This window comes from Onychomys torridus, chromosome 11 (genome assembly GCF_903995425.1).
Source record: "Onychomys torridus chromosome 11, mOncTor1.1, whole genome shotgun sequence".
Classification (NCBI taxonomy): Eukaryota; Metazoa; Chordata; class Mammalia; order Rodentia; family Cricetidae; genus Onychomys; species Onychomys torridus.
Window position 1 is genome coordinate 22,124,179 of NC_050453.1, and position 72,089 is coordinate 22,196,267.

Genomic DNA, 72,089 nt, shown 5'->3' on the forward strand with positions numbered 1-72,089 from the left:
GCAAACGTTTATAATTAGAAAAGAGAAGGAAATAGAAGATTAGTCTACATACTGCATTTAAAAGAAGTTACTATAGGGAAAAGGCTGTAATGCCAGCAGATAATGTGCTCTTATAGTAGTAGTAGAATTAGGTGTGATTTTTTTTTCCTCTAACATTTCCATAATGTGCTTTAGTGCTTCTAAAGTGTGTGTGTGTGTGTGTGTGTGTGTGTGTGTGTGTGTGTGTGCGTGTAATTAAGAAGTGAGGAAAGAGGGAATATAGACTAGCAGTCCTTGAAGCTCCAGAAAGTACTGTTTCATTCTATGAATAAGCTATCCAGTCTGAATGGCTATTTGGCTTTACACCAGATCAAGTAAACCAGAGTATAATATCACTGAGACAGTATCCTTAAGATATAGGCATAAATACAAAGTATTTCAAAATATGTAAATTTCATTGTAAAGCACTGTAAGTTTATGTAAAAAGGAATTGAGCTTATTAATCATGGTCTCATCCTGAGTTTTTTTTTTTTTCACTGATATTCAATGAGGAATTGATAATACAGTTTATTTCTCCATTGACTGGAAAGGAAATTCAGATGTTGATTAACATATTCTCACCACACCAAAAAAAAAAGGACTTTATGCTTTATACTGCATACTATCAGTAGGATGCTTATAGAATGGTTTGCTTTTTAATAATGTATAGTTAAATTTTCTTTTAAACTATCCTTTCCCAAGGACTTCTTGTACCAGATTTTCAAAAGATGTGTGACTAGCTTGATGTAATTGCTTCAAAACTTTAGTCTTCCCATTCTAGTCATTTGCCCAATAAAAGAGAACATTGTCTAAACAGAAAAATAATTTTATGGTGAAAATACTTGGACAAAAAAAATAAGTTTTCCTAGGGTGGAAATTGCCTTTTTATTAACATCTGGGCTCTGCAGATGAGTCCACAGAATACAATCTCCAACACTGTGAGTGGGTGCTGGGAATATTATTGATTTTATGTAGTCCACTACAATGTTAGAACTACCTCCAAAATGAATATGCTGAACAGATCTTTAAATGAAGGATATTGAAAGAGTCCCTGCAAATCAGTTTACAATCCCTGCTGGTTCCAGCACCTGCTGACATAGCTCTGTAACTGTTCACATCATTTCACCGAGCACTGGCTGCAATAAATCAGGCTCCAATGTGACCTGACCCTTCCTTCCAGCAGGTTTCTGGGAACCTCCTCTCTTCTCCGTGGAGTCTGTGATGATTCATGTAAGGATAAGACTGTGTAAGGATCTGAGCTTTTCTAGACACCTTGGCATGTTAGATTCTCCCTGATTTAGAGCCCCTGTAGATCAGAGAAACACCCCAAACTGCAGCAATCCAAGTATCAGACTTCGGGAAAGAAAAACACCATGAGCCAAGGCAGAATTCTTGTCAACACAATGCAGCTTTATTGAATAAATAACATGAGAAACACAACGCTGTCACTTTATCATGTCCTAGAACAGCCATGACCCATGAATCTTTTCAAAGCTACCATTCAGCCTAGTATATGGGTACCCCATTCTCCATGGTATAAGACTTGCCTACATACTGTAATCATTTCAGCAATTTTTTAAACACTCATCCCTGGGTCTCATCACCAGAGACTCCAATGATCTGGATGAAGCCTTGCCTGCTAAGTTTTTTAAAGTTCTCAGGTAACTCTAATTAGCATCTAGAGTTGAGAGCTAATGGTATGAAGGAGTCTTCTCATGATTCCATGCCTGTGGAGAATGCTTCCTAGATAAGAGATTGTCTAAGGCATTCATACATGCATATGAGGTGGGGGTTCCTGGTTGGTGAAGAATTTGACAGTGTACCACAAGCACATTCAGCCTTATATTCTCTTAATATTGAGGCTGAATAAATAAGAGAAATATATAGGATGGGGGTATATCTCAGTTGGTAGAGTGCTTGCCCCACACAAGGTCTTAAGTTTGATCTTCAACATCATATAAGTCATGGTACCACACATCTGTAATCCCAGAAGTCAGGAGGTAAAGACTAGAGAACAAGAAGGTAAAGGTCATCCTTGACTACACTGTGAGATTGAGGCCTAGGATGCAAAATACCCTGTCTCAAGAAAAAACTTAAAATGTGGGTACTCCCTAAAGGAAGACATACATATCCATATTTACTGGAGTATAGCACGGTGATAAGGCATATGTCCATTAGAGGTATAAGTGGAGTTATAAGGCATAAGTGGTTAGAGGCTACATAATACCACCTCTAAGAAAGTTAATCAACCTCTTCAAACCTTGGTTTCCTTGCATATAAAACAAAAAGCTGCTGTGCATGGCGATATGCCTTTAACCCAGAACTCCAGGAGACAAAGGCAGGAAGATCTCTAAGTTTGAGGGCAGCCTAAACTATATAGTGAGTTCGAAGTCTACTAAGTAAGACTTTCTCAAAAAAAAAAAAAAAAAAAAGTAAGTACTCTGGCTCCTACAATCCACCATGAGAACATAACCCACAGAACCAACTAAGCAAGGCTCATAGGGACTCACAGAGATTGAACCATCAGGGAGCCTGCATGGGTCTGTCCTAGGCTCTCTGCATATATGTTATGGTTGTGTAGCTTGGTGTTCCTGTGGGACTCCTAACAGTAAGAGTGAGGGTATCTCTGACTCTTTTGCCTGCTCTTGGGACCCTTTTCCTCCTACCGGGTTGCCTCCTCAAGCCTTGATATGAGGGTTTGTACCTAGTCTTATTGTAACTTGCTTCGCTATTCAGTTGATATACCTGGGAGGCCTACCTTTTTCTGAGGGGAAATGGAGGAGCAGTGGATCTAGGGAAGAAGGAAGAAGAGGGGTGGGAGAAATGGAGGCAGGGGAAACTAAGGTCAGGATGTGATATAGGAAAGAAGGATAAATATTTAAAAAGTAAGTATTCTAAAATGAATCTTTATAGAACTATCAAATAAGTGTGTTTAAAGGTGCCTGGTATATGATAAAAGCACAGGTCAGAACAAGGTACTTTTAGCTTCTCTGACATTTATGGGAGGTGAGCTCACAGAAAACTACCTGTTCATCTAACTCTTACAATCTTTCCTCTTCCATTATGAAGTCACATCAACATGGCTTCCTAAACAAGAACTGAACAAGGACAATGTCAATAGACATGCCACCATGGAGGGGGAAACCTCATGGGGCCTCAGCCCTAGACAAGGAACTACAGGCAGCTAAGGAATGCTGAGAGCAGGGTTGTGGGGTGGGAAGAAATGGTGTGTTCCCCGGGAAAGAGCACACCGATTGGTTATCCAATGCTTAGTGGTCAGACCTTAAAACATACACACAAGTAATTTTATACAGATTGAGCAGACTGAATTTATATATTTAAGAATACATTGTGTGTGTATGAGAGAGAGAGAGAGAGAAAGAGACTAACAACAATTTGAAAAATAGAGTCCACATTTCAAGACAAAGGGAGATGCATAGGAAGGGATGGATGGAGGAAGGGGGAAAATGATGTAATCATATTTAATTTCAAAAGTAAAAAATATTTCTGAAGATAAATAGGGTACTTTTAAATATTATGAGGGATCTGTCTTATAATTAGACAGTTGGTACCCTCTGAACCTTGGTGAGGCATTATGAATTCACTTATTTGTGTTCACAGGACATGAAGCACACACCAAAGCTGGACCAGGGGTATTCCCTGGGTCTATCTCTTCTAGATCCTTCTTTAAAGATAGCCACACCTGCCTTGAAGCTTATTGGGAGCTAAGAATTTGCCCACCGGATGAGACTAGTTCTGAGGCACACTGGGCATAGGATGTTTTACATTCTCAGGCTCTAACTCCGGAGACTCTTGCCTAGCAGCTGTGAAGTCAATGAGTCTGCACTCGTGATCAGCATCCCAGGGGTAATGATTTTTGTATTAGGAGACTACAGTGTATCACTGGGCCAGACCTCCAGAAAAACTGAACTAGGAGTCTCCATTTTCTGTAGGAAAAAACAAATAGTCCCCTTAACTTACTTTCTGGTCCAGGTGAAATGAACAGCTACCCACAGGTGAGACAGAGGCAGAACACTGAAGGGAAGCAGTCTCGGCAGGTTACTAGGCTAGCCCATCAGAGGTCAGAGGATGGCAATCTTGGGATGGAGACAGGTAGAAACCACAGTGTCACTCCCTTCATTTTAGAGGACACTAGGGACCAAAGCTCCGTTTGGAAAACTTGGTTTTTGGTGTGGTTTTGTTGTTTTCTGATTAATAATCTGGAGTCACTTGCCTTCCTTGTTAAGCTTTGCTTCACTGGAATACATCAAACTTAGCAGTAGTAAAATAAATAGATAGATAGATAGATAGATAGATAGATAGATAGATAGATAGATAGATAGATAGATAGATGAATGAATGAATAAGTAAGTAAATAAATGAATGAATGAATAAATGAATTTTAAAAAACACTGGCAAAATTTCATAAATTTAATATTCTACTTACTTTGTCAACTTGCATTACAAATCTATGCCTATTGGACCCTATCTCCATTTTTGAGGAGATCTGTAGTCTTTCTTCCAGGCCCTAGACAGAACAGATCTCACCAAAGAGATGGGTCCCCATACACTCATCTGCACCTACAAAAATCCCTGTCTTAGCCATGACATCTTCATGATTCCTCTTATTGGAAAATATGTAACACAGAGGAATGTGCCAGGCTTTTGAACTATATAGCATCATGTTGCTTCTTGCTAACCTTTGTACCAAATGGCAATTTTCAATTACAAAAGAAAGGTGTTTGCATAGACAGCCACCCCAGGTGCTCTGACCTGTGTTGCTGATCAATCTTCTGGATTTAACCTGTAAATGAATTACAGTCTCTCTTCAAACCTGGCCTGAAGACTTGATCTCCATTTTCTGTAGGAAAAGTTCACTTAACTTACTTTCTTATCATTTTCCCTTGTTTTTATATGTGAATAAGTGTGTATGCATAATTACCTGCATTCAGATGTGTGCAGTTATGTGTGCATGTGTTTACACTTGCATATAGAAGGCAGAAAACTCTCTGGGGGTCATCCTTGGGAACATCATCTACTTATCTTGAAACAGTGTCCCCCATTACTCTGGAGCTTACCTATTAAATCAGACTGAATGGCCAGTGACCCTTGGGAGCCCTCTTATCTCTACCTCCCAGTGTTGGAGTTACAAGCATGGACCACCATGCCTGGCAACTTTGTGTAGGCTCTAGGGACTGAACTCAGGTCCTCAGACTTGTAAGACAAGTGCTTTACCAACTGAGCCATCTTTCTAGCTATTGCCTAGTCTTAATATCAGGATTTAAGTACAGCAAGGCTCTCTGTCTTTTTTAACTTGCTCTTTATTGCTACTGGATAAGCTAGATATATGAACCCTGGGAAGGCCAGTGCGATGACACAGCGTTACCAATATCACCCAGTGTGATGACACAGCATTACCAATATCACCCAGAAAGATTGATATTAGCCACTTACAAAAATATAAAACAATGGCATCAACATTCCAAACCAAAATCATCCTCAGCAGATAGCATTTTATTAGATTACATCTAACAGCTTCATATAGAATGACAATTCACCAGGTACATAGGAATACATTTTCTAAAAAGATCACATCAAAGTATCCACCAGTAAGGTAAATTGCTTGAATTTAAATTAATAGAAATAATTTATTAAGATTTTTTTAATCCACACTGAATGAAAATGCTACCTGTTAAAATTTCCCTGGATAAAACCATCAGGGCCAGAGGCTCTCCACTAAACTGTGTGTAGCAAGATACCCATAATTGAATTCTGAAGAACGTATTAGCTCATCCTACATCCCTGGGGAGTTGGGATGGACTTCTATAATTAAGACATATCTCCTGGTTAGGTTCGTTAACTAGAAAAGAGCCTCAACCCTCTCTCCCACTTAGCTGAGTGTCAGGGTGTATGGATTTGCCCTAATTGGACAATGGAGAATTATCTGCACTCACATTTTTGCCTAAGAATATATTTCCTTAACTCTTGTGCTTCTAAATGGTTATCAAAGGTCAATTAAGGAAATCTATATTCATAAATAATTTCTTCAAAGACACTCTGGTCGTCCTCCTAATGATCTGAACTGAATTCTTAGCAAATCAGAAACTCACTTGCTGCCAAGCTAGACAAATCCCAGCAGCAGTATTTTCAGAGTGTATAATGTTTATGCAAATAGTACAAAGCCTACTAATAATACAGAGGATGACTTTTATAAGAGATTACTATTTGTGTAATTGTATCTGGCTCTTACAATAACCCTTTAAGTGGATTAAATTATTTCTCCCAGTTTGTAGGTAAGAAAACTGAGTCATAGAGGCCACATTATTGATAAGTTTCAAAACCAGGACATGGACTTGACCCTACAACCTCTTTATTTAGCCAGTCCACCATATGCCTTCCTTAAAATAATGATTTAATGATCCCCTTCTCCAACCCTGGATAAGGAAGGCCTTATGGAATAACTTCATCATTCACCCAGTTCTAAAAGACTATGGTAAAGGATGCCTCAGGGGTCTGTTTCTTTAAGTAGCCAAACAGACGGAAACAAAAGTATTCCATCATTGGACTTGACTACAAACTCATGAATCTCAATGATCTTTAGATTTTTGTTCTCAAACTGCAATTCTAAAAGGGAAAGTAACAGACTCCCACACGAGAACCCCATGAACAACCAGCTATTTCCAAAGCAGGGCTGTTCATCTCAAAGGGACTCATCCCATGAGATTTCAGCAGCAGAAGGTAGAGTGGAACAGATATGATCCTCCAAGGCAGTGACAGTCAGCCTGGACTCACACTCTTGATTTCATGGTTGATAATGAAGTTAGTCATGAAACAGCTCCAATTCATTCAAACCAAAGGTGGCTTTATTGACTCATGGATCCAGGAAGTTCAGTTACAGATTTTATTCCAGAAAAAAAAAACAGACTCTGAGCACAGTAGAGTCAGTGCTCCATCACTCTGGGTTTCCTAAACAAAACCCGCATTAAATGATGACACTAGCTAACATGGATGGAAGAAATTTCACAAGGCCCCACCACTATATGAAGAGCTATAGGAGATCAATGGCTGCTGAGAAAAGGAGAATCTGTTTTCTTCAGGGGAATGCCACCTGATATGTTATCCAGTCCCAAGTGGTCAACCCTCAACAACATACATGCAACACTAAGCAGAATCAGTAGGATAGCTTATAGATAGATAGATAGATAGATAGATAGATAGATAGATAGATAGATAGATAGGTGATAGATATTGTATGTATATATGTGTGTATGTGTATGTGTATGCATATAAAACTAATAAAAAGGGGTCAAGACACAAGAGGATTTGGAGAGGAAGGGATAGAAATGAAGTAAATACAGCATTCATGTTTGAAATTCTAAAAACAAAAAATTCAAATAAAAGATTTCACTCTCCTTTCTGTGTGTCTGTTTTTTCATCTATGTGATGGCGAGGGATTATCTAAAATACTCTCAATTAAAAATATATATAAACAAGTGAGGTGGTGGTAGCACAGGCCTTTAATCTCAGCACTCAGGGGGCAGAGGCAGGTGGATCTCAGTGAGTTCAAGGCCAGACTGGTCCACAGCACAAGTTCCAGGACATCAGGACTGTTCCACAAAGAAACTCTGTCTCAAAAAATCAATACATATAAACATGTGTAATTCAGATTCTCTTTGGTAAGGATTCCTAGTATGATGCACATGCTGTCAAGCCATACACTTAAATTCCATGCTCTGGTGCTGAGGAAGGCAGAGCAGGGAAGTGAAAGGCCATATTTACAGAATAGAACTACAGCATCTGTTGGGGTTAAAGGTCTATAACTGGAGACAAGGGAGAGAATGTAATCCCAGGAGGTATCTCAGGGCTCACAACAGTAGGTCAGGACCACAGCTGGGGCTTCATAACCACATCACCCTGTACTTTATATTTCAGTGCCTGCCAGTTCAAAACATTGGGGCTGAATGTCCCACCAACGTATATTGTGTTGATCTGTTCTGGAGATAGCACAGTGTCCCACATGTTCATATCTCCAATGTCTCCCACAAAAGACTGCTTTGCATCAAAGTTACCACCATAGGAGTCCTGCTCTTGCCCCAGGATGATGCTTGCATCTGTCCCCATGGTGTAGCCCTTTTGCAGACTCTTCCGCACCTTTGGTTTCCCATCAACCCAGAACTCTACAATCCCTGTAGCCGACTCCCAGCTAGCACAGATGTGTGTTGGGGCTTCAGGAATTTCGGAAGCCTGGTATAGTACTTCAGGCCCACCCACTCCAAAAATATACCCTCTATCCTTACTCCAAAATATGAGAATATCATTAGGGTTATTCTTGGTAGCATAAGAGAAAATACTGAAGCTGCGGGTTGTGCTCATATCCGTGTAGATATGGAGACACACAGTGAAGGCTTTCAGTGGCTTCTTTGACAGCGCTTCCAGGGTTACATAGGAATTGTCTGACTCTTTGGCAAATACGATGGCCGTTCTAGACATGTCTGTGGGACAGAAAACCAAGAAAGTGAGTAGCTTCCCAGAAAACAAAGATTTATCCTTCACTTACAAGTAGAGTTTAGGATCAAGAGACATCTGACCTTTTCCCAGGTTACACAAATACATCCCTGTACCTGATGCTGCCCCCTGAATTCCATAAGTAAAACACTACGCTCTCACCGTTCATCCCCCAGACCAGATCTTTATAATAGCTCCTACCTTTCTGGACAAAAGCCTGAGAGAAGCTGATCATGATCAGTGAGTACCACAGCAGCTTCTCCATGGCTGTTGATGCTGCTGGGATCTGGATGTCCCCACTAGGAGGACATCAACAATCAATGATGAGAAGTCCTGAATCCCTTCCCTCAGTCCCAGCCCATACTTGGATTTATAACTACAGCAGAAGGAGAGGCTGTACCACTTTGTAAATGATTTCCTAACACTGCCTCTTGGGGTAAACATTAGACCACTGGGAGGAAGGGAAGCCAAAATCATTCTGGAACAGAGAAATCAATGTGGGTTATTTATTACAAACTCCTGTGACCACTGAATCACCAGTTTCTTTGTGACAGGAAAAATGAGGAAGCTTCCCAAGGCTCCACTTTCCCTATCTGGGCTAAGAAAATAATGAGAAAGCTTAGCTTAATAGATGAGCTCTCATGTGTGTGCATATGATGGTCGCATCTCCCGCATCTGCCAACCACTTCTGGAAGCCATTCTCTTACACTTAGGAAGTGAAGAAAACACGTGTTCCATTCCCAGCACCAAGAACAAACTTCTTGGCCAATTGCATAGACTTACCAGAGACCTTTGACTGAAGGGAACACATGTCCTATCCCAAGGGCACCACTGTGCTCCATCTTGTGAAACACTTTTTTTTAATGTGGATGCTTCAGAGAGGAGTCAGAATGATAAGCTGTTTGCTTCTTTTGACCACAAATCCAAGTGGTCCCTCCACACTGCCTAGCTATAGTTAAGTGGTTAAGCAGTTCTCTTCTTAGCTCAGTCTTCTAGGTGAACACTGTGTTCCTTCGCCTTCCTCCTGAACCCCTTACAATCTCATCCATTCTTTCATTCCATTCATGAGTCACCCTCTCATTGAGAAATTAGAGAAGAAATACTATATCCCCTAAAGCAGAGAACCATTCATTCAGTAAGAATACGAGTTTTAGTCAGGCATTCTCATCCTACCAAACACTGGACTTCTCAGCCTCAGCTACAGGCCAAAATGAGATTTGGACAGAATAGGGACAATCTCTGCATTCATGTTAAAGTGAAGATACATGGCTTCTCTTTCACTTTTCCCTTCCCCTCTGGCTAGCACTCTTACAAGCTGATAGGAGATAGAGCAGTCACCTTTGTCTGACAAAGGGCAAGCTGCATGCTGAGGTTGGCACAGCAACAAGATAGACTAGATCTGTAAATTTTATTATGAAGCCATTGTATAAGCCTTTGACTATCTACATGAATATTTGCTTAAAGGATATGCAGTCTTTTATTTTTGTTGAATCACTATGAATTTGGTCTTTTTCATATTGAAGCTTGGCTGATACCACTTTCTTTTTCCAGAGCTGAGGACTGAACCCAGGACCTTCCGCTTGCTAGGCAAGCACTCTAGCACTGAGCTAAATCCCCAGACCCCCACTTTCTATCTTTCTACTGTAAAACCCACCAGCCTTTCTGACTCCCCATAAGGAATAAACAATTGCTCTATATATCTAAGTTCAACCTTGCACATTTGCAACAGGTCCAGATGGTCCATCACCTAGGGAATTTTGCCCCCATGTGCTTCTTTCTCCAATACAAATCATTAATTTTATCTTTACTCTATCACTTCCCTGAACACCAATACTATAATAACATAACATTTTAGAGAAAGAAGGTAAAGACAGCAGGCGGTGGTGGTGCATGCCTTTAATCCCAGCACTCGGGAGGCAGAGCTAGGTGGATCTCTGTGAGTTCAAGGCCAGCCCGGTCTACAGAGTGAGATCCAGGAAAGGCACAAAACTACACAGAGAAACCCTGTCTCGAAAAAATTGAAAAAAAAAAAAAAGAAGGTAAAGACATAGGAGAATAGAAGGGAAATAGGAAAGGTTATAACTACAACCTCCATTGTCCCATCTCTTCCTCCTTAACCCCCAGGATTTCAGGTTCTGACCTCCATCACCTGAAAGGAAAACAATATAAGCATCTCTCTATTATTAAATTTAATAACATTTTCTGGGGTTTTTCTTATCTTATGCAACAGCTGACAACATTCAACACAGTTCTTAACTCTTCCTTGAATACATGTACATTGTTTTTAAAGTGAACAAATTTGAAGGCCTTAAGAAGTGAGTTTTGAGGGACACTGCTCAGCCTGGAAGGAGGGGACTGGACCTGCCTGGACTGAATCCACCAGGTTGAATTGAACCCCAGGGGAGTCTTGGCCATGGAGAAGACGGGAATGGAGGGGAGGGGTTGGGGGGAAGGTGGGAGTGGGGGCGGGAGGGGGAGGACAGGGGAACCCATGGCTGATGTGTAAAATTAAAACACAAATATAATAAATTTTTTTTTAAAAAGTGAGTTTTGGTCCCACCACTCCAAGTTTGACTCCCAGTTACAGCTGAGAGGCAGGCAGAGCCTCAACCACATTGAGACTCTGAATTCATCTGTTGCCAATGCTCTTACTGGACTCTGGTCTTCAAAGGTGGGTTATCCACAAATCCCCTTTTTGTAATTCACACATTTCAGTTGATTTACAATATTCACATCTCAAAGAGCTTGGGAAAATAGAAATACCTTTGTAGCAATACCCTGGACCAAGACCTTGGTTTCAAATTGGTCATCATTTCCCATGAAATATCCTGATATCTTTACATAGGAAACCTGCCAGAGAAGCACAGAATTTTACATGGAAACATGTAAAATTTAAACTAAGCCGCAAAAACAGAAGTGAGAGATTCAAGACTGTCTTCATTTCCTTTCCTGTTGAATGATTTAAAAAAAAAAAATATCCTGACAAAAGCAACTTAGGGGAGAAAGGATTTATTTCAGTTCACAGTGCCAAGTTACAGTCCATCAGAACAGGGGAGGGACAGAGGTGGGGGCTTGAGGGAGCTGGTCATATCATATCCATAATCAGGAGCAGAACAGTGGGTGATCCGTGCCTGTTCTCATCTCACTTTCTCCACTCTTATACAGTGCAGAATCATTGTAGTGAGTTTAGTCTTTATGGTCCAAAACTGTATGACCTGCAAGTCAAAATTCTATAGTTTGTATCAACTCATCCTTTTACTCACCCCATCTAACCAAATTAAGTCATTCATATAGCATTTACTTCATATTCCTTACTTCCTAGTCACTATTAGAATGATGATTCTATTTTACCACCAAAATTATTGCATTTTACCCATAATTATGATTATACTATCCACTACTTATATAAAGAGCTTAATAAAATAATCTATAAGAATATTGCTCCTAAGGTCATTTTACTTTAAGCAACTGAGAGACTTTGAAGGTTTATAAATAAGGAAATGATAAGTGTTTTTCAATTGTTAATGGAAGAAATGTAAGGGTTGTAAAGTAAGAGAGATTATGAATTCGTGGACTTAATGGACCTCAGGTCATCAATTTCGCCATGACAAATGTTAGGAGCTGCTGCTAAAGATCAGGGACTGAGTCACGAGCCAGACTAGCCATGGTACATGTGACAAGAGTCAGAACAAGGCAGAGGCAATAAGAACTCAGAGGAGACAGGTGTGAGCGACGTGCCCACACCACTAATGAGAATGGAAATCTGACCAGCTATGGAGTCATCAGAGCGCAGCATCTGAAAACACCTAACTAGCACTTTGACATCATAATGTGAGTGAGGCCAAACAGAGTGTTGACTCACACTTAGATCAGTGAGTTCTGCTTTTTTGGTGATTAGTCTCTAACCCAAGCTAAGCCACCAAGGTTAAAATAAAAAAAATAAAAAATGTGCACTTAGAGTGATATAAATAAGAAGGAGGTTGACTATGAAAAATGAGATAAAAATCACACCCTTTTATTAATAGGTAATAGCACTACCTTCTTGAAAAACAACTGACACCAAGCTTGGCCCAGAGTTGGTACTCAGTGGCATTGTAGAGTGAAATAAATGAAGGCATAGCTAAAAGAAGAAATCACAGAAAAGTCATAGAAGACAAATTTAAGCAGTAATGGACTAAGCACAGTTGCCAATATCATCTTCTTACTTCAGTTCCTACAAATGATGGAAATATATTTCTAAAAAGTAGATCAATGTGGTACCAGGACTGTAGAGGAAGAGTTTCATTGGCAGAAAGGAAAACAAATTCTCGGAGATTCAAAAAGCAGGAAACATCCATCAATAGAATATATCATAACCCAAAACATATGCAGGGAATGGCCACTGTGAAAATACATTGATGCACCCTAATGTAAAGAGTAATGGGAGTGAGTGGTGGGCCACTGGGCCACAGTGTTGATTAGGGCTCTCAGACCATACCTCACTGGCTTTCCCAAAGTCTTTTGTTCATAGCCTGAGGCAGGAAGTATCCTTTAGCCCAACAAGCAAGATATTGCCCCAAGAGTTTGTAGATACTCAGAAGGTTCCCAACCCTGATGATAAATTACTGATATGCCCTGCCAGCATTTTCTGCTCATTTCTCATTGTTCCTAGATGGAGATAGGTCACAGAAACAGTAAGGGCCTCCACAGGCCAACAATAGGCTTAATGTTATAGAGAGCACCTTTCTTAACAATAATAGATATGCCTATCTTAGGAATTTGAGAGCAAATAGAAAAAGCTGGCAATGGTGATGCAATGCCAGTAATCCCAGCACTTAGGAAACAGAGGCAGGAGAATCAAAAGTTCAAAGTCATCCTCTGCTACATTGCAAGTTCAAAGCTAGACTGAGCTATATGAGACCTGTCTCCAAAAACAAGAGTAAAAAAGAAATGTCTAACTAAGATACTCTGGTTATATAAAGCAAATAACAAACAACTTTTTAATTTTTATTGTATAGGAGTGAGCATGTTGCCTATGTACCACATATATGCTTGGTACCTGTGCAGGTCAGAAGAGGAATTCTCTGAAACTGGAGTTACAGACAGTTATGAACTGCCATGTAGATAATGGAAATTGGACATGGGTCTTCTGAAAGAGCAACCAGTGCTCTTAACTGCCAAGTCATCTCTCCAGTTCCCAAGAAACTATTATTTTGAAGAAAAAAAAATTTAGAGGTAAAGAAATAATCAAAGCAGTAATAAAAAATGTATGTATGAATGACAAAAGCAGACAGATCAAAAGAACCTTGAAAAGATGTGTAGACAAGGTCCATGTCTAATCCATGTCAAGAAGCTTGCTAACCAGGACAAGAAGGAAAGTTAGGAAGCTCTTCAATTTGTATGTGTGTATCCTGGAAATAAAAAGAATCAATAGGAGTGCCACAAGGAATAATAAATATTGGAAGTGATGGATCTGTGGTTCTCCTGGCTTGGTCACTTTATAACTGTATACCTAGAAATATCTTTGAACTCTAAAACATATGCAACTATTCTCTGTCGATTAAAAATAAGATAAAATGTGGCTCATTGGTAGATGTTAGAAAATTGTCAAGAAAATTTAAAATGAGAAGAGGTAAGGTTTTCTGATTTATTTTAAGGATATCAAAAGTTAATTCAGAATCCAAATAAAAAGAACACCAGAGAATGAGAAATTGATCTCACCTATGAATCTTATATATGCAAAAAAAACTCAATTAAAATATAGTCAAACTACACAGAAAAAAAAGTTAAACATCACAGCTAAGTGGGATTAGCAACAAACAAAAGCAAATGGCCCTGCAAAACTAATACATCTGGCTTGGCCAGTATTTGCTGGGAACAGGAGGAACAGCATGCAGGGTCTAAGACTGAACATCAGGCTTGGAGAGGGGAATTCCCGCTCTACAGCTACGAGCCCGTGTCTAAGTTAGGGTTCTATTGCTATGAAGAGACATCATGGCCATGGCAACTCTTATAAAGGAAAACATTTAATTAAAGTGTCAGCTTACGTTTTCAGAGGTTCAGTCCATTGCCATCATGACGGGGAGCACAGCAGCCTGAAGGCTGACATGGTACTGACTACATCTTGAACAGAAGCCAACAATGGAATGGACTGCGACACTGAGTGAAGCCCAAGCGTAGGAAACCTCAAAGCCCACCCCCAGTGACACACTTCCTCCAACAAAGCAACACCTCCTAATAGTGCCACTCCTTAGTAGCTCATGAGGGCCAATGACATTCAAACTACTGCAGTCGGCAAGGTTGGAGAAGTAGTGTCTTTTCCCCCTGTATGGCCAGAGTCCATGACTCAATAGCAGTATGGCATAACAACTCAGCATTCATGGCAGCAATTCCCTGGTAGAGTGGGAAGCTGAGGTTCAGGCTTTGCAGCTAGCGCTAAACAGCACAGCAAGCCTGGGCAGGATAAGGCACACAAGCATTCACAGAGTGAGGCCAGCCATCCGCTGACATGACTGAGGGGTGGATATCCATGCCATGCAATTAGACAAGGGCTGATTGCCTGAATAGTTCCCACGGGTTTCTGCAGTGGGTCAGAATCTTTTCTGGGTAGCCTGCTACACAGAGTTATGTTGGACGAGGTAAAAATGATTAGCATTTACCTGTCAAAGGTTTTTCTCAGAAAATTAGAGCAACCTATCAACGTAATTTATACCATCTTGATCCACTTAAATAGCAACATCAAAACATCATTCAAAGGGATCATTTTAAAATCATCTGTTTAAAAATGAGCCTCTATCCATCCCTATTAAATTAAAAATAGAAGTTTCAACTAAAACTCTACAAAAAAATATTATTCTTAAAACTTAAGAGCTGGAGAGATGGCTCAGTGAGTAAGAACAGTTGCCAGGCAAGCAGAAGGACCTAAGTTTGAATCCTATCACCCATACAAAAACACAGGGCATGGCCCTGCACATATGTGACCTCATCACTAGGGCCAAACACATATGAATTCTTGGAGCTCTCTGGCCAGCACCTAATGAAAAACAGCCAGCCTCAGGTCCTCAAGAGAATGAAGCAGAGACAGAGAAAGGAGAACACCCAACATCTTCCTCTAGCCTTGGCATGTGCATGGGTGCTTATGCACACACACACACACACACGCACACACACACACACACACACACACACACACAAACATACACACACACATACACACACGCTACACACAAACACATACACATACACACACACTACACATACACATGCTACACACACAAACACACACACACAAACATATACACACATACACGCTACACACACACACAAAACACACACACACAATGAAATTTTAGATCCACCTCTTTGGAGTGACAACACGCTTGCTATGTAAATCTAACAATTCAGTAGTGTAAGACAAGTCTTTGTGATCAGGAAAGACTAGAAATGTACAAGCTGTACATATAACTGCCTATATTAAAAATCCTATGACAGGCCTGCCTGGTATCACTTGGCCCAGGTAGATGAAAGACACCCACATGCCATCCTGGGTCCTCACAGTCTGGGCTGGTTGAAAACATCCACAGGTATTGGTGAAATTATTAAGGCCACTCCACGTAGTTAAAAGGGAGGTTTATTTTGTGGGGTAACTTACAAATGAAGGGGTAGGTAGGTTGCAGGATCTGGCAAAGGTATGGCGCAGTCTGGCGGTGTTCTCTGGAGAACTCTGCTTGGTCTACCTCCAGCGTCCAGGGTCCCAGAACCAAGAGAGACCTCTCCTCTTGATCCTGGGTCTTCAGCTTCCTCCCTCAGCCCCGCCTTTTGGGCGTGACCATTATCGAAGCCTCAATGGGGGTTGGAACTTCCAGGCCAATGCTGGGATGGCTACCCACTACACACAGGCCTTGCAGCACGGGGAGGGTAGGTGCTGTAACGATGAGGTGGAGAAACAGGAAAGAAGCAGAATGGTCCATGTGCTGTGGAAAGAGGTAGAAATGAGGAAGTGAAAACAGTGAGGAACAGGTTGATATGGGTGGCCTGCTTGCCACCTGGAGACAGGGTGATATCCAGGCCTGGGATGCTGCCAAGGGCCATGTCTGGGTCCATGGTTCTACTGTAGCCAGGGTCTGTATTGATATCCATGGCTTCATTAACCACTGAAAGCCATTCAGATACCTGAGTCTATGTTAGTGTCCAAGAGCCATGCTGCCAATGAGGCCATGCCAATCTGAGTGGTCTGTACTGACACCGCCACCTGGGGCCATGGTGAGAACTGGACACAGGCCACTGCTGAGGACTTTGTCTGGGTCTGTGGCCCTACAGCAAACAGGGTCCATGTTGATGCCCATGGCTTGTATTGCCACCATAGGCCCCATAGATGTCCAGGGTCTAGGCTACAACCTATGGCCATGTTGTTGTCCAAGGGCCATGCGACCACTGGAGCCATGCTGATCTGAGTGGTCGGCACTGCCTCCCAGGGCCATGGTGTCATCCAGGCATGGCTGCAGCTAAGGGTCATGTCTTTGTCCAATGCCCTACTACAGACACAGTCTGTGTTGATGTCCGTGGCTTCTGTTACCACCAAAGGCCATACAAATACCCAGGGTCTAGGCTACCACCTCAGGCCATGTTGGTGTCTGAGTGTTATGCTATAGCTGGGGCCATACACATCTGAGTAGCCTGCACTACCACAAGGTGTCATGATGATACCCAGACCCAGGCTGCAGTTGAGGGCCATGTCTGGGTTCATGGCCCTACAGCAGCCAGGGTCTAAGTTGATGTCCATGGCTCCTGTCAACACTGAGGACTGTGCAGGCCCAGGGCCTACTTAGCCACCTGAGATCATGTTAGTGCCCGAGGGCCATGCTGCCACCAAAGTCATAATGATCTGGGTGGCCTGAACTGCCACTGGGCCATGGTGATGTATAGGTCCAAGTTCCTGCCTAAGGCCATGTCTGAGTCCATGGTCCTGCTGCAGCTGTGGTCTGTGTTGATGCCCATTCCATGTTACCACAGGGGGGCGTGCCTGTTGAAATTTGAAGGCTGTACTGAGCTAGCCCTGCCCTTCACTGGCTCTGGGATAGCTGCCCCTGCCCCTTGCTGGACACTGCAACAGGAGAGCTGGCCCTGCTTCTCATAGGAGAGCAGCCCCCCACACATACTTGAAAGAGATGGTGCCACCCCTCACTACAGGCATGGGAGAGCTGGCTCTGCCCCTTGCCTTGGGGGGGGGGTAGTCTCAGCAGCCCAGATTGACTAGCTCAGCTACCACTCAGGCCTACTTCCTGGGCATTGGGTTGGCCCACCCTAACATCCAACCCATCTATGACCTGCTGGAGTGCATAAAAGGACTAGTTCTGCAGAACCATAGCTGCAGGATCTTCAAGACTTGGGGCAACAGCAGGATATCTGAGAGGAGTTTCAGTGAGGGTCCAGTGATGATGATGTGCCAGAGACCAGGGACCTTGAACCAGACCAACAACTCATTGCAATGAAGACTCGTGGGTGGGGCTGATTGGACAAAAAGGTGTACTGTGTGACACACTACAGCTCCCTATGCCACTAGGATGAATAAAGAGATGCTGGAGAGTCAGGAAAGATGGAAGAGTGAGGTAGGGGTATTTTTGTTGTTTTTAATTAATTTTTGTGGGGGTTTTCTCTGGATAGCACACTGCAGGAGTTGGGGGGGGGGAGATATGGAAAGACAGAGAGGTGAGTGGGATTGCTGTGCATGATATGAAATTCCCAAAGAATCAATGAAGAATTATGTTATAAAAAAATCCTACACATGTACACACACAGCTTTTAGAACTAGTTGGAGTTTAATATTTGTGTCAATATAAAATAACTATAAAACACATTTAAAATGTTCTTTTCCCCTAAAAGTAATCAGTTAGGATACATAACATAAAATGCCAGCCATGGTATTACTGAAACCTAAACCACACCTAGAAGAAGGTCAAACAGAAAACAGGCACCATTTTTACTTAAGTCAGAAGTCGACGAAAAAATTTAATGAATGGAGTTGTAACCACATCCACTGAATGACCTAGCATCATGATGGTGTTACCACTCCCCAAATGGATGCATATGTTGCATTAAAGATGCCCACATCATACAGTACAACAGTCTTACCTCTATTAACATCACCTCTGGAAAACTCCCTCAACAACATGTACAGGAAAATTCTTTGCAGCATTATTTGTTTCTCTGGAAGGAAAAAAATAAAGGAATCTAAGTTTCCATCTAAGAAATGCTTTTTTTATATATGACAGAATTGTTTACCACGGTTAAAAGGCATGAAGAAGATATGTATACATCCTGTTCAGCCACAAATCAAGTGTCTGGATGCAAATTAGGTCATCCCTCATTTCAATATGTAAATTGAAGCTTTACATAAATTAAGAATAGTGTCAATATAACATAGAGGTTATATTCATTCATATGTCATCTTCCCCAGCAGGTTAATGGTGAAGCAATAAAGACCACATTTTCTCACAAGCAAAGAAAAATTCCTTGTAAAGTGTGAAGATCTTAATGATGATGCTGAGAATTCTGTCTCAGCACTGTTAGTACATGCAGGAGATGGTTTATAGTGGCTTCAAACGTTGCTATGCATTCCACAGTATTTAAACTAGATGGTGATTCTGCAAGCGTTGATGAAGACACTGCCAAGAATTTCTATGTACCACAAAATTTTATTGATGGCAGGAGAAGCTACAGTCAAAATGAGATTTTTAAGTTTCCATGAGTCCAGCCCCTGTTGCAAATGATAGACCTCAAAGAAATGTATCTCAAAGGTCATGGGGCCTCTGAACCGAAGGCTATAAAAGCAGGACTAATTGTGAGGCTGGTGGAAGTGTCTGAGAAGCCTTCGCTGTACTAAGAATGTCTTTGGATTGCTACTGTTCATGTTAGTCCTCTTGGTCCGTTACTGCATAAGTTTTGAATGGTCTGCCTCTAATTATCTCTGGGCCTAATTATCTCACAATCCCTGTTATTTTTAGTGCACAAATCATGCAGAACATGAAGATTTTTCAGGAATGCATATGTTACACTATAGCAAAAGAAATGTGTTTTTAAAAAGGCAGAGCTCAAAAAACAATTTCCAAGATAAAAAGCAAATTCTCAAAAGCTGCTAAAATGGTATCTCATACTTTTAAAATTCAAAACAATATTACATAGGATATATGTAAATATATTTATCTGTTGTGTTTTTAAGTATTAAAAACAATGAATAATTCATCTCAAACACCCATAGCATCAGTCTACAAAGGAGGAAAATATCAGACAAATCCAAATTGAAAGACTTTCTACAAAATATCCAACCAGGACTTCTCAATATTGTCAAGGTCATGAAAAACAAGAAAAAAATGAGATGCTGTCCCCAGGCCAAAGGAGACTAAAAAGACACAATGACTAACTGTGCTGTAGTGTCCTGGGTTGAATCCTTAAACAGGAAATGAACATTTATATAAAACCTGTAGAGATCCAAGAAGAGCCTGGAGTTTAGTCACTAGCAACCCACCAATGCAGCTTTGTTGTTTTGACAAATGTACCATGACCACATGAGATGCTAATATTGGATGAAGGGCATAGGGGAACTCTTTGTATTATGCTTTCAACATACCTATAAATCCATAAAAGTATTCCAAAATATTAAGAAAAGATAGTATACCCACCCACCCCCCAAAAAAAGAACTCTTATATAAGAAAGGCAGTGAAATTTCATTATCATGCTTGTATCTGGGACAGGAGATAGAAATTTATTTGAATTATGTGAACATTGTTTTAAAATATGCCTATGTATGTGTGCTATAAATTTCTAATTCTCAATAAGACTATTTTTCAAAATAAAAAAATACAATTTTAAAAAGCAATAATATTTTAAAGATAGTGTTAGAATACTATAAGTTCATACAGCTTCCCAGATACTCAGGGGGGAAGGAATTGTGAATGTTGGGGCTTATAAGGCTTTCCAGAATACTTTCTCCTTGTCCTTTGAGTTTTGAACCACTAAGAAGAGTCAAAACCATGGAGTTCAAAATATTGATTTTAAAGCTGAAAGAGACTGGGTTGGTTAAAAAAAAAAATGGCTTAGCATTGGTCCCCAGATAGAGACAAACTTAATCACCCAACCCAGGTCATGCAGAACCAGACAGGTGCCCTGTCATGGGTGCAGAGTGTTTACTGCCAAGGTCATCATGTGGCCAAGAGCAGATCCAAACATAAGCTATCAGCAGGCTAGAACAAGACCCTCAACAGAGAGAGAGAGAGAGAGAGAGAGAGAGAGAGAGAGAGAGAGAGAGAGAGAAGGGGATACTGAGTGTTTTAACATAAAGTCATCAATAGGATATTGCTCTTTCCAGTGGCCTGCTGACCACTCTCCAGTACAAAAGCCATGACTTTTTGTTTTTGCTGTTTTCTATGCTGTAAATATTCCCACTGAAGCAGATTTTAAGCTACCAGTGTTCTACCAGAGTTAAGAAGAAGTGGTCACCCTGGAAGGAGGAATTTGTGTAAAGAGTCACGGCCAGGAACCTCTCTTTCACTCAGACTTATTGCATAAAGAATAGGGTGTAAATATTTTCACCTAAAACAACTCTGCTCTTTGTTCTTTTTATCCATCATTCCTGATCAATAATCTTAGAATCATCAAAGGTATGGCTATCAGCATTACAGCCTGATAAATAAATTCTCCAACAACAGTTATGACAATGATCTGGTTGCACCTGTCACACCACCCATCACCCAGGTTTATCCTGCTGACTAAGCCAACAACATCTTCCTCCCTTTTTGTTCCTTGTGTATTCCTCCTGAAGCTGAGCTGCTCTCTGTCCAAAGAGATGGACTTCTCCAGCAGAGAGGGCCATTCAAGGGTCTACAAACAGCTGAACTCTTCTGTAAGATCCTCCAAACAAGCTCTCCAGGTCCATAATTCATCTATGTATGTTGAAAGTCAATGCAGAGATTGTCCCAATAGATCAATTAACTAAAAGACTATGCCACAACTAAATCTATAATTCACTCCCTATTATATTCCCAATCCAAATTCACCTGTCGTATTCCCCAATGTAGCCCCATCAAAGTTCTGTATTGAAATCAAACAACATCAATACCCAATGTGGGCAACATATAGATACCCAATGTCTAACTTTTCATTATCATATTTCTAAAATAAGATTAAAGTCCAAATATTAAACTCCCTTGTAAATAAAATGCAAATGAATTAAAGTTTAAAGTCAGATGTCCTTGCCCTTGTGAGTTAAAAAATAAATTGTTTTAGACTAAGAATTCATCCCCTTCACTACTACTTGTCTCAACCAGGGAGTTGTATTTCATTGCCAGGGTAAAGCCAGATCACTTCTGTAGATGTAACCATCTTGTTAAATAAGAAACACAGAGCCAATTGCAGAGTTAAAAGCCAAGAGGTCAGAGCAATAACTGAGAGCTAAAAGCCTTACCCTTCACTGCTGCTCTGTCTTTCCTCTCCACAAGAGAGCTACTTCTGTGTGTTTTTTTTTTCTTTTTTATAGACTTTCTGTTTTGCTTTCTCATTGGTTGTAAACCCAGCCACATGACCTCCTCATCACTGCCTGTCTGTACAGACCTCCAGGTCTTCTATGGTTGGTATTGAGATTAAAGGTGTGTGTCTCCATGCTGGCTGTATCCTTAAACACACAGAGATCTGCCTAGCTCTGCCTCCCAAGTGCTGGGATTAAAGGCGTGCACCACCACCACCCAGCTTCTGCTATGGCTTGCTCTGACCCCAAGGCAACTTTATTAACATACAAATAAAATCACATTTCAATAAAAGTAAAATAACACTATACACTTCAGCATCCACAACTTGGGCTTTTTCACAAATGGAGGTGTGGCTCCTTCGAGTCTAATGGGGTTGAATAAGCTCTGCCTTTAAAAAGTCCCAAGAATTTAATGGAACACATAAGATTGTCACAGCGTCCATTCTGCACCTACAAAAATACAGAAAGCTAACTATTACCACAAATACCAAATGAAATCTTTCAGACAAAATCATGTCTCCAAAACCCAGGACTCCATGTTACTACAGGCAATAATAGAAACTCCGTAGTGTCTGAGAAAATGAGAACACTTGAAGAAAATCATGGGTTTGTCTTTGCAAGATGCCAGGGAACTGATATTAGCCATCCTGGGTTTATAATCTCATCTGGGAGAAATCTCTTGAGAGATTAATGTAATCTCTTAAGGCATTAAGCCTACGCATTTATCCTGTGTGAGGAGAATCTGCCTAGGCATCCTCTGAGAACATGAGGGATATTGTCACCTGTCAAATGGCTTAGAAACCCGCCTGGTCGACACTTGTCACCATCTCTGTTTCTTACCTGAAGTGCCTTTCTTCTCCGTTCTGCATAATCAAAGCCCTCAATTCCCTTCTGTTCTTTTGAGCCTTTGTTTCTGACACCCCTAAGGTCTCTCATCAAGTGTCACAGTCTCAGTGGCAGGGTTACAGCAGGGATGATTGGTTCTGGACCCAGAGGCTGTTGCTGCAGCCCTCTCCTGAAAAATTGTTCAGGCCAGAGAAACATGCCTAGGAAAGGTCTCTCCCAGCCTCTCGCAATTGTTTCATCTTGATAATCTCCCTAAGCAGATTTCTGAATTGAATCTGCTGTTGATCCATCTCCAGCTTAGCCCTGTGTGGCCAGATATAGCCGTAAGAAATCATCTCATCAGCTTCTGAATGATTCGGGTCACCTTTGAGCAACATCTCCTTCTGCCACATCATTGTCTTAATGGAACTGACAAAGCCAGAACCTGCTTCAGAAGGGATGATTCAATTTAAATCAAAAATAAACAAATAAAATGTCTTCCCTATTCAAACGTGGCATCAATAATCAGGCTCCCAGAAGAATAAGCACTTGACACAGAAAGTCTAGCACCACCATTGTTCATTAGTGGAGTCAGTTCAGATACAGCACTTGCTTTCTGAAACATGAGCTACTTCAATTGTGACTGGTAAGGAACACCATACCAAGATGATACAGAAAACGCATTCTTGTTTCTCTTGACCACTTACTTAGCATATACTCTGCCACCATGTAACAGCAGTTACCACAGAGCACATTGTAGGAATTAATACCTGATATTTCTTCCTCTCAGCCCATCTGGCCACATGTTTCATCTTAGAAGGATCTACTGTGCTATCCTCTGTGTGTCTTTGGTTTGTTTTGCTTTAGTGGCACTCAGGATCTGGGGTCTTACCTATGTTAGGCTCCAGTGCTCTGCCACAGAGTACATCCCAAGCCCCTTCCATATTGATGCACTTGTCCAGGCCCCATCATTCAATCTTCTCTAAATGACTTTCTACTAAAGAGGGGGTTTTTAGGTTAAGCTTTCTTTTAAAGATGAAATTCAGAATTTGGTATGTTATAACTTTATTTATTCCTAATTTTTATAATAAGATACCTAGTGATTTTGAAGCTGAATAAATTTGAGTGGTATGCCCTAAATCATACTTTTCCCATAACACCTTTTATGTTTTTGCATGCTTTTGAAGAATGGAAGGAGATTACCTCATGACAAGTGATGTTATGCAGAAAATTTGGCATTGAAAATTTCTCACAGAGATATTTCAAACCCAACAAGATCATTTATATGAGATTTTTCTGTCTTTTCTGGCACTTTTTACTTTCACATGTATACAATGTATTTTAATCATATCCACTCCCACCTCTCCCCTTGAACTCTCCATTAATTTTCCCCCTCAAAATGTCCCTCTCTTAACTTCATGTCCTCTCTACACACACACATATACATATACATATACATATACATATACATATACATATACATATACATATACATATACACACTGAGTCCAACTGGTACTGCTAATATTCACATGTATACACATAGGTATGATGTGTAGGGCCATTCATTGGAGCATGGTTAACCTACCAGTGGCCACACATATCCCAAAAATGATTGTCTCCACCAGAAGCTATCAACTGCCAATGGCTCCTCAGATAAGAATGGGGTCTCCTAAGACCCTACCCAAACCATACTGGAAATTTGACTGGATCAGTCTTGGTCTTATGCAGGTAACCACAACTGCTGTTGGTTCATAAATGCAATGGTTGTGTCATGTCCAAAAGACAATATTTCACTGCTCTTCTCCCCCCGCCTTGTCCTCTGGCTTCTACATTCTTTCTGACTCTCTCTTCTGTAATGTTTCATGAGCCTTGTGGGGGTGACATAACTGTCCTGTTTGGTACCAAATACTCAAAGCCATTTATTCTTAACATCTTGACCAGTTATACATCTCTGCACTAACCACTGACCACTGTGGGGGGAGAGAAAGAAACTTCTCTAACCAAGATTAAGAGCAGCACAGAACTGTGTATATAAAAAATATTTAGATGGAGGGCTGGAGAGATAGCTCAGAGGTTAAGAGCACTGACTGCTCTTCCAGAGGTCCTGAGTTCAATTCCCAGCACCCACATGGTAGCTCACAACCATCAGTAATGAGATCTGACACCCTGTTATGTGTACATAATAAATAAATAAATCTTTAAAAATTTAAAAAAAATGTTTAGATGGAAGTCTGATAACATGACCATGTACCAAAACAACAATCTGACAACATGACCATGTGGCAAAACAACAATAGCATGCTCCCACTCAGGGTCCACGACCTCCCCAGCCATGGGCCTTGGACCAGGTTTTCCATCCTATGAAACAGGCCTCAAATTAAATCAGCAAGTAGTTGCTTATCCTTTAACAGCCACACCACTCCTGCACCGGTGGGCACATCTTACCTTAGATGTCAATATTATAGCATGCAGAATCCACCACTACGGAAAACCCCTCTCCTGACATCTTTTCTCCCCCAACAGCCTGTACAGTACCCTGTACCAAAACCTTAAGCTAGATTCTGACAGAGAAACTATGTTTTTAAAAAGGCTCCTAAAATTCAGCAACACACAGCTGTTTGTCTAAAACCTGCTGGTTTAAGCACTGGAATGGCAGAATGCCTTGAAAGAAGAAACTCTATATAGGAATCCTCGGGTTTTTTTTTTTTTCAGTACAATATAGCACAAATCTGAAAGGATGCTGCTTATGAAGAACTTGAACCAGGAATCAAGAGTTCTCTTTCCCCGCCTTTCAGCCCTTCTCAGACTGAAGGACCTTCAATCCTAATTCAAAATTACAAGTAGAAGAATAATCCACATAATTCAGAGTAGGCCTGGTCATCATTTCTGTACTTAACCATGATCATGGATATGTAAGAGTGTGGAATAGTAACCTAGTTTCCAGAATTCATCGTAGGATATAGCACAGACTTGGTAATGGAAGAAAGGGGCTAGTGAGACTTACGGAACACACACACACACACACACACACACACACACACACACACACACACACACTGGAATCGGGATGAGGAGATCTCACAGGAATAATGGTATGGGGGGTTCTTCTCAAAAATATTCACTAATAAATAGACTTGAAAGCACCCTCACTGTATAGCCATAAGGCTGTTTTATAACAGAAGCTCCGACATTACTCTTAGGATCTCTGTACAGGCTTTCTCTTCTTCAAAGACCTATTCAGTCCATTGGATTCCTCACTTCATTAACCATTGGATCAAAGCATTTGATCAGCTTCACTCCACTTATTTGTTCTCCTTCTTCCAAGTGAATTCATAGACTTCTTCACATCAGGTTTAATTTTTATTTCTATGTTGTACTAAAGAAAAACTTCAATGAACTAGACCTAAGTAAACAAAAATGGCTACCATGACACATTAGGTAAAGTTTGAGAATGCCCTCCAAGAAAGAGTTGTCCTTGTGTCTTTCCCTAAATGTCTGTTGCTAGTCCTGTACTCCCCAACAACAAGGTCACATCATCATCTCTGTTTAGAGGCGCATCTTACTGTCTTCCCTCTGGGCTACATATTGATGGGCCAGCTGTTCTAATTTCCAGGAGATTTATGAAACATAATGATAAATATCAGATACCATCACACACACACACACACACACACACACACACACACACACACACACACACACACATTGATGCTGAATCTGTTCAGTGTGAAGCGCAGGGCACCTCGGCTGCTCATTTCTGTGGAAATCCTCAGTGAAGTTAAGATTCGCATTCCCTTCTGATTTGACCCCCAAGTCCATCACATCGGAGGAGCTAGAAACTGCATTACCCAGATCTTTGGATCCTAATGAGAAAGATAAGGACCTACTTCTCCCTCGGGCCCTGTGCCAGCACTGAGCACTGTTAAAACCTGCAAATTTACTATTTAGTGTTAATGATTCATGCTTTAAGTTCTTGCTATGAGCACTCCCTCTAATGCCTCTTTTCCTAAAAACAAGCACAGACATTGAGGGATGGACAACTGGACTTGCTATTTAGCATCTGTTGGACAATTCTCTCACTGCCTTGGCTGCCTTGAGCAAAAGGACCATTAGTCAGCCAGCCAGACTCCCCTTATGGCAGCATCAGCCATTTTGAACACTCTGTGGATGCCTTGAGAAAATGAGGCAAAGATTACAGCTGTTTTCTCCCTGGCTCCTGAAAGCGCCGTCAGCTAGGGTTGTTTGAAATCGTTTGCTCCAGGCTTTTTGCTATTACATCTTCTAAATGACCTTGCAGTTGTCTCTGTGTGGTCCAGAGAGATGCATTTCCCTTGGTGGCACGAAGAGAGATTGCTATGACTTGTTTAACTAAGGAAGTGCGGCTGTGATTGGCACACAACACAAACTGAAGTGGCTGAGATGCATCCTGAGAAGCTTTAAATGGCAGTGATTGGTCGAAAACAAAGGCCTTGACTGGTCCAAGCATTCCTCCTCAAAGTCTGCTTAGACTTACTTGTTCAGTTGGCTGGATGTAGGCAGATTTTTCTGTTCCTCCTCCCAGCTCTCAAATCACAACACAGAGACTTATTATAAATTAGGAAAGCTCAGTTGATAGCTTAGGCTTATTTCTAACTAGCTCTTATAACTTAACCAATTTCTACTAACTTACTTTCTGCCTCATGGCTTTATTGCCTTTACTCTGTACTGCCCATGCTGCTTCCTCTGTGTCCTGGTGTCTCTCCATGTCTCCACCCTTCTTCTTCCCAGTGTCCTCTCTGCCCTGAAAAATCCTGCCTAGCTATTGGCCATTCAGCTTTTTATTAAACCAGTCCGAGTGACAAATCTTCATAGTGTACAAAAAGATTATCTCACACCAGCTGCAAATTTCCCCTGTGCTTCCCTCATTTGAAAAATAGAAGCAACAGAGAACACAGAGCGGTGGTAGTGTCGAGGGAGCAAAGCAGCCAGAGGCCCTGTGAATGCAACAAGACAGTTGGCTGTGTGATGCCTGAAAAGGGAACACCTCAACAACCGGACAAAAGCCAAAGTAGCACGAGGTGGATTAGTAAAACCAGGAGATCCAAAGAGAGAAAGAAGAGCCGAAGCTGAAGGGTCAGGACTATAAGGAGCCAAAGAAGAGAAACTGTGGGCCCTGGTCAGCAGAAGAGGAGTTATTGAGGGCTGTCCAGTCTTTAGGGCCAAGGGAGTCAGAACCTGGGCTAAGAACCGTAACACTGGCTGAGGTCAGGTGCTGAGGGAGTCCCTACCTAAGCCAGACTAGCAGCTACAACACTGCCATACTAAGGGCTAGGGAATGCTGTCCACCAAAGCTCCCACTGCCCACTGCCACCACTGGCCACTGGGAAGCACCACAGGAAGGGAAAGCTACCAGAGAGCTGCCCTCCAAGAGCTTTGCCTTGCCCCCTCCCCCCCACTATTTCTACCCAGGTATCTCCCAGCCATCTAACCAAGCAAGCCTGAGCAGACTGCCCATATAGCAAAAGGACTCTCATAGGCAGCTGACTGGCAACACTAAGCTCAGACGGTGATTTGGGCTTAGTCAACCAGAAACACTCACAGGTTTCCAAGGTGAACTCTAGATCCCCAGGTCCCGAGGAACTGAGCCACCTAAGCACGTATCTGCTCCTGAGCCATCTCAGGTGTGGCTGTTCCCCCTCACCTCCAGTCTCCCAATAACCCTCTCTCCATTCCGCACGAGAAGAGCAGACTCCTCTGTTGCTTTCAGACCTAAGCTGTTAGAGAAAACAGCTTTCTCTTCAAATGCATAAAACGTAACTGCAATGTCTAGTGAGTTACTAGAATGGCTCCTTATAGTAACACATGATTATTTCGTTTTTTAAGATAGGATGACAGCCTTGAATCTGTGGTCCTCTTGCTTTGGCACCCCAATGCTGGGATTACAGGTATGAACCACTTCACCCAGTGGTTAGTACATGCTTCTGAGTTATGCACCCAGACATTTTCAAAAGAAGTATCATGCTTTTTATGGAACTTCTTGTTTCATAAATCAAGAACATGGTTTATATGTTATCTGATTTTTATAATTTGCTACAAAAATCAATAATTATATTCATCTACATCATTTTAATTTAGACATTGTTGATTTTAGTAATCTATATCACAAGATTCTCTCCATAATTTGTTTTTTAGCAGTTTTTTATAATTGTCTTTAGAAGTACAAATTTAAGTAGTAAGATATGTTCCTTGAATATATAAAATTTAATTATTCATCAACAAAATTCTTATGTTTACTTAGTTATAATGAAAAATTGGTGGTACAAATGTTTCCAATATCTGAATAATTTAGTATTATTAAATATAGATAGTAAAATTTTACTTTCTGAAATACAATTTTTTAACTTGAATGTTTTAATGAGATGAATTATGCTCACATATTTAATATATATGAACATATACACATAATATACATATATACATACATATGTGTATGTATATATACATATATATGTATATGTGTGTGTGTGTGTGTGTGTGTGTGTATATATATATATCCTATTGCCAGTTCCTCAGAATCTGAGCTTATTTGGAAAGGAAGTTTGTGCAAATGTATTTATGATGCTGGGTGGCTCCAATTCAATGTCCTTTTTAGAAGACAGACATGTGAAAAACCTCTATGGTTAACACCTGGGACCACGAGGGCACTGATCAGAGTGATGTCACTGCAAGCTAGCGAATGCCGAAGATTGCCAGCAAGCTACCGAAGGCTAGGGTGAAGCAAGGGGAGACTCCCCTGCAAGTCTGAAGGGGAGCACAACACTACAGAAACCTTGATTTCAGAATCCAGTGCCCAGACTGACCACGTCTATTGTCACAAGCATGGTTTGTGACACACTGTTTCTCAACTCCACCAAAGAATCCAGATGTATTTTGGTACAAATTTGATTCCAGCTTCAAAATGGAAGTGCCACTTTCGAGTGAAAGGAAGCAAACATGTGTGGCATTTGCACTGTTTTTACATTTGCCAGCCTGTGTGGAAGTAAGCAGACACAAGGATTCCTTTGGACAAAATAAGGCCGCAGTCTGGGGGAAGGGGAGTTTACATCGAGCCAAGCACTGATAGAAACATAATGGAAGTTTTTAATCAAAGTTCCAAGGTCTACCTATGGGAAAAAAAAAAAAAAAACACTGATTCCAAACACAATGAGTCTCGGAGAGAGCATGCCTCTCTTTCCACCAGCAACTACTCTGTTCTGCTTTGTGCTCCTCACAAAACACAGCCAAACAATAATATGGGAAGACTCTTTCATGCAGCATGTAGTGATTTATTTACAGAACATTCAGACTCTAAAATTCAATCAATTAGTTCCTTTTGAGGAAAACTAAGAGTACTAGTAAAATTATCAGTAAGCTTGGCACTTAAACTGTTATCAGGACTGACTGGAGAGCCTCCTAAGAACTAGTATTACTAGTTGCAGATTTTTCTGTGAAAATAGAAATGGTTATATATTATCAAAAAAATTTCACCTGGTACACCGTTGATAGGTAAACAAATAACTTTACATGCCAAGTCTGCATGGCAATTAAGTACACTCTCTAGTCTAATATTATTTTATCTTATGTGGTGAATAAAATGACCAAAATAATAATGATGATAATAATAACAAATAGTTCGGTATTATATACTAAGTGCTAATTCTAGGTGCATTCTCACAGTAACCCAATTAATTTGGGATACAAATAACATTATCCACATTTTGCAAATGAGGAAACTGAGGCACCGGGAAACTGTTGACCAGGTTATAGAAAAAACTATGTCAAATAAAGAATGCATTACTATGGTGATATTTTATTTATGTTCTAACAAATAAAACTTATCTGGGGATCAGAGAACAGAACAGCCACTAAATTAAACATAGAAGTCAGGAAATGGTAGCACACACCTTTAATCCTAGCATTTGGGAGGCAGAGATCCATCCGGACCTCTGTGAGTTCAAGATCACACTGGGAAACAGAGCCAGGCATGGTGACACATGCCTTTAATCCCAGAATTTGAGATCTCATGCCTTGCTTGGGAAGGACACTCATCTTTAATTCCAGGAAGTGATGGCAGGAAGCAGAAAGGTATATAAGGTGTGAAGATCAGGAACTAGAGGCTTTTAAGCTTTTAGGCTTTTAGCAGCAGTTCAGCTGAGATCCCTTCCAGGTAAGGACTCAGAGGCATTCAGTCTGAGGATTCATGGAAACAGAATCAGCTAAGGAGTTGGCAAGGTGAGGTTGGCTGTGGCTTGTTCTGTCTCTCTGATTTTTCAGAATTTACCCCAATATCTGACTGCGGGTTTTTTTTATTAATAAGACCATTTAGCAATTCATCTTACACATTACAGGTAGAAAAATTCACAGATATTGGTCATCATTTCCAGTTAATAAGTTATATCCACATGGGTAAAAAAGAAAATGCATGCAAAGAAGACATTGATGGTATTATTTCTTTAGTTTGGAAGAGGTTTTATTATTATTGATTCATCTTATATTGGGTATGAGATACAGGTCTCTACAATTAAAATTGTTCCCAGACCAACTTCATGAACGAGCAACCAAGACAGTCTTAGAAAACTATCATTTTTTTAGGCGAGGCCCATGTTCATTTTGCTCTTAATTTCACAAAGGATGTAATCGATCCTGATTATTACAATGACTGTGCCCAAATGAAGTTTTACTTACCTTATCTGTACTTTCAAACTTGACACTAGAGGATACAAATGTTTGTTGAAAAAAAAAAAATGTAGCATTGTGCCTTGCAGGGAATATTGGATGCTGTCATTTAAACTGTAACTATTATAAAATCAGGGGCTTAAACTGGCATCTCTTTACACCAACATGTGAGGAAATGGAATCGTTTCATCCCCAGCTAGCTGCTTGGATTCAGGAATGCAACGGTTGTCATGGGAATGCATAATAGCATGTTTATTTGGATTGAATATGAAGTCAGAGTCAGATTTTTTTCTGACAAAAAAAAAAGTTGATTTGGCTGATTGGGCTGACAATGAACAGTGGCTTTGCTCATTAGACAAGATAAACATATGCCTCCACTTGCCCAGGGCGGCTGTCCTGGCATAATTAGTAGCCCATCATCATTAAGTTATGCGGTGGAGGATTTCCATACATTGATTTTAAATGGCTAGAGGATTTTAACTGTCCCCTAAGTGTACCTAATAAAGGTATGTTATCAAAAATCATATTATTAACAAAGGTGATTTGAAGGTTCCTAAGCATTCCTAAGCATACCAGGCCAAGCAGGTGCCTCTTAAAAGACAATCACAAAACACAGGGTCTTTGATGCTCTTAATAAAGTATTTTTGCATAACTCAGAGAAACTTAAAACTAGAAAACAAATCTATTGGCATATCACATTTTTATTTGTTTTCACAAAATAAAAGGAGAGTCTAATCAGCTTAAAGAATGTTATTTATAACTTCTATGATGGAGAAATTGTGATCAGAGGCACATAACTTGAAAAGAATCAAACAAATGTGTCTGCATAAAACTTTCTCTTGTCTGGGAATATAACTCAGTAGTAAGATGCTTGAAAGAAGAAAAAAAATTTTGTCTGACCCTTTCTACTTGTTTATGTGAATACAGTTTCTCAGAATCTATATTTTAAGAGAGAGGCAATAGAAACAGAACTGATTCTGGACCCAACTTATGCTCACTCTGAGGAATATTCCTTTACAGGCATATAAACTAACAGGAAAAGAGCAAACCATGACAACACTAGGAAAGGACATCTGCATGGTCAGAAAGTACCCATTCCCAAGAGAAAAAGTGGGATACTAGAGTGGAGAAATCTGACGGCCATTCCATCAGTGAAGTGACGGACATCAGTGTCGCGAATACAATGAGTTTGGAGGTGGGAGGATCAGAAGTGAACAGGTCATGAGGAGTTCACCTTCGTGAACGGACTGATGCTGCTCCTGAGGGAGTGGTTCGTTACTCTGAGAGTGGTCTTATTGTAAGAATGAGCTCTGGGCCAGGCGGCGGTGGCGCACGCCTTTAATCCCAGCACTCGGGGAAGCAGAGGCAGGAGGATCTCTGTGAGTTTGAGGCCAGCCTGGTCTACAGAGTGAGATCCAGGAAAGGTGCAAAGCTACACAGAGAAACCCTGTCTCGAAAAAAAAATAAAAAAAAATTAAAAATTAAAAATAAATAATGAGCTCTGTCCATTTTGTTTCATTTCTACCCTCTCTTGTATGTCCTGTCCCCATCTGACACCCTCCCCATGTGACACCCTCCCCCATGTGACACCCTCCCCATGTGACACCCTCCCCATGTGACACCCTCCCCATGTGACCGTGCAAGACAAAGACATCCACCAAATGCAACCCTTTCAGTGCTAGGCTTCTCAGCTTTCAGAACTGTGTGCCAAAAAAAGTCTTCATTTTATCAGTTATACAGTCTGTGGTATTCTGTTAAAGCCTGTCAATAAACACTACTTTATTTTAAAAGAAAAGAGTCACTCTTCTTCCCTTAATATTGTTTTATTTTGTTCCGTTTTGTTTATTTGTTTGTTTGTTTTCTTTGAAACAAGGCCTCTCTATGTAGCCCCGAATAGCCTGGAACTTGCTCTGTAGACCAGGCTGGCCTTGAACTCACAGAGATCCTCCTGCCTCTGCCTCCTGATTGCTGGGATTAAAATGTGTACCACCACCCTGGGCTTCTTCCCTCAGTCTTGACTCCTAAATGCTGCTCTCATTTTTGTTGTGTTTTTCCAGTGCACTTATCCTGCTCCATATACAACACAATATAATTGCATCTTGTGTTTATTTTTCGCTGTCTGTAGGTCCCACTAGAGCGTGAGCTTCATGGGAAAACAGTCTTTTTATTTTCTTCACTGATTTGTCTCAAGTCTTTAGAACTCATCGTATTCGCGACACTGATGTCTGTCACTTCACTGATGGAATGGCCGTCAGATTTCTCCACTCTAGTATCCCACTTTTTCTCTTGGGAATGGGTACTTTCTGACCATGCAGATGTCCTTTCCTAGTGTTGTCATGGTTTGCTCTTTTCCTGTAGTTTATATGCCTGTAAAGGAATATTCCTCAGAGTGAACATAAGTTGGGTCCAGAATCAGTTCTGTTTCTGTTGCCTCTCTCTTAAAATATAGATTCTGAGAAACTGTATTCACATAAACAAGTAGAAAGGGTATATGGGTGTGTAAATATTCATTGAATAAATTAAAAATACCCAATTCTGGGCAGAAGGTAGGATATATTTGAAATACTGTTTTGCGGGGATTTTTAATTTCTCCAAATAAAACAGTGGACTACAAAAGTGAAGAGGAGCTCTTTTATTTTTGGCAATGTGAGACTAAAAACTCTAAAATATAAAATATTTAGAAATTCTAGGGGGAAAAATGTGAAAACATGCTTTTTAGCTGGGTGGCTAAAGAACAAAAAGGAAAAAGCAAAGCCCTGAGAGACCAGATGAAAGGGAGTGGAGAAGCAGGAGAGAAAGGTAATAAGCCCATGTGGCTATCACCTGGCGACATCTAAGCAGCAAGGCCTTGTACAGAAATAAGATCCAGTTCCTATACACACACACACACACACACACACACACACACACACACGCACGCACACATGCACGCATGCACGCATGCACACAAAGGCACACATGCGCCAAGACATCACAGGGCCACATCCTCACTGAAACAGTTATAGAAACAGAAAAATGTGTCATACCTTTTCTTAAATTTATCCCCAGTTGGGAAAGTTAGGCAAAACTAAAGACTAGAGGCCTCCACTAACAATAGTTGAGGGGAATCTCTGTGAAGGAAGAAAACAAGCAATGTTAGCCCATCACAGAATAGTGGGTGTTTATATACCGCCTTCATAAAATGTAATCCTTCCCTACCAATTACTTGAGGTAGATGGAATAAATCTCTATCCCTAAGGATCAATGAATGCCAGAAATTAAGGAACTTCTCATAAAAAAAAAATTTTTAAATGCCTGTAACTTGATAGAGAATAGATACCTGGTCAACTGAAAATGTTCCCACCACCCAAAGCTAAGAAGCAAAAATAGTACTGAATTTATACTGTAAATGTAGTAAAAATATCCCTGGTCCATATCAGTGTAAATACACAGCTGAGCAAATAAATAACGAGGGAAGAAAAACACATCGTACAGGATTCCAAATCATTTCCATACATAGTAAACCCTCAAAAGGAGAGTCTTGAAAGGTCAGGGAATATAACCCTCCACTCCTGGTGTGTGGGCTAGTGAAGTCTGTGCAAAGAATGTGGGAGGATAGAGACCTGGGGAGGGCAGAATACCTTGAGGAGAGAAGCTTGATAAACACTCCCTCAGCCAGAGACTAAGGTTGAAATCAGCAGTCACAAATCATGCCCATAATCTGTACCTTTGATATACTCTGATGAAACAGTGCTTTAACTCTGAGATCTTACCATGAAAACCCAAGAGGAAATCATCAGACAGGTTCTAATAGAAGAGCATCCAGTGATGTATCTAACCCATGCTCCAAACTGTCAAGGTCAACAGAAGCAAGGAAGGCCAGAGACACAGCCAACAGGAGCCTAAGGAGACTCACAGACTAAATGCAATATAGTACCTTACTATGATCCTACTACAGCTAAAAGACATTAGGGAAAACTAAGGAATTCTGATAAACTAAGCCTTTGACAGTGTATCAATTCAGTGTCAGTCCATTAATTATGACAGATTTACCACACTATAATAAAATTTTTATAGTAAGGGAAACCATCAGTAGAAGAGATGGAGCTGGCATATGAAAGCTATCTGTAATATCTACTCAGTATTTCTTTACATTAAATTGAAATGTACAGAGAGTGAAAGACTTTGAAGCAATCAGTCCTAAATGAGATGTCTTCACAAACTCCCTCTCCTTGGGGCTCAGAGAACTATGAGGAAGGGGGGGTGGAAAGACTGTAAGAGCCAAGGAAACAGTGTCTTCCAAACACAACAGGACTGATGGACATGTGAACTCACAGAGACTGTGAGACTGTGAGAGCACACACGAAGACCACATAGGTTGAAGCCAGACAGGGTCCCAGCACTGAGAGGGGAGAGTGGATGCAGGCCCCTACCCCTACCCAAGAAGCTATTTGCAATTGATATCCACTGACAAAGGAAAAATCTATTTTCTCCAATGGATTCTCACTGGGTGTATAAACTACACTCCAGGACAGGCCCCATACCCAGAAGTTGACTAACACAAAATGAACACAGTGGTATTTTGTAGACTTTTTGTCTCGTTTTCCTTTGCTTGGGCATTTTTGCCTTATTTTATTTTTGCTTGTTTATTTTTAGTTCCCCTTTTGTGTTTTGGTAGGGAGATTGTATGTGTGTGTTCTGAGGGTTTGGGTTTGGTTTGGATTGGGTTGGGTTTGGTTTGTTTGTTCATTTGTTTTAAAGAAAGAGAAAAGAACATGGGTGGGTGGGGAAGTGGAGAGGATCTGGGAAGAATTAGGGGAGGGGAAAATGATCAAAACATGTTCTATGAAAAAAAATTAGAATATAAATTTTATCATAAAATGATAATATAACAGTAAATCAAGCTTAATAATAAATATTTATCAGTACTTACTATTGTTAAACTGGAAAAAATTCTACTTCTGAATTTAAGGATAATTTACATGAATTAGAGTAGATCCCCATGCCCATAGGCTGATATGTTCAAAGTGGAGGCCTGAAACCTGAGATAGCGCCAAGCCCTATATTGTGTTTCTCTGTCCTGTTCATACACATCTTGTTAAATCAAGCGCTTTCTGCTCTTCACCTAAAGCATTTTATGACTTTATTTGGTATGTCTCAGTCGCCAACATCATTTTGGGACAATTATTAAATAAAATAAGGCTTGGTTGAGTGTAAACACCATGAAACCCTGACGGTGCATCTGATAACTCGGGTGGCTGCCGACAAGCAAGCAGCATATACAGGGTGGATACACTGTACAAAGGGATGATGCAGATTCGGGCAAGAGTGGACCAGGATGCTGTGGGGTTCTGTCAAGTTTATCAGAACGGCATCCAATTTCAAACTTCTGAATTGTTGATTTCTTGAATTTTCCATTTGATGCTTCAGAGCACAGTTGTCAAGGGTAACAAAACACCGAAAGGGAAGCCACAGATAAGAGACTTCTGTACAACATGCTACACTGACAAAGAGCACGTGAAACAATATGGTGGGGAGCCACGGGAGGTAAGGAAAGTGACCCAGTTTCCTCAGTAATGCTAGAAAGGGGTGACAAATGGAAACAAACTAAAAGATTGAGGAGGTGTCTATGCTCACCAAATGTGAATTCTTTGTCTGGATCCTGGCTTAAACGAGCAAGTTTGGCTCCATTTGTTCACTGTCTGACTTGTGCTTTCTGGGTTCACTCACTTTTTAAAAAGTACTGTCAGCACCCAAAGCCATGCCTCAGAGTCCTTTTCTGGAGAAATTCAAGTGAGGATACCCCTCATGTAGTTATCAATTATATAAAACTGTGGTGCAGTCACATAGCAGCACTCTGTACAATAATTAAAATAGTGAGTGCTACATATCTTCATTGACAGGGAAAGATCTCAAGAAACTTCATAAAGCATAATTCTCCAAAAACACTACTGTGCTGGCAAGCTGGCTATCAGGAGAAAAGAAAGCTTGACCTTGCAGTATGACCTAACTTCCACACTGTGCATGCTCCACACCACTATGTCTTATTACTGGCTACCCACGACAATAGAATCCTAAATTCTAGGAGCCATCCATTCTTGGAAGCCAATTGTTGGTCACCTCCAGTACGCCACGAGGTGGAAATGTGCATTGAGTTGCATCCCTGTATAAACTGGTTGGATTTAAGAGAAGAGCTGAGGGTGTACCTTGGCTATTAGTCACAAAGCCCCTGAGTTCAACTCCCAGCATGCCCCTAGCCAGGCATGGTGGCACAATTCTAACACTCTGTAAGTTTGAGGCAATCCTCAGCTATACAGCCAGCCAAGGCTAGCTTGGGGTATAAGAGGCTACCCAAGAGAGTCAGGGGGTGGGGGGAGGGGCAAAAGAAAACTGTTGAACATTTACTAAGTTTTCCATTTCCAGTTCTTGGTTACACTTTGTCTTGGAAGTGAGCCCAGGCCCACATTCCTGGCCACAAAGGAAATCAGTCAGCAGAGATCAAGATGAAGGAAATGTGCCCTTGCTGTTATCTTCCTTTCTAGGTTGTCCTAATAACTCCCATTGGTGAACAAAAGAAAAACACTACCAAGGTCAACATGTGCGTGCAACTGAGTCTCCTACAGTTTACGAGACCAAATACCCCAGAAGGTGGGATCATAAACAGGAAATGGAATGAAGAGCACTGGGGAAAAGGAGACAGAGACATTACAATTTACAGGTCCATCTTTGCGACCCTGGTCTCTTTGAAAACTATTTCAGAGCCATTTTCTTTAAAGTGGCTACTACTGCCAGAAAATAAATCAGGTAATGCGAGAATCTGTTCCATTCTCCTACCATTATTCATCAAATATCCTGACTTCTTGATTGCAAAAAGATTTCATAGAAAGAACATTTAATTAAGAAATTTTTTTAAGAACCCACATTATCATCCTAACACAGTATTTTACTGCAAAAGTCTGAACCGATCACTTAACCTCTCTGGACCTCAGTTGCTCACCACCATCAAATAAGAACTTTGAGAGCTTCTCCAGTTTAAAAGAAAAAAAAACTACAATTCTATTATTTCTGGGGGCCAAATCCTCTTAAAGAAGCCGGTTCCTCTCAAGAACTCACTCAGATCCTCTGCAAAATCCTTAGGTCAAACAGGAAGACACAGGCAAGAGTCGACACCTCCTTGTGGACAGTAGCGGCATAGCTCCAGAGCCTGAGATCTCCATCCAGTAGGCTGCACAGCCCCAGTACCGCAGCAGCTCCTTGGGAGATACTTCATCAGTGTCCTCCAGTCCAGAACATGAAAAATGATGGACCCTCCCGCAGACAGCAACCATCTCCCTGAGGGACCACAATGCCTCTCCAGTTTCTATCTCCTTTATTTCCTTCCCAAAACTGGCTCTTGACAAAGTCCCCACTGATCTGATCCTAATCCTATTTCCAAATGCTTTGGGACTTACCTCTTCAAGAACATCCTGATTAGGGTGCTTTCAACTGTCAGAAAGTAATTGTGTGTGGGTTGTGGGTACAGCTCAAGTCCACGAAAGCATGAAGACCTGGAATCAATCCCTAGCACCTCACATTTAAAAAAAAAAAAAAAAAAAACCAGACATAGCAGTGCATGATTATAGTCCCATGACTGTGGGGGTGAAGAGAGAAAACTCCCTGGGGCTTGGTGGCCAGCCTAGTCTAGCCTAAGCAGCGGGGGAAGTATTGAGGGGAAGCTGAGGCATCAGCGAGAGACCTTGTTTCAAAAAATAAGTGGGAGCTGATGAATAAGTGGTTACGGGCTCGTGCTGGTCTTATAGAGGCCCCAAGAGGTTCAGTTCTCAATACCCACACTGGACAACTCACAACCACCTGTAACTCCAATTCCAGGGGTCTAAAATCATCTCTGGAGTCCAAGGGTGCATGTGCGCGCGCACGCGCACACACACCTTTTAGAAACTTAATTATAAATTTTATTTATTTACTTAGTTATTTGCTGCTCACAGGTGTCTTGTCTGCATGTGTACCACCTGCATGCCTGGTGTCCATGAAGGCCAGAAAAGGCCACTGGAGTCCCTGGGATAGAGTTACAGATGGTTGTAAAGCACCGTGTGGGTGCTGGGACTCAAACCTGGGTCTTTTGGAAGAGGACTCATTACTCTGAACCTCAAAGCCCCAACAAATGTTTTTGGAAAGTGGACAGCTCCTGAGGAACAACACTTACTTAAGGCTTAGCTCTAGCCTCCATACATCTGCAGACACATCTGCACACACAGACACACACAGAGAGACACAGAAATGAACTGTATCTGAGCTGGCTTTGAAGCTACCTAAGTATAACAGAGGAGCAAAAAATCTGGGAGGGAGGGATGGAGAGGAGAAAGAGAGAGAGAGAAGCCCTAAAGGGGATGATGTTATTACTGTGTATTACTGTGGTCCCTGGTGGCAAAGGAAAGCCAACTCCAGCTTACCGTGAGACTGGGGAAGATTCAGACACAAGAAAGGCCAACAGAAGCTTCCTCCGTTTAGTGTAAAACCTCCTAAGTATCAGTTGACTCTTTACAAAGCCTAAGAGCCACTCCCCTGAGGTTTGTGGGGAAAATGAAACAGTGAAGGCAAGTAATTTTCTCTAAGAGCTGAGGCCTCACTCTGTCACTTGGATTGTTAGGAAGCATAAATCCCAGCAATGATCACAAAGATCTTCATGCCACTTTCCAGAACATAAAAATGCCTCTTAGTGCATGACCTAATCTGATTCTCACAACGAGCTGGGAGGCATAGGTATGATGGCAGGAGCTTTCAGGTTCGGGCCTGGTCACTACCGCTCTCCAACTTGGAATTGAGTTGCCTCCCTTGGGGTGGGGTGTCCCCTTTATTTTACAGACAAAAAACTCAGGCCCAAGTGAGATAAGTGATGCATCTCTAGCAACTGGGGACTGCATGGGGCCGACTGGAAAGAACAGAGACTTGACAACATCTTCTTTACTACACTATATTAACATAAAAATGGATGGACATCATACCTGGACTGCAACAGGCAGTGTAGACCAAAGTAGGACCACAGAGGTGAAGAAGGTATAAAATCCATCTCAGAGAAACTGACATTGGCCAGGCATGGTGGAGCTTGGCTGTTGTCCTAAGCCCTTGGTGGAGGGTGGAGTAAGGCAGGAGCATCATGAGTTGGATGTCAACCTGAGCCACATACTAAAACCCCTCTTTCTTTTTTAAGAAAAGAAAGCTAACATGGGTTGATTATTAGGGACATAACTGTGGGCAGGCCAATCTAAGGGCGATCCCTAAGGTATGAAGGAAAGGAGTGGCTATGTGCACTCTCTCACTCCAAATCCAAGATGACCTTGAGTTAATCAAGGTCTCACAACGGGAGCCATTTAAACATATCCTGTGGAGGTCCAGAGAGAGATACTGAAGCTGCGCCTAATTACAAAAGACCCAGACCCCATCTAATTCATGAACCAGCCATTCCCATTAGATGATTTCTATTCTCAAAGTCGGGCTAAACCCTAAAATCTGCCTATCTTATGTGTTCTCAACCTGTGGGAAGCAGGAGTGAGATTAAGCCAAAGGACTGGACCTCAGAACTCTGGGTTCCCGCTCCAGGAGATTTCCCAGAAGTCTTAGCAAACATCTTCTGCCTAAATCTTATTGGCTAGAACTTTATCACATATTCAAACCCAACTGCAAAGGACGTTAGGAATAGCACCCTCTTAGCTCTATATATCATGCTATGAAATAAAATCAGGGTTTGTTTCTGAGGGGAAAAAAATGAAAATAATAGGTGTTGAGTGAGCAAAGATCAGGTGCTGCTGCAGCAATGTATTATCCATGAGCTGGGCCAGGTGGTCTCAGCTGAGATCAGTGTAGAATGGGTGAAAAATCCCGGCAATGCTGAAGGTGCTATTGGTGTGATCCTAGCAAGAAAAGAGACGCATAAGTCCTGCGTGAGGTTAGCAGTGTGGTGGGACTACCATCCGTGGAGGCTCGGGATCAGAGAAAAATGCACATAGCTAGGATGTTGTCTGTGACATGAGGGCTGTGTAGTACTCATGAGTTTAGAAGGTCAATGTATGTCTTTTGGTCTGCAGAGGTGAGGAGTCTATATACCCATTTTGCAGCTTTTAAAGAACATCCATTCATGTGAACTCGTCATGAAGATCAGGGAAAAGCATGAAATAGTCTTTTGTGCTCACTAAGGCTTTGACGTAGGGGGCTTGTAGTTGACAACTCCCTTCATCAGGGAAGATGTCACATTTACAAGTGCAGATGACTCCCTTGTCAGCTCCAAGCAGGCTCCACTTCGCTGTTGTCCTTCTATGGCCAACTTTCCTAGGGTTAGCGGGCTTAATACATCACATCAGGCAGGTTTATACACCTCGACCCGAAGCCAAGACAGCTAACAAATTACCGTGACACGTTGATTGCTTGCCTTATCTCACCCTGGAGGCCTCCAGAGTCTTCTTTCCCATCACCACAAACACTTCCAATTACCGCATTGGTTTATCGGGGACTATTTTCTTGGTGTTCCATTCTGCTCACCGTGACCTTGGCTGTCTGATTGATACACCCTTGAGTTGTTGCTCTATCCCTCTTAGATTTGCTTATCTCTGTCTCTGTTCCTATAGGATGTGTTTTATTACCACATAGACTTAGCTGGTGGCCCCTATGGCATCATCCAGCACTAGCTGTCACTCAAGCAGACCCAGAACATCTATAGGTGGCCTTTGTGAAAGAGATATCCAAACACAAAATACCAGATGTGTTGCTTCATCAGACTTCTTGAGTTGTACAATGGGAGGAAATCATTACTTGGGATTTCAAAGGACAGCAGAGAATTTCAACACACACTTGGAATGAAGTTCTGCTGATTACCCCACCCATGCCAAGCTAATAACAGGAAATAATGATGGGTCATGTGATTTCCAAGCACTTTCTCAAATCCTTTCTGTGGTCAGGATCCCCAAGCCCATCAAACCCTGAAGCTGGGAGAGCAGCTACAGATGCACTGTGGAGTATGACATTGTGGTGTCAAATGGGTACTGTGGAAAACAACTACTCTAGGAGGCCCATCTGAAACTGCTTGATTAAGGTTAGAAAAGGATGTTTACAACATGCCATCGGGCTCATCAATTATCTGTCATAACCAGTTATAGCTCCACAAATAAATGTAATGTGAATTTTGTTTTTCCAAACAGGGTCTTACTATGTAGACCTGGCTGGCCTGGAAATCACTAAGTTGGTAGACTAGGCTATCCTTAGGTTCACAGAGATTCATCTTCCCCTGCCTCTACCTCCTGCATGCTCAGTGCGAATTCTTAGGAGCAATGGTCTGAAAGAACTACTACTTCAGAGCCCACCATATCTTACCTTGGAGACACAACATTTTGGAGGAACAATAAGAAATTAATCTTGAGCTTGTTGGCCAGGAGTTCTCCAGAACTGGATGCTCTCAACATACATGCCAATTTTGCTGGAACCAGAGACTGAATTTGCCTTTCCAACTGAGGGTCTTGATTTGGATAAATTAGCCTGGATGTGGAAAAAAAAAAAAAAAAAACTTCCTTTCATAATATCCTATTGAGATAAGTTATGAGTTCATACTGCTGAAATTACTACTAAAATGTAGACTCCACAGGGAAACTGACTTTTGTTCATTCTTAGTATAAAGAAGAAGCATAAGAAACTGCCACCCATGAATACTGTATCAAATATTCTCCATCACAGGAATAGGGCTGCTGTTCTTTGGAGAGGTGGAGTGACCCCGATTTCGGGACACTGTAGGAACTCAACAGAATTTTGTAATACTATATTGTAATTTATAAAGGCATAACTAACTCAACAACAGGAAAGAATTATCATTCCTTGATTATAAAATACTTCTGTTGAAGCTTCTTTGAATTATTACTTGTAAAATTAACTTCATGATCGGAAATATCATAAGAATTGTGCCAGATGCTAGATGAAGATGTGAGGACTCCTCCAACACTGGACTGCTCAATAAAGTTGGACCCCCTTGTTAGATCAGAGTTGATTGCTGATGAGGCAACCCAGAGCAACACAGGAAGCCAGGCAGAGAAACACAACAAATCTAAGAATTACAGGTGTGAGCTGACAATGGGTAAAGTTCCTATGGCTTAGCAGCTCACTGAGCATTCAGGAATGAGGATGAAGTTTGGGGGTTAAGAACCAATCCAGTAGTCAGGAAGCAGAAAACCCACAAGGATAAGAGGGCACCAAAAGTCAACGCATCAGAAAATAAGTAAAAAGCCTAAAACTTGAGGGACAAGATGCCATCATGATCATCTTAGAGCTGAAGTACTTGCTACTTTAGGAGAGAAGACTTTTATTCCACTTCTGTGAGAACAGATTATACATAACCACTCCAGGTTGTCCAGGAAGAAGCAGGCATCTGTGCCAAGGGATGTCCATTTGATGCTAACAGAGGGCCAGAACTGGAAGCTACCCATATCACATCAGGGTGGGGCACACCAGCCAGAAAGAGATACTAAGAGTCAGGGGAAGAGATGTGTGTGAAAACTGACCAACTTTGTAACATCACTCACCTCCTCCTAGTCAGTGCTATTTTCCATGTCCTGGCACCCTCTCCCTGCTGTTTCTCAGGCCCCAGGAATTTCACACTGCCCATCTGAGGTTCAGCTCCTTCCGGGAAGGCACAGCCCATCTGAGGTCCAGCTCCTTCCGGGAAGGCACAGCACTTCATGCCTGTCTTTCTTACTCCATTGCTGGTTGTGTAGCTAGGTGGCTGGCCCCTGATGTCCTTCTCCTTCTCTTGCTCCTTCTTCCCCAAGCCTTAACACTTTCCAAGTGAAAAAGTGTGTGTATGTGTGCGTGTGTGCGTGCGTGCGTGCGTGCGTGCATCTTTTCTTAACTATCTCACGGATGCTAAGGGGAAATAGAGCAACTCTGATGTAAAGATGATGGATACACCTGGCTCTCCTGCAGGTATTATTTGAAGAAAAGAACTAATTACTGTGAGAACATCACCAGAGCTCTGGCCCTGGCACTCCAGAGGAACAGAAGTAGAAAAAACTAATTGTTTTTTTTCTAATTACTTAAACATATGACTTTAATTTGTAGCTCTTTTAAAAAAAACTGTTGGTTTTTCTTCACAATAAAAAAAAATAGGTATTAATCAAGACTTCTAAGGTCTCTGTTTAAAGGCGATAACTGAATCATCTCCCTTATCTCCCTTTTTAATCAGATATAGTTCTAGGAATAAACACAGATGATTTGAATTTTAATGATTTCCAAAAACTGATACATGACTGTGTTAAAAAAAAAAAATTCAGACATTTCAGTTTTCTAGGACAAGGGAAAAAATTATTGCAGAGGCCACACTGCACAATGGGAAGATCATGAACTCAATATCACCTTGGCTAGTCCCTCTTCATCTCTGCCCCCCCCCATCTCTTCACATGATAATAATACAGATTTTGCAAAGTTTCCATGAAAAATTACAGACATTTATTTTATACAGAAGTTACATAGACATACATGCCTATCTGGTGCAGCACATCACAGGTGTTTAATGAATCCTAGCAAATGTTATTATTAGCTCGCTTATCTAAGACATGCCCCACCACCTTCCAATGTAAACACACCGCTTCCTTATCAAAAGAACAGAGTGTATGCGTGGCTGGAAAAGCACCCAGGTAGAGTGACCGCAATTCCATTCTAAGGGCAGAAAACTGGGCAAAAAACCCCAGTCCTATCACTGGGCAGCTGTGGGAGTCTTTGAAAAACAACAGACCTCACTACCTTTGCTTCCTCATCAGAAAATCCAAGGTATTGAACATAATTCTAGATATGGGGGTCTCTGGTGCTGTCTGATTACCTTGCTGGGCACAGAGAAGGTTAGAGAAAGGTTGTCCCTATTTGAGGACAGCTCGTTCCTAGAGCCGGGTGTAACACTTCACCTCTCTACCTTTCATCCCAATCCTGACTCTGATCTCTGGACCCTGCCCAGTGGCACAAATGGACTTGGATCAGTAAGACCAGACATAAACAGATACTGACACACACACTCCCCAAGATCTGGGATAATGTGCTTGGGTTACCTTAAGCCTCAGTTTTCCCCTCTGTAAAAGTACAAGAGTAATAATCACCTGGTTGAGTTTTTATGAGGATTAAATGATATGTATAGCAAAAATGATTTATGAGCTACATGGCACTGTGCAATGTTAATATAGCAACTGTGACTATTGGTGACTGATGCCATTCAAACTCTATGGACAGCGGCCCGAGAAGTTGGAGTCTGAGTCAGACACTTGACAGTCATCAGTCTCAGCCCCTGCCCCTTTGTGGATTTTGTGAGGTTGGTGGAATCCGGCAGAACGACAGTGAACTTTGCTGTAATCAGATATTGATTCTGGTTTTCCTAACAGCAAACAGAGGTTTGTTTAAACTTTTACTTAGAGGCAAGTGACAGGAACTGGTTTTAATGGTCCGGAAAAGTTTTCACCCCATTAGCAATACCCTACCCATGTGACCTGAGGTTTTCCTATTTCAAGAGGCAATTGCAGAATTTCTGGAGAGCCACCTTGTACTAATGATAACAAATCCATCCGTTGCTGGAAGGAACCATAGATCGACTGCTGCACAGCTAGCTCTATTCTAAGGCTTGGTTGGGCTTACCATTCCACAGAACAGCAGCCTTCTGTGGTTGTAAAGAAGCCTTAGGAAAAAAGGCTGCCTAACAAGAGGCTGAGTGTGCCAGTGGCTTTCTTAGATGTGTCCTGGGACACCCAGTTGCAGTGCTGAGCACTGTTGTGGAACCTCTTCCAGAATTTTCTCCTCCGTATCAAAGTCGAAAAGCTACTTTATGAATACAAGGTTTTGAGCAGTTACTTTAGAATATACTTCCAGGTGTTAAGTCTCCTGAGCAGTCAGCCCTGTGAAGGATTTAATCTCTCTCTCCCTTTCTCCATCTTACTCCCTCCCCGCCTCCCTCCCCGCCTCCCCCCGCCTCTCTCTGACCTTCCTATCAACACCTGAAGATCACATGCCCTAGACAGACAGGGCTGGACTCATAAACCGAAGAGTAAGCAACTACTCATATGGTGTAACTGGAGACCTCTCACAATCCCCACTTCCCAAAATATCTTCCCCACCAAATGTCATGGTGCTAAAAATCCCCAGCATTAAACTCACTGCTACTAATAACTCCTTCCTTCACCTCATCTGTCCAAATGCAAATGTCTGCACCATGTAAGCTTACTTACCCTCTGAGCTTAGCTGTGTGTCATTCATACCCCGAGCCTTCACAATTCCCCTAGCTGTAAGTGATCTCTCATTCCCAGGAAACATCACAAAGCTTAATCTGTACCTGTTCCATAATATACATTGCCCTGTGTTTAAACACAGATACTATCATACTGGCTATAATCTGAAACTTCCATCCCCCAGATAGGCCTTATTAGTCTTTCTACTCTATCCTATTCCCAGGTGACTAGGCTCTGAGCTGACCCCTACTGAAGAATCACAATGAGAACCTTGGGCATGAACTGCACCAGGACTGACGTCTTGCTACTCACTGTCTCTGTTCATCTGGAGACGGATGAACTTCAAAGATCTCATCTTATGGAAATGGCCACTGGAGAGTTCCAAAATACCAAAGAGAGCTCTGCCAGCACCATAGCTCGCCCACTGGGATGACCTCATAGCACACATTGGCTTAATAAAGACCCCACATGACTGGCCTTCATCCTCTGAAATGGTTTAACACTTATCCACTGCAGTAAGGCTTCTGTCTTGAATAATGCCAAAGGAAGAGTAAGATAAGGAACAGGTGAAATTTTTCTTTCTTCTTATTTTCTTACAAAACTGAGTAATTGATTCAGCTTTGAACTTGCAAACAGCTACACCAAAAAAGTATTAACCCAAAAGTGCAGTGTGAGTGGTAGCTTACAAGTGTGATATCAGCACCAAGGAGGCTAAGGTGGGAGGAGCACCAGATACAGGACTTCCACACTAACCTAAGAAATATGCCAAGACCATCATCCAATAAAATAAAGGCATTTTCATTAAATTTTTTTAAAAAAACCAGCATGAGATGATCAGCACTTCCTGATGTCCAAGATAAACTGATGTGATACACTTGACCCTCAAAGGTACCCAGCAGAAGTCAGAGGTGGTAGCATAGGCCTATAAAGCCACAACTAAGGAGCCTGAAGTAGAATTGCTTCAAGTTCGAGGTCAGTCAGGACTGTACAGTGAGTAGTAGGAAAGCTAAGAATCAAAAAGTAAGAACCACAGAACAGCGATGAGCATGCCGGGGGAGTCACAAACCTGTGTCCCTCACAATCTTTTCACACATAAGCATTCTAACTGTTTTTTCACAACAGCCTCAAAATGGTGACATGAAATACCAAGTATTTGTTATCGCCTCCCTGGGGATTAACTGGGCTCAGCTAGGTAGTTCTCACTCGGGGTCTGTTGGAGAGCTACAATCAGATAATGTCCACGCCAAGAGTAACTTGAAGCCTGGGCTGAGAGGGCTCAAACAGCTAGTCTTCCTCCCCCAATGTCTGTCTATGAGTGACCTTTCCAGGTAACCGCTCAACTTTGGTAGCATCAGAAAAGCCAGAATGCTTTACAAGGATGCTCTGGAGAGAGGGAGAGCACGAGGGAAGCTTTATCAGATTTTCTGAGCCAGCCTCCCGAGTCATGCCATCACCTCTGTCAGAGTCTACTGGCTAGAAACATGACAACTAAGACCAACTTGTATTCAAAGGAAGTATAATTACTCTCTGGCTTTTGATGGAGGAGTGTCTAGGAGTATGAGAACATGTTTTCAAGCTATCATTAATGGCAAAGTAAGCATTTGCAAATCAATAAATGCTATTCTTGACAGGCATGGCAGCACAGGCCTATGATCCTAGTACAATGAAGGCTGGAACAGGAAAACAGAGAGGCAGCCTGGGTTACAATGAGACCCTGTGTCAATAAAACTGAAACCTAAGAATTTAAATTTTAACACATGCGATTCTTTTGAAAACCAAATTTAGGGCTGGTCTAACCTAATGTAGGGATAAAACATAGAATAAATATCTAGAGTTATGCTGTCAAATATGGTATCTACTGGCATAATTGGATATCTAAACTTAAATTAGACTTAATTAATTGTAATTTAGCTTTAAGTTAATTAAAGTTAACCAGTTAGAATTAATTAACTGTAATTTTAAATTAATTTAAAATATCTTAAATAAAAAATTCTAAATACCTTTCTGTTTTAACAGCCAGTTTCAAATGCTTCACAGAAACACATACTCAGTACCGTCATGTTGGGTCCCACAAATAAGAAACATTTCCATCATCAAACCAGTTCTCCTGGACAATGAAGATTTAGAATGATGAAATAATATATCCTTCAGCTGTCGATCAGAATTGCTTTCCCCTCTAATTAAGCTTCAGTAGGCACTGAGTCAGTGCCTACTGAAAACATCTAACGTTTAACACTGGGCAAGAGTAACCCATGTTGTTGATGAGGGATAGTCCACACTTACTAAATCAACCAAGCAGGTGATAGGCTTACCTCCCTTAAGAATGGAGTCTCCTAGAGGAGTCCCCAAACAGCTGGCCAGCCCTCTTCCCTGTGAAGGTTTTCCATCTAGGATTTGCCTTCAGTAGGCTTCCTAACAACTATCTGCTTTAAGGAGTAGGGTAAAGAAAACTAAAATCAAAGCTGTGTAGTCCACTATCCCACTCCTCTGTGAGAGTGAGCTCTGACCAGTTATAAATGTTGTGCGGTTTGTGCCTGAATAAAATATGAAGTAGATTTCAGTGATTCCTCAGGCCCCGCAAAGTAGACAGACAAATGTCAACAGTTTATCCCCCCCAAAAAATACCTACTTTTAAGTACTGAAAACACGAGAGAAAACAATGGTTGCAAAATGTATCCTGACATAGCTGAAAGAATTAACTCACCAAATATGATTACTAGATATTAGCCAATTAAATTGTAAGTGCTATCTGCCAAAAATGATGATTTTAAATTTAGAAATTTTTGAATTCAAGCAATTCTATTTTCCAGTAAGATAAACGGTCCATTTCTGGTTAGTGACAATAAAATTATATCACCAGCATAGAGAACAGTTATTTTTATACTTCTTATAATTGGGGTGAGTGCAGCTACATCATGTCCACTTTGTTTCAAATCATTTAGATACAAATTTTAAAAGAAGTGGAAGAAGCAGAGTCCGAACACAGTTCAATTTTTCAAAGACTAGACACATACCTGGAATTGTTGTCTGATCTATTACCAGACCACTCCCAGAAGCTCTTGTGGCCTGAGCCCAGATGGTGCCTAAGAACCGTCATCTTGCATCCCAGCTGTAATGAATGTTGTGCTTCATCACCACCCACCCCTGCTCCACCGTTCTTCCACCGTTCTGCTGACTTGTGTGAGGTGCATCCGCAGGCAGGTTCCTTTGCCCTCTTCCCTTCTAAAGGAGTTCTGCCAAGGGGAGGCAGCAGCAGGAGATTAGAGGATGGGAAAATAGGAGGTTAGAGTATCTATCCCCCCAGCTCCCTTCCTGCCAGGCCGCCATGGGTTGGCTGCATTCCTTAACTAAAGGCTATAGCTCATGTCGGGCAGTGTTCTTAATATAGTTACACTCTCTGAATTCCACTAATCCCTCACTCCCTTTGATCATTCAGGCCTTCGAGGTACAGTGTCTCTCTGCTAGTATAAGCCCTTAAAGGCTTTTCTCCAACCTCTCTGTACATTTGTACATTGTTCTTCTAACCATTCAGTTTCTGTCAGAAACCGATTTCTGACAAACCCTGATGATACCCAATTCATTACTAGTTTTATGCATGAAGATCAAAAATAACCAGTTAAATTCATACACAACCTTAGAGCTCCTAAAACACTTCTTAACACATCATAAAGAACAATGGTCACTGGTGTAATATTGTACCGAAATCCAGTGTGCTTCTCCTAAAATTTATTAAGCAGAGAAAAATCTGGGCTATTGTTTATGAAAAGCATTTCAATGCAATGTCCACCAAAATCATGATAGTGTGGTTGGATAGAGGAACAGTATCACTTTTTTAAAAGCTATAATTCAGGGTCATTGTGGACTATACAGCAACCATCAAAAAAGCAAGAGGAAAGAGGGTTTAGTGGATAAAATTAATAATATTATTTAAGAAAACTACAGTCCAAATTGGAACTGCAGAAGTAAGCAGTTCTGGTAGAAGGAGCCTTCAAAGGTGCTTTGTAACCAACAGCACCCTATGAAGAAGTACCATCGGCACTTAACCAGCGAAGAGACTACCAAGCAAGCCCAAAGATCACTTCCGTTACTCTTGAACTAAAGGCTCTCAGGCTGCCCTGCTCTTGACCATTGTATTTCTGTAATGAATGAAATCCTAAAGTCAGACAGACTTACTTCCAGATCTCTGAGTCAAAATCACTTATAAAGTAAGAGGAATAGTATTTTCAGTGTAGAGTAGTTGTGGGCATTGGGTATAAAGATACATGTTCATTAAAATCACTAACTAACTGAAATTCAAAAACAAAACTAAAAGGGATGGAGAGAAGGTTCAGCAGTCAAGGGCACTTGCTACTCTAGTGGAAGAATGGAGTTCAGTTCCTAGTACCGATGTCAGACGGCTCACAACCACCTGTAACTCCAGCTACAAGAGAATGGACACCCTTTTATGGCAGCCTCAGGCACCCACAAACACACACACACACACACACACACACACACACACACACACACACACACCACACACACACACACACACACACACCACAGAGGAGGAAGAGACAGAAAGAAATTAACATAAAAAATAAATGCATAAATAAGTAAATATACAAATCCCATTTAAAAGACTAATCCAAAAAGCTGGTAAACAAAGACTTCCATCTCAAGATGACCCAGAAAACCAGCAAGTGCATTGGGTGGGATGGAGAACAGGCTGGTAAAGTAACCCAAACTCCCATGGGCCACCTACATTTTCAGAACCTAAACAATGGATAAATTCCCTTCTTAGCTCTTTTCTCCAATGAATAGCCACCTAAGAGAATCATCTTATTCTGTCCTAGAAGGGCTCTGACTTTTCTTCTTCTAGCATTGTATGTTTCAAGGTTAATTAACACTTCCCAGTTCTCCATAGTGATAGTTTCTTGCTATTACAAAATATCTGAGAAGCCAAAGCTAGTATGGATTGGTGTAGGCAGCTCATTAGCAACCAGAGTGTTCTACCAACTGGCCATGATTCCTCTGACACCTGGTTCCAGAAATATCCAGGGTGGGGAGCCCTAAGGGACCTCTGGCTTGCTCTTTTGAAATCATTCCATTTGAGTGGCAATGGTCTGTCTGGTTGGTTACCTCCAAAGCCAAGAGTTTATGGTTATTTCCTCACAAAAGAGACACGTTCCCATCTGTATATTGGAGTATACCAGACAATGTCATTGACTCTACCTCTAGATAGAATTCATATTATGAGTCACTTAAAGAACAAGGAGAATTTTTAGCAAGACCATTAAGAAGTGGGACCGTGACAAAGGAGAGAGGGGGACCATTACAGGGATGGAGTTGGTGCACACTGTGGTGAAAACACACATGACAAAGAGGAGACAACTCCGAGCCTCGGCTCTGTCCCAGGAGCTGGCTGGCAGATCTCTGGCTGGCCATGGTTACACTGAGCCCAGTGTTGCTGCCCTACTGGCCCACTGGTGAAACATTATGTGAACAAAGCAAATGCAAACATAAGAAGTCAACATGTAGGAAACAGCTACCACATGCCAGACTTTGTACAGCATATCTTTGTGTATTATCTCAGTTAATCCTGTGAGTACCCCATCTTTACAGGATTCTGAGATGTTAGGTAACTTGCCCAAAATCAACCTGTAGGATTAGAAATCAATCCAAGTCTGCTTGTTTCCGAGCCTATTCTCATCCTTTTCTGTCACACATTGATCAAGGACTGGTCTGCTATTCAGCAACTTTACACAGAGCTCTGAAAGCCTGTAATGCACTGTCTTACTACCCTGTCAGGCCTTCATCTTTTACACAAAGCTGTCAAGAGAAAGTATCAATGGATTTCAGTTAACTCAAGTTAAGTGGACTGCATTATCCTGCATCCAGTTTATTATTATACCTTGATTCTTAACAATGAACTCCTGTATCCACGGCAGGTCACTGCATAATAAATCATCTGGAGTTAGTAGCTTAAGGCCAAAAACTTTTATTATCACATTATTATAGTTCATGATTCTGTAAGTTATTTGGGTCATTCTTCTATTGGCCTTGCAATGGACCCACTTTCAAGGATGCATCTCATTTCAAAGGTGCTTGGGAATAAAGTCAAACTGGGACAGACTGAGGTCAGTTTCTCTATCTCTTTCTGTCTCCTTCTATCTCTCTCTCTGTCTTCCTCTGTCTATATCTCTGTGTCTCTGCCTCTGTCCCCCTCTCTCTTTCTGTGTCTGTCTCTCTCAGTGTCTCTATGTCTCTCTTTCTCCCCCTCCTCTCACTGACCTATGACCTAAAGCAATAAGGTACCCGTTTCATATACAGTCATCACAGAACTGTGAAGGAGCAACAGGGGGCCACATAACCATCACTGGTCCACAGCAATTCTGAAATCCAGTCACACCCAGGCAAGGCCTTCTAGTGTGGAAATAGGAGTAGTTTTACTCTCTGGAAGTGGTTGTGTCTGCTATCTAAAAAGGCTTTTCCACAAATGGAAACATCCTGTGTTGGTAGCTCGGTGATTTTCCCAAGTTCTTGTGTCTTTTCATTTCATCTCTTGGGCACTATTTAGTATCAATGGATCCAATTCCCTTTAAAATCTTATGGCTTCCTACATCTCATGTTATAGTTGAAAACATGAAACAAAAGTTAGCCCATGCTGGATGGTGGTGGCGTACGCCTTTAATCCCAGCACTCAGGAGGCAGAGGCAAGTGGATCTCTGTGAGTTCGAAGCCAGCCTGGGCTACAGAGGGAGTTCCAGGAAAGGTGCAAAGCTACACAGAGAAACACTATCTTGGAAAAAAAAGTTAGCCCACAACTAGTTTTGAGACATTCCTCCACCTTGTCAACATGTCAAGGTGCTATGGGAAAATGCCCTTTAAGCTCTTAGAGGCCCTTCTATGTACTTGATTCTCTTAGGTAGCATTTTAAATAATTCTAGGGACTTAAATTTTGTTGTCATATTTGTGGTTTCAACTGTGTTCCAAGGCCATTTCATACTTTAAAGAATTTGGTGCCAGTTGAAAAAAACTAACATATAAAAGTTTCATTTCCCAATGTAGCATTTCCTGGACTGGCCACATCTGCTTCAAGTTCTTCCTATAAACTCTTTCCTTACTTCATCTCTGTCTTCCTAGACCCTGTTATATGCAGCTTTCTAAAGGCAATTTGGTCCCTACAGTATTCCAGGTAGAAATCTCCTCAAAGGCAAATCCACAAGTTGATTGAATACATTTTCTGCCTTCCACATTCCTAGATGTGACAGTGTGAACCAGCTTTTCCTCTACAATATAATGTAATTTACCCTTTATCAACCTATACTGGCAATTTCCTGTCATGTCATCAGGCTCCACGAACCCCACTTGCTACCCCACAGCCTCTGCCACCCACTCAGTCCTAAAGCCAAAGTTATGTGGCTTTGATTTTTGTTACAACACACTACTTCAAGGCATTGGTTTTTATGATTTATATTTCTCTGTAAGGAAAACAAAACAAAACAAAACAAAACACCTGACATGGGATGGAGAGATGGATCAGTGGTTAAGACACTTGCTGTTCTTACCAAGAACCTATGTGGGTTTCCAGTACTCACATCAAGCAGCTTAAAATCTCCTGTAACTTCAGATCCAGGGGTCCATCACCCCTCTGGCTTTTATAGACACCAACTTGTACATGGTACAGACACAGACACATGCACACGAAAAATAAATTAATTTTAAAAATACCCCCAACAACTTAGTGAGTTAACAACCATTCATGTCTCATGATTCTATGAGCTAAGTCATCCTCCTGCTGGTCATGCCTGGCTGGGATCTCTCACATAGCTGCTTCCATCTAGGAAATCCTTAGAGACTAAGCTCAACCAGCCTCTCATATAACGTGGTTTTTAGTTCTGGGCTGATACACGGCACAGTGGTCTCATGAGATGCTGAGTCTTAATGTGCACATGTTTACCCAACCTCTGCTTTCCATCTCATCTGTTTATGTCACATTGCCCAAAACAGGTCACATGGATGAACCCAGTCCTAATGTGGCAGAGATGTATAAAAGGATCCAAAAGGTATGTTATATTGGAGTCACTGCAGTAACAATCCACTATAGTACCAAAATGTAAGTGCCATGCTTTTTCCTGTATTTCCACTCAAGCATACAAACCAACAACTTGTTCATCCATGCATATTTGCTATATTTGTTTAACAGAGCTGAAGACACACAGATCTCAAAAGCACGAGAACCAGAAAGGTTAAGACTGTTCCCGTGTACAGTCCTAGAAAAACAAAAGACTTAGAACATTGCTAAGCTTTAACTACCATTTCCCCATGTTCTTATGAATCAAATGTCTTTTATGACTGAGGATCTTCACAGTATCAAGAATTTCAAATAAAAGTCTGACTCATTAAGTGTGCATTTGCTAGGGTCATACCAATTCAAGAAATGAGTTCTGTATGAATTTGAAAATTCCTCATCCTAAATCACTGTTTAAACATCTGAATGATCATATAATGACAATTCCTCAGTATTTGAACAGGAGAGAAAGAACTAACTATAATCATTGGAATTTCAAAGCCAGTATTTGAGTTTGGTTAAGATCAGATGTTAGACTTGATTTGTCTTCCCGTGTGAAGATATAGGTACACTCAGTTTTCATTAAAAGTAAGAGAATCAGGAATGTGTTTCATTGGATGGTCTCAAAAGTTCTCTTCTTATCAATCATTTTGTCCAGAACAAATTGGGATTTTTTTTATCAGTAGTAATGGATAATGATAAATACATTTGATGAATGGTATCTTGCTTTCAATGATGGATAAGTCATAAAGACCTTGTGCCCAAAGACACAATCTATTCTTGCTACAAAGTATGATTTTAATAACTTGTGTAGATGTGCAGCAGAATATTCCATCCAAGCATAACAAGGGGGATTCACTGAGAACTCAATTTGTACACAGTGGCTTTTTGTTCTGTTTGGTTGCATGTTTGTTATGCAATTAACCTTCTGCCTAGGTTTCCCATTCCAGCAAATGATGTTCTTACTCCAATCTAGGAAACAACAGGAGAAGTTCCTAAATATATTCTTTGGGACTAGAAGGAGCACTACTATACTCTATAGTTTTAACCGATTAGTCCTTCCAGTGCAGAGCTCACTGTGGTGGTGAGGAGGAGGGTGGGAAGGGAGGGGGAGGATGACTAGCCTTTATTGAGCTCTCTAGGCACCAAGCATTGTTCAAAGCTTTGTATAGATTAATTTACTGCTTTATGTAGATTGATTTATTTAATCCTCACAACTGTTGAAGTAGGGGTGTTAGGATTCTTTCTCCTTTACAAAGAGGCATAAAGCCATTTTTCAGGCAACACAGTTTTAAATGGTGTATCAGGATTTGAACCCACTACCAGTTCTATTAATTGGAAGATACTAGTTCCGTGCAGAACTCAGCCTTCTTGTGTCTACGAACTTCCTGTGACTATTCCCAGCAGCGAGTCACTAACACTCATACACTTGGACAGTAATTTACCTTACTTTTTGACGATTTGCATGAATTGTTAATGGGCAATTACTGATAAGCTCTGGCCAGTCACCTAACCAAGAGCATCTCAGCCAGCCCATTCTCTCCTTAGTTGTCTAGGACTCAGACAGGATTGCTACTCTATCCACGATCACTACAGCTCTCTGTGTTTCCGTCTTTATGTGGTGCTGGTGACCTCCAACCTGTCCAGCTCCCTGTAACTCTTCATTGCCTTCCAGAGAGCCTCTTGTACACTTGCTGAGTGACACAGAAGCCCTGTGGGATGAAGTTCGTGTTGTTCTCTTCAGCTTTGTCTTACAGCATGCCTTTGAAACAGAGTGTGTCCCCATCATCCATGCCATTGTCGATGTCTGCCATTCCCTCAGAGCCGGGTCTCTCATGCGTTTTGCATCTTCTTCACCCACCACACTATAGTCCAACCCAACAGAGAGTCTGTCAGAATGTGCTCCCCGGGGGTCCACTGTATGTCAGGGCCTACGGCAAGCACAGAAAATAGACCTGGGTCTTAAGAGCTCTTATCCTTACCATCCCTGACTTCCAAATTAGAAACATGATTAATTTGGGCCAACCTGGAAATAAGAAGAAGGAAGGGGTGTTTTAGAAAAGAACTCAGCTTTAAACCACCTTTATAATCTCTTACAACCCCACCCCCATCCTCTTGATTTCTCTCTAAGGCAAGCATTTATTAGTTTGATTTCAACACACACACTTGTACCTGTAATTACTATATAATGTCTGTTTACTTTTTTAAACGAAAATGAATTTAAATTAATCTTGTTTTGTGAATTTCAAGGCACCCCCTGAGATAAATGAAGACACTCCAGGGTGTCATCAAACCAGTGCTTGGAATCCTCGCTCTAGAAAGTGGAGGAGCAAGCTCATTAAACCTTCAAGGAGCCAGAGGGAGAAATGTATGCAGATACTCGAGCAGCAAGCACAGCAAGGAAGGCATTTTATATGTGCAGCATATACAGAGAGCAGGGGAAAGGTGGCTGGCTACCAGAATGTGGTTCTTTGGGAAAGTCTCTTAGAAATGTAGCCATCAATGTCATTTCTTCCAAAGGCCTCTCTATCATAGAGTTGACACTAAGGACCCTTCCAAAGTCCCCTTCCTTCCCTGGTCTGAATGTCAATGGGAGATGCTCACATGAGATGTAAAAGAAAAGAAAGGTGAATATTATTTTCCAGCGGTCGTCAACTAGAAAGAAGGCAGGTTGGCAGCATCCAAGTCAATAGCTCGAGACTCCTCACTTCAGTACTGCAGACTGAGATAGCTAGTGGGAATTTCCCAGAGGTCTTTGAAATTTACAACAGGATTGTTGGCCGGCAATGATTTTGAGAGCATCTCACTTGGGTCTCCCAGGCCAAGCTCATCTGTGACCTTTGCTGAGCAGCCCATCCAACAGGTATATAAACCTCAAACTCCTTACACTGCCTCCCTCCATACCTGGGCAGCACAGAGTGGCTTCTCTTTGCCTGGGCGCTCTCTCTCTCTCTCTGTCTCTCTCTCTGTCTCTCTCTCTGTCTCTCTCTCTGTCTCTCTCTCTCTCTCTCTGTCTCTCTCTCTCTCTCTCTCTCTCTCTCTCTATGTATGTTCTTTAATTCTTTTACAATACTTGTTTGTATAGTGTGTTATCAAAAGTCTTAAACATTTTAAATGTACAATAAACATTCCTTGTAAGTGCTGGATTGAACCCAGAACCTTGCATGTGCTAGGCAAGCCCTACCACTAAGCCACACCCACAGATCTATAGAGACACTATAGAAGCACAAAAGAGGCACGTAAGCCCTGAGTGGCGAGAAGCCTTCCTAGAACATTTGGTGTGCTTCCAGACTAAACACTGGTGGAGATGCAAGTTTGTAACAAGCTAAGGGACAAGAGAGCAAGTGAAGGACACATCTGGGCAAAGCAGGAAAGAGCACATTGCTTCTCTGAGGCCCCATGCATCAAGGGTGATTCGGACATACCTTGTTATGATGGCATGCTGTAAGATGAAGCTGAAGAGAAAAATAAGAACTTCATCCCACAGGGCTTATGGGTCACTCAACAAGCATACAAGGGGGTCTCTGGAAGGCAAGTACAGAGTAGTGGATGGGCTAAGCCCTATGGGGTCATTAGGGCTACCTAAGGGGAAATCTGTAGAACCAGGATAGAGGGGGTCAGTCCAGAGGTCCATAGACATGATAAGTTAAAGAGGTTCTGGAAAGACGGAATCTGAGTGAGAAGATCTGCCCCAAAACAGGAAAGAGGGTGTGGCATGCTAAGTTGCCCACGGCTCCTTCTCTTTCCTTCAAATTGTGGGGAAGTAGGAAGCTCATAAATTGAATTACAACTAGAGTAGTTTCTGCCGTGCCTGGGATGTAGTTAAAAAGTGAAGAGGACAGGGAGTGATGTTTCAAGAATTCCCCCAGAAAGGAAATCTAGGAACCAAGCCCTTCCTTGGAACAAAAACAGGAAAAGCACATGTACATTTAAGCATATTTTTCTTGGATTTCTTTCTCACTTGTACCTACAGCCAATGGATTGTTCTCAATCAGGCTGTAAGGTGTTTCTAATTGGCCCTGGGCTTCCATCCAGGCCAGTTAGACTCCTCTAAGACCCTTCTCCCTCCCTCCTTCCCTCTCCCTCTCCACTCCTTTGCTACTGTGTGGCGGCTCACCTCCTCTGCCCAAAGACCTGCGTGCTTCTCAAGCTCTAGAGAGATGTCCCCTCATGACCACAGCACTACTGCCTCCATGCCCAGGCCCTGTTTTCTGTGCTACCATTGACTATCAAGCAGAAAGGGAAAACGCTAAGGGGTAAAGCGCTGAACAACACGATTCAAGGGCAGAAGTGGGAAGCTCAAGGGGCACCTGCCCACCAGAGGTGGGACCTGAGAGTCTGAATTTATAATATGTCAGTTGTGGGCCAGAGCTGGAGAAGCACTAATGGGAAGGAGAGGCACTAATGGGGAGGAGAAGCCCTAATGGGAAGGAGAAGCACTAATGGGAAGGAGAAGCACTAATGGGAAGGAGAGGCACTAATGGGGAGGAGAAGCACTAATGGGGAAGAGAAGCACTAATGGGGAGGAGAAGCACTAATGGGAAGGAGAAGCACTAATGGGGAGGAGAAGCACTAATGGGGAAGAGAAGCACTAATGGGGAAGAGAAGCACTAATGGGAAGGAGAAGCACTAATGGGGAGGAGAAGCACTAATGGGAAGGAGAGGCACTAATGGGGAAGAGAAGCACTAATGGGAAGGAGAGGTGCTAATGGGAAGGAGAAGCACTAATGGGGAAGAGAAGCACTAATGGGAAGGAGAAGCACTAATGGGAAGGAGAAGCACTAATGGGGAGGAGAAGCACTAATGGGGAGGAGAAGCACTAATGGGAAGGAGAAGCACTAATGGGGAGGAGAAGCACTAATGGGAAGGAGAAGCACTAATGGGAAGGAGAAGCACTAATGGGGAAGAGAAGCACTACTGGGGAAGAGAAGCACTAATGGGAAGGAGAAGCACTAATGGGGAGGAGAAGCACTAATGGGAAGGAGAGGCACTAATGGGAAGGAGAAGCACTAATGGGGAGGAGAAGCACTAATGGGAAGGAGAAGCACTAATGGGGAAGAGAGGCACTACTGGGGAAGAGAAGCACTAATGGGAAGGAGAAGCACTAATGGGGAGGAGAAGCATTAAATGAGAAGGAGAAGCACTAACAGAAGGAGCCTGCTGAGGAGCAGAGCTTTGGGCATCACCAGGAGCATCGGGCATCACCTATGTGAGCTCCATGCATTGACCGTCTATGTTGTATTTTCCAATGGGAAATGAACCAGTATGGTCGGCAGCTTTGGAAATTAGAAGGCTTAAAATAAAGTGAAGAGACAAGGAACGATGCAGCCATTTAGGATCTACTCATACTACCGTAGCCAACATATTAAAGATCAGAAAAATAAGAGTGTCTGGAAGTTTCCTATGGCTGCAGAACAAAGTGCCCCAAATGTGGTGGCTAAAGAATTCTTTATTATGTCACAGTTCTGTAGATTCGAAGTCCAGTTACAAGCTAGCTGTATCCTTCTCTTGGGATCTCAACAGGCTGACATCAAAGTAGCCACTGGGCTGTTATCCATCTGAGCCCCAAGCACCGTGAAGGTAGAAACAGGAGAACCCACCAAGATGGCTTTTGTAGCAGAGGTGACAGTTGCCTGAATGGAGGTTCCGCCCTCCCCTGCCTTTGTTGAGCAGTTTTACAGACAGTAAAGCCTGCCCTCCCATCTACTTCCCTAGCTCCCAACCCTACAATAACATCTGACATAAGGCAGTATCCTCCCAACACCCCAACTTACAAGCATCTTAAATGCAAAAACACAAGAAATCAACATGTGAGGTTTCAGCTAGGGAACGTGCTTCACCAGTACACAAATCACACATTTTTCAACAAGACAAAAAGAGAGAGAGAGAGAGAAACAAGGAAAAGCTATCAGTGCCATCTGGTGGAAAGACCTATATTAAAATGTCCAAGGTGATCTGGCCACACCCAGACCATTTCAGACCTTTGCATCCTCCAACAACACACAGCCAGTAGATTCTAGGGCAGTGTCAGCATTAGTTTATAGGGAATGTGTCTGATTAGGAGCAAGTATGTTGTGACTGTTCACATCCTGTACATGGCCAGTGGAAAAGTAATTTATATGTCATTCCTAGCTGTCTAAATACTGTCTAAACCTTTACCTCCAGCACCACACACACACACACACACACACACACACACACACACACACACACACACACACACAAACAACTCTAGTTGGTTAATCTACATGTAGTTCCCCAGATATGGAAATTTTGCATTAACCTCTCACAAAACCTCATAACACAATTGTTCTTAGTGTTATCTTTCTCTTCTATTCTTATTTTTGTTCTTGTATTTATTGGAAATTCATTTTCTTCTTTCCTTCAAACAATACTTTCATCTATAGTAACTATCTGTTGCTACATAACAAATCCCCCCAATTCTTGATTAGTTAAACAGTAAGTATGAGTTAACTCAGTTTCTCTATAAGAAGTTCAGGATAGGCTTGGCTAGATGGTTCTGAGCCAGGTACTCCATGAGATTACAATCGAGATGTTGTACAAGCCACCTGAAGTCCTGACCGGGGCTTGGGGGGTGGGGGGCACTTCTTGAATAGTTTACTCACCAGCTTGAGGACCAGTCAGAGGCTTCTGGTCCTCCTCACAGAGATCTCCCCACATCTTTACAACATGGCAGCTCACCTCTCCACAAGATTTCCCATGACAAATCTCCTTCCTGAGGAAGAATAAGGAAAAAAGACAATTTGTGTGTGTGTGTGTGTGTGTGTGTGTGTGTGTGTGTGTGTGTGTGTGTGTGGCAAAACCTAGAAAGTTACATACTACCATTTCAACAATAGCCTACAGGCTACAAAAGCCAGCCCTAGCATTGTAGAAAAGAAAACTACACAAGATATGAGATTCCTGTTGGAGACATTGTGGAGGTTATCTTCCACACAGCCTCTTCTTCATGGGTCCAATTTCCAGATCTTTGGGTCCTGGAATAAAGTTTGTTAACACAAAGGAAACTCAGAACATTTCAGACACAGACTCTCTAGTTCAAGTGATCCTCTGCTTTGATTGGACATGGGGACCTGGCTGGAGGAAGCAAGCGTCTGAGCCTACCTTCACCCTCTAGAGCCTTGTGGGGGTTTCAACGAGAATGGTTCCATAGGCTCCTATGTTTGAACACTTGGTAGAACTGTTTGGGAAGGATTAGGAGGTGCAGCCTTATTGGAGGAGGTGTGTCACTGAGGGAAGGCTTTGGGTTTCAAAGGCCCATGCCATTCCCAGTCTCCCCCAGTCTTTCCCTCCCCCTCTCCTTCTCTCTCTCTCTCTCTCTCTCTCTCTCTCTCTTTCTCTCTCTCCACCTCACACTTGTGGATTGAGATGTGAGCTCTCACTCCAGTGCAGTGCCTGTCTGTTGCCATGCTTCCCACCATAGTAGTCATGAACTCTGTCCCTCTGGAACAACTGTAAGCCCCAAATTAAACATTTTATTTTATGTTACCTTTGTCATGATGTCTTAGCATAGCAATACAAAAGTCACTAAGACATGCACACACATACACACATACACACACATACACACACACACACACACACACACATACACACACATACGAATTAAGTCAAAACATCACTATCGACTAGAGGAGGGGTAGTTAGGATATGCTATAAAGCAGTCCACTGAGCTTATGAAAGGACAGAAAACAAAATGGAAAAGGAACAGCCTGTCTTTAGAAACGTCTAGTGGTTCCAATTCAGGCTTCTCCCCTCCCCACCCACCCCCGACTTCTTTCATGCTTGTTATTTTCATTGCACAATTAGCTTTTGACTATATATTATCTGATTGTCAGATAATGACAATTGCTTTGATGAGCAGTTTAGTACTTTATTACATATTCTGGGAATAATTATATCTGTGTCTAAATCCCCCCAAGTATGTCATAAATTCCTTAAAGTAGGAGAAATTACTAAAGCTTATTGCTCCCCAAAAACATGTCCCTCAGCACATACATACCCACATACTACCAATACACCAGCAAATAATAGGGACCACGCCCATAAAGACCAAGAAATATGGCCCTTTTACAAAAATAGGAATTAAACAGAGAATCGCTTTCTTAAAGGGACAGACAGGAAAGGGGGGTCTGCAAGGTGGAGACCCATCTTACAAAAGAGGAAGATGTGAGGGTGACAGAGGGTGGACATGATCTCAGTGCTCTGTATGAAACTGTCAAAAAGAGACATTCAAAAAAAAAAATAAATAAATTAAGCCTCTCAGGAAAATAAAAGCATAAGCTCAACAAATCACCAAATTAATATGGAAAATGCTCGTATCTACTTTAATTGGTGGTTTGTGAATATATACATGTGTAAAAGCTCACTGGAGTGCGTATACATGGCATGTTTTAGTGTGTGAATTATACTGCAATAAAAAGATGAATTTTTAAAAGAAGTTGCACATAATATCCAACACAGTCCCCACAAAATTAAAGAATCTACAACACTCTGGAGACTCAGTGTCTTGGTGTAGGTCTTGTGATGAATTCTGCTTATTTTTCCCATCCATTTACTTAACATTTTGAACACCATGTTCAGGCGCCAATTAAAATGAGAAGATTCAACAAATCGGTCTTGGTTCCAATGAAAACAGGACACCAGGGTTCAACAAACTCCACAGTGGGAGATGAAGGGTACACAGAGCCTAAACCCTCCTGAGGCCCAGATAACCCTAAACAGAGTGAAGGATTCTGATGGTGTTGTGTAAAGGGCTGACATGGTTAGTTAGTGTCAGGAAGCCTATCCAGAACTCCAAGAGAGGCTTTTCTTACAGAAACACTTGGCCAAAACAGAAAATGAAATGAGACCCTTGGTTGGGACAGAACTGAGACAAGGGCCCTGGACCCTTCCCTCCCTGGAAGGAGAAACAGATGAGCAGACAAAAGAGAGGAAGTCCTTAGTGTCTTTCCATAGGGAAACCTGGGTAGGAACGGCGAATGTGCTTTTAGCCTCACAAAGACCCACAAGAGAGAGCACACTGCCAGCAGTTCGGGGGCTCCGGAGATGGAGAATCTGTCTCCCCAGAAACTCTTTTCCCACTGGAGAAGACGGGCTTGGAGCTCCATTGCAAGCAGATAAAGGATGGGCACAGAGGGACAAGGAGACGTGTGGGAAGTCCTTCCCTGGCAAGAGGAGGGAACCATGGGAGAGAGAAGGCAAAGGACTCCAGAAGCGATGAGCTCGCCGGGACAGTGGCTGGAAATGTTACTTCCAGGGGCAGCACAGCCCCATACCCTGAAGAACCTCAACTGAGAGGAGCTGAGTGGGATGACCTGTGGCTCAGAAGTAAAACTGGGCAGCTAGGAAGACAGAGAACTCTGGGGGCAGTGGTGGTACAAGCCAAGAAGTCTTTCACTGGGACGCCAATGGAAGGGGAGATCCGGCGGCTCCTGAACCACGAGAGAGCAGGTGTCTGCATAGGCTGTCCTCCTTGGGGAGGGAGAAATCCTTACACTTTGCTGAAGCCATGGGGTAACTCTGTGTGTTAGGGGTAGGGGACCAGAGGTGTCACGGGCAGGAATAAAGATGTCTGTCCCTCCCTCAGGCTGTCCAGTTGCTAAAACAATGGACTCCAAGATACCAGGAGTCTCAAGCTGGGGAAGGGAAAAGCTGGGAGCCTGATGTCTGCTAGATGGGGAACTTCCCTCCCAGAAAGATTTCACAAGTTCTGACAACCTGTCTCCTTGTATGAGAGACTAAAGCAGGCTATGGTGATGGGCAGGACCACACCTTGACCAGGAATGCTCAGTTATGCATAACTCGAACTCTATACTTAAACCTAAACCTCATGCCAGGACCCCAAAGGTAGACTTGGGGCTGGGGACCGGACCTCTTTTTTCCTCTTACTAATGTAGCTCATTCAATAAGCCTCCCCCTGCTTTCTCTGTCACTGTTTATGTAATTGGCCCATTGAGGACAAGTAGCCATGCCTGGCTTGTTAGGGATGCCCAGGCCCAGATTCTCACCCCAATGACTCTAGTAACAAAGCAGGAAGTGCATCTTCATGGCCAGGTGCTGTGGGCTTAGCTCAGTGTGTCCTTGGCCAAGTTAACCAACCTCTCTAGGCCTCTGGTTACTGGTGTACCAAAAGGATACAAAAATACCGTCCACATTTGGTTATGTGAGAAAGGATACAACACAGACAGGGGCTGGAACAGGGTTGACAGTTCCCACAACTACCGGTAGTCAGATTCAAAGGACAACACACATTGCTCTGAGCCTGGGTGAGATACTGTTCAAGATAGAGGTCTGCTCACACACCCCAAGAATAACACTGATAAACTCTCGTCTGACCCAGGCTAGAGGGACTGGGGGAGCGGGACCTTGAATAAGCAGCTGTCTGAACTGTGAATACAACTAAGAAAACACCCAGGGCTTTAAGCAAGGCGGTGTTTGGAAAGGTGTGAGGGCGGATGTCTGACGAGAAGGGCAGTTCCTGTGTGACTGTAGGAAAGTGTTGTGCTAGCGAAGAGTCTAGAGAACCTTCACCTCCTGGAGGCCTCAGCTTTCTCATAGCTGAAATGGGGTTGCTTTGATCTATGGTGTGACAATTCATTAACATATTAAAATGCTTGCACAAGTACATATCACAAAGCAAATGCTCAATTATTGTTAGCTCTTCGGTGGTTGACTGTAATTACTATATTACCCTGAGTGCCACTTCAAGGTGCCACATGTCGGCCCCCACCCCCCCCCCGCCACGCCCTTTTTTAACAGTCCCAGCAATAGCAAAATGAAAACAACTGCCTGGGACATAGTAATTCCCTCTTACTAGAAAAACTCAAGAAGGCACCAACAATGACTGCTTGGTCATTAGAGAGATTACCCACCCACACCTGCGCGTCCAGGCGGGAGTGGGTTTTTTTCACCCATTTAATCCCTTGCGCATAAACGGTGAAGGCAAGATTTAGGCCCTTAAGGGAGATAGGGGCAACTGGCCCGCGGTGCAGTAACTACAACACACCACCAGGGAGCAGCAGAGCCCAGCCCTAGGCTGTTTTATCCACTGGAGCAATTAATTTGTCCCAGGTTTCCTTAGTTTCATTCGCTCCCAGCTGCAATAATCGCGCTTGTTGTTGATTATCCAACCTATCAACGAGGGTCCTGCTCCGGATCGGCGGGACCGGCAGAGCTTCTCTGCTCGTCCAGGAGCCGTCTTAGCCCCGCCCCTGCTCTTCAGCCAACCCTGGGTGGAGAGGAGCGTCACAGGGGCGGGCCCGAGAGACCACGTGGCCGGCTAGGGCAAGTGCGGAGCAGGGACAGAAGCTAGCCCCAGGGGGTGACAGGTTGCGGGGGCGGAATAGGAAAGGCCAGCCTCACCCTGAGTGCCCTCCCCCCGCGATGGGCGTGCAGCCTCCCAACTTCTCCTGGGTGCTCCCGGGCCGACTGGCCGGGTTGGCGCTGCCGCGGCTCCCCGCGCACTACCAGTTCCTGCTGGACCTGGGCGTGCGACACCTGGTGTCCCTGACGGAGCGCGGACCCCCTCACAGCGACAGCTGTCCGGGCCTCACGCTGCACCGACTGCGCATCCCTGACTTTTGCCCGCCGGCCCCGGAACAGATCGACCAATTTGTGAAGATCGTGGACGACGCCAACGCCCGGGGAGAGGTCAGCGAGCGGGAGCCAAAGCAAAAGGGCGGGGCCTGGGAGGAAATGAGTGGGCGGGGCCGGGCGGGAGGGTGGGTGGAGTCGGAAAGGAGCGGGAGAGGCCGTGGGGAGGGGCGATGTGGGGAGGGGAGGGGCCAGGTGGGACCGGGCGGGGCTGGAGCTAGATGGACCCTCCCACCCACGGACCAGAGTCAGCTATGCTGCTAGAAGAGGCGGAAGGTGATTCCAAGAAGGCTGGAGAGAGTACGGTCAAGCGAAATACTTCCAGGAGTCCGGGCAGCGCCGAAGCCAGGTGGAAGTGATTCAAAACCCATTTTCTAGAGCTCCATATGTCATGGAGACACACTTGTAATTTTAAAGTTTACTAGCAGCTACGTTTTTTAAAAAGATAAAAAGAAGCAGGTAGAGTTGATTTTGCTACTAATCCGGCAAGTCAAAAATATTATTTCAACGTAGAATCAATAGGAAATAAATTATTAATGGGGCATTTCCAGTCTTTTTCGGGCCACATCTTCAGAGCCTGGTAAATATTTTATGCCCAATCTCAGTTTGGACTGACACATTTCAGGTAAAATACCACCACAGGCGGCGGGTGTTCTGTACTGGAGAGCAAAGGTAGAGGGGCAAGCTGAGAGCCCAGCTTGAGAACGGGCGGGCCACTTCAGAGGCCTCCTAGTCACCAGAAGCAAGGACAGTCCTCAGCAGCTTTGATGTCGCTTGTCCTCTGAGGTCCTGTGATCTGTGGGAAGAACAGCACCTTTCCGTGGGGTCAGGAGGCTGTCGGGGAGGGCATTGGACTCCACTCCATCAGTTTCCTCTTCGCAGGCTGTCGGAGTGCACTGTGCCCTGGGCTTTGGCCGCACTGGCACCATGCTGGCCTGCTACCTGGTGAAGGAGCAGGGCTTGGCGGCAGGAGACGCCATTGCTGAGATTCGGCGCCTACGGCCAGGATCCATTGAGACCTATGAACAAGAGAAAGCTGTCTTCCAGTTCTACCAGAGAACAAAATAAGGGACTTGACAGCTCCCCCACTCTCCTGCTGCATATGGAAATGTGGCCAGGGAGGACGGAGGTACCACATCCTTCAGTCCCCTTTGGCTCCTATTGGACAGAAGTACTTTCCCCAAAGCCACAACCTCATTGACAGAATGGCGGCGACCCCATGAATATGAGTTAATAACTAATAAGAACTCATTTGCACTGCATAGCATTTACACAGCACTCCCAATACATCAATTCCACATAGCCCTGGGTCATTGAAAAGATAAGAAACGATGTCTGTTCTTTGGATGAGGTGGCTAGAGCTCAGAAAGGCCTGTGGTCACAGTTCTGGAAAATAGAAGGATGGGCCAGGACTATAACATACACTTTTGTCTCCTTGAAGATGCTGAAATTCTAGGCACTGTTCCCTGATCATATGTGATGCGGTTTCTGGAGTCCTGGTCAACGGAAGATCCATGTCTCTGGCCACCCAGCTTCCAAGCAGCCTCAGGGCTCTACACTCCCACACGAGGAGTACCCTTGTTGATGTCACCCCGCATGTGGGTTCATCTGCTCCCCTTGGGTTACCTTTGTCCCTCTCAGGGTCAGAAGACTTGGATGTCCCAGATCTCCCCCCATTTCTCTCCCTTTTTCCCCTCCCCCTCTCCACCACCCTCTCTCCCTCTGACTCTTTCCCCCCTCTTCTTCCCTCCCCCCTCTTCTTCCCTCCCCCTCTTTTCCTCTCTCCCTGCAGACCTCTTACCAGCCTCAGATGCACTCAGCTCATCTGTTATGGCATCCCCAGCCTCAGGCCAAGGAACATGGAAAGTGAGTCTTGGTGCTTATACAGAGTGAATATTAAGTAATCAAATAAATAACTATGAGGCTGTAACTCTTGGCCATGTTTCTGGGGTGTTGCTGTCTTCACCTCCCCCCTGTTGGACTCCATCCTGCCATTAACACCAACCACACTTTGGACTTTCTGAGAAGTGAGATGAATGTCATACATGAGCCCAATGGACTCTTTTAAAATGTCAGTCTGAATTCTTGCCCTGTCTTCTGCCATAATAGGCTGAACTGAACTAAGGGAGAATTCATCCTGAGATGGACATGGAGTGCCTGTGTGAACTGGGTGCTGTTAGAGATGAAAATCACTCAGCAAAATAAGACATGATTCCTATTCTCAGGAGCCCAGGGAGATGGGCAATGACAGTCCATTCACACATGATGGATGCTAAAGGCCATCTCTACTATTCCAGGCACAGGACAGAATAGCCAAGAAGTCCCCTCAAACCTCCATCTGTTGTATTGAAGACCAGAGCTGCAGTGCCTGTACCATCTCCTCCCCAGTACTTCTTTCCCATCCTCTGCTGCCCCTAAGTAAACATTAGCCAGCTCACTCTTACACAAAAGGCTTAGTTAAGCAAGAAGTGTAAGATGCCCTCACCCAGAATCCTTTCTGTGTCTAATGTGGGAGATCCATTCCTTAACTATTTTCCTTGGATCCTATCTAGCCCTCCCAGGGGACTATATCAGCCAAAGAGAAGAAACTCAAAAATTCCAGGCATTCAGGCTGTGACAGAGAAAAAAGGAAGTTTACACTGCATGAAACCCTGGCTTTCCTCTGACTAAAAGCTCCATCCACTGCCACTCCCATGCCTGCCCGTGATGCAGACCAGACCATCTCCCAAGGGAGTGTGCATGTCTGCGGAATGTTTTCCTGAGGAGGGCATAGCCCAGGAAGAGAGCGAGAGGTGCATTCCCTCGAGTCTTTTCGGTCACTGTCAGAGCTCACCCATATGGAGAGGAAGTGGGAGGCTGAAGCTGTGCCCCAGAGTGCTGTCTCCTCACCAGCACTGATCAGCTGGGCTGTGTGGCCTGTCCCCACCCTTTCTGTGTCTGTTCCTACCCATATCCTGTACACTGCCACAGCAGAATCTGCTCTTACCTTCCTCCCAAGGCTCCTTGGAAGGAGACAGAAAATTTTTCTAACCCCATTAAGGCCCTGTGTGCAGTTCCCTCCCCATAATTTAAGCAAGTCTCCTCTGCCTCAAGAGTTCCTTAGGGAAATAAACATATAATTATGTGCTTAAGGAAATCACTTTTAAATAAGTAAGGGTTGCCTTCAAATGAAAAACTCTGCCCTTCTCCTTCTATCTACCTTGAAAGGTTAGCCTGCAGCTCCATTCCTGCTCACTGATGGCCCCAGAATTTTTACCCTCCCACCACCCTCTCTCCAGTATTTGTCACCAATGAAAGGGCACACATTAGCCATGGCTCGTCCCCAGTACATTCTTCTCTGGTGCCAGGAACACACCTCCTCCATCTGAGAAGCAGATTTACATTTGCACCAGACCAGGCTTTCCCATGCTTAGCATTCCTGACAGTTTTTAACTGGGGCTGGATAACAGGGATGGGGACTCTATCCCAGGATGTTTAGCAGTGTCCCTGGTTTATACTCACTAGATGACAGTCACACACTCCTCTAGTTATGACAACCAAAGATGCCTCTAGACATTGCCACGTACTCCCCGTGGGAACAAAATCTGCCCCAGTAAGAGTCACTGTAACAACCAACATGCAGGTTTCATTCTCTCTGGAAGCAGAGGAACATATTTGGGGTCTTAGGTATATATGTGCACATCATAAAAGGGGAACAAAGACCAACGCACATACTGCCACTTTTCCAGCCAATTGTCTGGAAGTCAAGTTATTCCCAGGTTCTCAGCTCCCTACAGGCTTGTTTTCCAGAAAGGTCATAAGCTCCATTGACTCTACATTCAGGATTATATTCCCAGTGCTGATGCACATGGCTGAAACAGCTCCCACCTTGGTTTCTGTTGCTGGGATAAACATGACTGTCTTAGGGTTTCTATTGCTACAAAGATACCATGACCAAAGCAACTCTTATAAAGGAAAACATTTAACTGGGGCTGGCTTACGGTTCAGAAGTTTAGTCCATTATCATCATGGTGGGAAGCTTGGCAGCAGGCAGGCAGACATGGTGCAAGAGAGGTACTTCAGAGTTCCTCATCTGGATCTGAAGGCAGCAGGAAGAGAGAGCAGACACTGGGCCTGGCTTGAGCTTCTGAGTCCTCGAAGCCTACCCCCAGTAACACACTTCCTCCAACAAGGCCACACCTCCTAATACTGCCACTCCCTATGGGCCTATGGGGGCTGTTTTCATTCAAAACACCACAATAACGAAAAGCAATTTGGAGAGGAAAGGGTGTGCTTCGTCCTATACTTCCAAGTGACAGTCCATTATTGTCTTAATTAGGGTTTCTATTGCTGTGATGAAACACCATGGCCAAAGCAAGTTGGCTTACACTTCCACATCACTGTTCACTATTGAAGAAAGTCAGGACAGGAACTCAAACATGACAGGATCCTGGAGACAGGAGCTGATGCAGAGGAATGCTGCTTACTGGCTTGCTTCCCCAAGCTTGCTCAGCCTGCTTTCTTATAGAACCTAGGACTGCCAGCCCAGGGATGGCACCACCTACCATGGGCTGGACCCTCCTCCACTGATCACTAATTGAGAAAATGTCTTACAGCTGGATCTCGTGAAGGCATTTCTTCAACTAAAGCTCCTTCCTCTCTGATGACTCGCTTATGTCAAGTTGACACACAAATCAGCCAGTATAATCAAGAAGAGAAGCCAAGACAGGAACCACAGGCAGGAACTGAAGCAGAGATCATGAAGAACCACTGTTTATGGACTTGCCCTCTATGGCTTTTTCAGCCTGCTTGCTTGCTTTCCTTCTCTCTCTCTCTCTTTTTTCCTTTCTTTCTCTTTTAAACTTTTTATTTATTCTTTGTGGATTTCACATCATGTATCCCAATCCCATTTATCTCCCCATCCCTTTGTATCTGCCCTCTGCCCTTGCAACCTCCCCAAAAAAATAAAATAAATTTTAAAAGAAAAATGAAAAGCAAAAGCCAGAAGAAGAAGAAGAAGGAGAAGGAGAAGGAGAAGAAGAAGAAGAAGAAGAAGAAGAAGAAGAAGAAGAAGAAGAAGAAGAAGAGGAGGAGGAGGAGGAGGAGGAGGAGGAGGAGAGATGGAAGAGGAAGAAGAGGAGGAGGAAGAAGAGGAAGAAGAAGAAGACATAGTCTCAATGTGTGGAAGCTGTAGTGTGACACAGTGAGTCTTTAGTCTTCACTTGCAAGTGTTCATTGCAATGAGTCATTGGTCTGGCTGGAGGCCTCTGGCTTCTGCTACACTATCAATACTCGAGGCGTCACTGGGACGCCTCCTGGATATCCTGTTGCTGTCCTGTGACATGGAGATCCAGCAGCTTTGGATCTGCAGGTCCAGCCCCTTCACATATTCCAGCAGTTCACAGATAAGCTGCATGTTGGGGTGAGCTAACTCACAGCCCTGGTTCTGGGCCTGAGTGGTAGCTAGGTTGGTGAGCTCATCAGCTTTCCCTCATCACCACCACCAGGGTGAGCTCTCCAGAAGTGCCCTGGCTAGCTCACCTAATGCAGGGGGCAGCAAGGAGCGGGCCAGTTCTCCAGCTCTCTCGCCCTCAGGGCCAGCTCACATGCACCCACACCACCAGGGCCAGCTCTACTGTTTTGCCCAGGCGAGGTGCAAGGTCCATTCTCCTACTACAATTGGTG

The 72,089-nt window shown here is 42.7% G+C and overlaps 2 protein-coding genes and 1 long non-coding RNA gene across 3 annotated transcripts; 1 reads left to right on the forward strand and 2 right to left on the reverse strand.

Annotated features, from left to right (window-relative positions):
- Positions 1-7,622: 7,622 nt before the first annotated feature.
- LOC118593438 (C-reactive protein) lies at positions 7,623-8,856 on the reverse strand. The gene is made up of 2 exons (XM_036202911.1): positions 8,725-8,856; positions 7,623-8,510 (listed from the first exon to the last, which is right to left on the reverse strand). The coding sequence occupies exons 1-2, from the start codon at positions 8,786-8,788 to the stop codon at positions 7,897-7,899; spliced, it is 678 nt and encodes a 225-aa protein (XP_036058804.1). The 5' UTR covers positions 8,789-8,856; the 3' UTR covers positions 7,623-7,896.
- A 7,492-nt stretch (positions 8,857-16,348) lies between these two features.
- Positions 16,349-50,096, reverse strand: LOC118593448. The gene is made up of 5 exons (XR_004946221.1): positions 49,774-50,096; positions 42,885-43,046; positions 34,571-34,654; positions 18,634-18,708; positions 16,349-16,475 (listed from the first exon to the last, which is right to left on the reverse strand). It is a non-coding gene; the product is annotated as an uncharacterized LOC118593448 (long non-coding RNA).
- Positions 50,097-66,091: 15,995 nt separating this feature from the next.
- On the forward strand, positions 66,092-68,138 carry Dusp23 (dual specificity phosphatase 23). The gene is made up of 2 exons (XM_036202384.1): positions 66,092-66,482; positions 67,308-68,138. Exons 1-2 carry the CDS (start codon positions 66,216-66,218, stop codon positions 67,491-67,493), a joined length of 453 nt encoding a protein of 150 aa, XP_036058277.1. The 5' UTR covers positions 66,092-66,215; the 3' UTR covers positions 67,494-68,138.
- The last annotated feature ends 3,951 nt before the right edge of the window (positions 68,139-72,089 follow it).

Bases quoted from the DNA above. Each gene is read 5' to 3' on its own strand.
- LOC118593438 (XM_036202911.1), bottom strand. From the start codon at position 8,788: ATGGAGAAGCTGCTGTGGTACTCACTGATCATGATCAGCTTCTCTCAG. The intron at 8,511-8,724 runs GTAGGAGCTATT...TCTGTCCCACAG, and splicing joins TCAGGCTTTTGTCCAGAAAG to ACATGTCTAGAACGGCCATC.
- Dusp23 (XM_036202384.1), top strand. From the start codon at position 66,216: ATGGGCGTGCAGCCTCCCAACTTCTCCTGGGTGCTCCCGGGCCGACTG. The intron at 66,483-67,307 runs GTCAGCGAGCGG...TCCTCTTCGCAG, and splicing joins ACGCCAACGCCCGGGGAGAG to GCTGTCGGAGTGCACTGTGC.